The 72089-nt window shown below is 46.9% G+C and overlaps 1 protein-coding gene and 1 long non-coding RNA gene across 2 annotated transcripts in view; one reads left to right on the top strand and one right to left on the bottom strand.

Annotated features, from left to right (window-relative positions):
• Positions 1-21297: 21297 nt before the first annotated feature.
• Positions 21298-31225, bottom strand: LOC144285276 (uncharacterized). The gene is made up of 3 exons (XR_013353603.1): positions 31019-31225; positions 26586-26742; positions 21298-21432 (listed from the first exon to the last, which is right to left on the bottom strand). It is a non-coding gene; the product is annotated as an uncharacterized LOC144285276 (long non-coding RNA).
• Positions 31226-68915: 37690 nt separating this feature from the next.
• The window catches only part of CCL1 (C-C motif chemokine ligand 1), a 5053-nt gene continuing 1879 nt past the window's right edge, over positions 68916-72089 (top strand). The window contains exons 1-2 of the mRNA XM_077850429.1: positions 68916-69087; positions 70967-71171. Coding sequence (XP_077706555.1) covers positions 71096-71171 — 76 coding nt within the window. The 5' untranslated portion in view covers positions 68916-69087; positions 70967-71095. The remainder of the gene's footprint in view (positions 69088-70966; positions 71172-72089) is intronic.

The following is a 72089-nucleotide window of genomic DNA, read 5'->3' as shown; positions in this document are numbered from 1 at the left end:
AGAGTTTTGATGTGCCCAGCCAGCCGGATACCTGTCAAGCACAGCTGGATATCATTTCAGTACGTGTTGATTTATTTTTACCAATCGTCCGGTGTAAGGATGTGAAGATTTACAAGATATCTGTGTGCTGTGTGTGTGTGTGTGTGTGTGTGTAAGAGAGAGAGGTCTGTGTGCTGGCTTTGGTACAGGGAGTCCTGTGCCCCACGGATCCCCCATGCATACTTGTGAACTGTGATGCACACACTCTCAATCATTTCTGTCCCTCAGTTCTACACTCTTGACAATGCGCACCTCGCATCCTGTGAGCACCCTGGGGCAGCCCCAGCTCAGACTCGCTTTGTTCCTGAGTTTTGGTCTTACCAGCATCTCAGCGACACCTAACATCCTGGTCCGTGTACGGGTTCAATGCCCACTGAGAAAATTATCCATCAGTGCAAATAACCCTGTTAGAGGTGGACTTTGCTGGAAGCTAGGACAAAGAGTCCGAATTCTGCATAGTGTAAGGGAGACAATATTCTGGCTGGTAGGTTTCTGGAAGAAAGTGTGTTAGTTGGACACCAGAGGGTGATGGGCCTTCCAGGTGATGGGCCTTCCAGGGGACAGCATGAGCAGAAACAAAGAGACAGGCTAGGGTAGCTTGAGTATCGGGAAGGGCAGCATGGCCAAGCGAGGAGGAGGGAGGGAAGGGTGTTAGCTATTGTTGGCTGGGTGCCATCTTTGTACTGGGAGCTGTGCTGGTCATTCCATAGGCCAGGGCGTCAAGAGGAGCAGTTGGAGATGGGCAGTGTGGCTGAGTTTGGTGCAGAGGACGGGGACAGGTGGACCTGGGCTTCTGGGGAGCGGATCTGCAGCTGTGTGTGTGGTGGGCCTAGGGGAGGTTGGAGGCGGTGAGACCTGTGGGGTGGTGCCTGGGTCAGCTCTGGGGTGGGTGGGGGGAGACAAAGGGGAGGTTCTGGCTTGGGGGCCAGAATAGAGAGAGAGAGAGAGAGAGAGAGAATGATGGCGTGAGAGCCCAGCTGTGTGGCTTGTCACTAGGAAGGTGCCTCTAGGGAACAAGAGAGGAGGGACAGCCTGGTGCTGGGAGGGCAGGAGGCAGCAGGCATGGTGATTGGACACCTGGGCCCACTCCATTCCTCTGTTTTGCCTGTAGAGAGAGGAGAGTCAGTGAGAAGCACCATTCAAGGAGGCCTGCTGTGTGTTATACATGGGGCCAGCCAGGAGTCCATTTCACAGATGAAATGATGGAGGCCTGGGGATGTGTGTGACAGGCCAGACTCTCGGGTGAGGACTCAGATCTGACAACACAGCCAGCGCTGGTCTCAAGGCTCCTCCCTCTCCCTGGCCTGCAGCTGGCACTGACCACCCTCCTTTGCCCTCCCCACCAGTTCCACGCCTGCCCAGTCTGTCTGGCACAGCCGGGACCCACCGAGGCATTGCCGTAAGCCCAGGAGGAAGGCGAGAGCTCCTCTCTGGCTTCCCGCCCTCAGAGAACCCCGTGCTTTATTTGCAGCTGATTGCTCTGCAGCTTTTGATTTGCAAGAGGGGCTGCGGGTAGGGCTGTCCCTGGCCGCCAGCAGAATTAGAGGTCCGGCTTCAGGTGAAAAAAGCTCCTTTCTTCTCTCCCTCTTTTTTTTTTTTTTTCCTTTCCCTACCTTCTCTTCCGGCTTTTTTTAAAGCTTATTTTTCAAAAAGATTATATTGATTTATTTGAGAGAGAGAGACAGAGACAGAGAGAGAGAGCACGAGCAGGGGGGAGACAGAGAAGCAGACCCCGCCTCCACTCTGAGCAGGGAGCCCAACTCAAGGCTCCATCCAAGGACCCAGGGATCATGATCTGAGCCAAAGGCAGGCACTTCACTAACTAAGCCACCCAGTCACCCCTTTAAAGTTTACTTTTAACAAGGGATTTGAAATCAGATGCACAAAATTCTGGGACAGGCGGGGGATACGGGGCTGATGCTGACTGGCTGGAGAGAGGGGTGGGCTACAAGTAGATCAAGATCACTATAATGTCTCTGTGCATCAACTGAGCACCTACTAAGTGCAGACCTCAGGCTGGGTGACTGGCAGGCCTCTGTCCTCACCACCCCTTCATGAGGGAGACTCTTTATTCAGTTTCCAGGTAGGGAAACCAAGGCATAATGAGGTTCACAAGATTGCTCCAGGTCATACAGTCAGTGAGGGTCAAGTCTGGCTGTGCCTCCCACCTGGACTGGAACTCCTCCCAGACCCCATTCCAATGTCAGCCCACAAGCTTAGGGGCTTGGATCTTTCTCTGTCCTTTTCACCCCCAGAGAGATTCCTGAGTGGTGAGAGATATGCCTCACAAGCCTGAAGTAGTCCTTCTGGTGGTCCAGGAGGACCTGTTCGGGTGGCTCCTTTCCTCTTTGCTGGCCCCATCCTGGGTAATTGGAGACTTTAAAATCAGAAGGACATTGGCCCAGCTCTGTGACACCGGTGCATGACTAGGAGATGAAAACCCATGCTGGGGATCCCCAGCACCCGCATTCTGCCCCACTCTGTGATCAAGGAGGTGACTAATAATTTCCTGTCACTTCCGTGGGAGAAGCAGCACAGGATATGAGGGGACAGTGTGGGAAGGTATCAGGACCCCATCTTTGGTATCTAACTGACCCGAGTGACCTTTGGCAGCAGCTTCCCATCACACAAGAAAATCCAGAACTTCTTCTGGAGCCGCCATGGCCCTGCCTGGCCTGGGTCTGCCTCCCTTCCTCCTTCCCTTCCAGCTGTGCCTTGCCCTGCTCAGATCCCAGCCACACTGGCCCTACTCAAGGCCATGGTACACACTGCTCCCTCTTCTTGGGGTACCCCTCCTCCCCTTCTGGATGGTTCCTCTTCATCCCTTGGGCTGCACCCATGGCTGATTCTGGGCTTGCCATTAGGACAGGGACCAGCTCTGTCTTATATACCTTTGCCTCTCAGGTGCTCACCTGCAGCCTGGGGCCAGCTTAGGGCCACTGGAAGTACCTATTGACAAATCATTGGACTTAAACTCCCTATACCCGCTATCTCTTCATTTGCAAGATGGGGGTGGTGACATCTACCTCATAGGGTGGCCATGAGGGCACAACAGCAAGGGGCTCACATGAGGTAAGCACTCAGTGGACACCAGCAGCATTCATATAAGTTCTCATTCTTGGGTTGCACCCACTTGGCTGGCGCATTCACGTAACTTAGAAACCTGCAATGAGGACACTGAGACTCCAAGATGTGGTCAAGACTAGCACCTGGGCAGGTGGCTGTCGGTGCCTAGGGCTCCTTCCTGCTCCATCCTTGTCTCCTGCTGACCATGGGCCTTTACGTGGCCTCATCTCACCTCAGCGTTTCTAGAGGGATCAAGACCATGGAGGGAGCCAGTAGGTTGTGGGGGATTCTTTCCACGAGGAACCCAGAACCATCCCCACAGGGCCCTCTCCCTGTAACTGGCCATTCAGGGCCCATCTTCTGCTTTCTCAATAGCCCGTCCCATTGCCCTTCAGCTGACTTCCCTCCCTCACTAAGGACATTTGCATGAGCAGAGCATCTCCAGTGACTGCCTTCTCGCCACCTGCTGCTGTGGCTCTCTCCCCACCTGAAGCCATAAATACATATGCAAAGGCCAGTATATTAATTTGTGTTCGAGCATGGAGCTGGGGACGCCGCCGAGAAGGGGGATTAGGCGGTGGCAGTGGGTGGGAGGCAACAGATGGCTTGATTGCTTTACCTGTTGCTAATTTGTTAGGCGATAATTCCTCGTGTGTGTATAATTGCGCCCAGACTCGGGGACGGCGGGGCACCGGCCAGTGGATGGTCCTCAGGTGCTTGCATAGGGCAAGGGGTCAGGTGTCCTGCCTGGGAATTAAATGCCAGAGTCTGGAAATGAATGGCTATTCCTAGTTCTCTCTTGATTGGACTCTAGCCTCTGTCCCTGGCTGGGCATCAGGACCCTCTGAGCATATGCAGCAGCAAGGAGGTAGCTGACCTGGGGCCAGCAGGCCTGGCCCTTCCAATAATTGGCTGTGTGACCTTGGGTGGGTCACTGAACATCTTTGGGTCCCATTTGCTTGACTGGAAAATGAGCATAATCATGGGTGCCCTATCCACTTTGCAGGGTTACTGTGAGCGTGAAGAGAGCTAATAGATCTGGGAGCACTTTGACATGTGTAGTGCTCTATAATAGTGAGGCATTATTTGCTAGCAGAGTGGTTAAGAGCTTGGATTCTGGAGTCAGCCAGGCCTGGACCGAATTCTCACTCTGCCACTTGTAACTGGGTCTTGGGTGAGATATCTAAGCTTTCCGTGCTTCGGTTCCTCTGCTATGCAGTGGGGTGATGACACTCCCTACCTCCGGGGCTGCTGGGGGAACAAGGAGTTCACACCAGGCCAGCTCAGCCCAGCTCTCCCAGAACACAGCCCATCCCTACAAGCTGTTTCATTCATCAATTTTTTTAAAAAGATTTTATTTATTTATTCATGAGAGACACACAGAGAGAGGCAGAGACATAGGCAGAGGGAGAAGCAGGCTCCATGTGGGGAGCCACAGGCAGGACTCAATCCCAGGACCTCGGATCACACCCTGAGCCGAAGGCAGATGCTCAACCCCTGAGCCACCCAGGAGTCCCTAATGAACCTTTTCTGTGTTGGTCTCCATTACCTGCTGGCTGTGTGACCTTGGGCAAATCCTTTCACTTTTCTGAGCCTCAGTTTCTTTTTCTGTATAATCAGGGGCAGGATGGAGGGCATATCTGGATTACTCTGACGATTAAATGCCACAATATATCAATATATGTAAAAGGGCTGCTCAGTGTCAGACACATAGCTGGCACTCAGTGATAACTGATCAATTATCACTGGAGGGTAAGTGACAGGGCTTTCATTTGAAATCACAGAGAAAACAAGGCTTCCGAGTTTGTCAGGAAAGCATCCTTTTGAGAAAGTTGCTCAAGGGGTTATTGACTGAGAAGTCATCTTATCTCTCCTTGGCCTTTGAATTTCTCTTGGGGAAATGTGCAATTGGTAGAAGAAGTAGGTTGATGGAGGGAATGGGAGGTGGCAATGGGAATGGGCCAAGTGGTGAGGAGGGCAAGCCAGGGTCCTGGTAGGGGGAGGCAGGAGCTGTGGTGGGGTGGGCTGGGTTCCTGATCCTCCTGTGTGGTGGCAAGTGGGAGATGGAGAAGGTGGGAGGAGGAGAGGAGAGGAGGGAGGGGAAGGGGTGAAGGGAGAGGGTGAAGAGAGTGAGGGGAGAAGGAGGGAGGGACAAATATTTTGCCTTCCATTTCCGTCCCCCTCCTTTCTATGGCATCTGTCCTTGTCCTCTTATAATTCATTCTATATCTAAATAGCGCCCTCCCCAAATAATATGCCCCTCTGCCCCGTGCCTCTGAGACTCACACCAGGAAGCACACATGAAGTGTTTCAGGGGGCCTCTCCTTGAGCAGCAGGCCTGCTGGGAGAGCTGTCCTGTCTATTTCTCTCCGGCCTTTCCCCTTTCCTTGGCAGGGGCAATGGGGGAGTGCACGGAGCAAAGGCAAACCTGCCTGGGATGCGGAGTCTCAGGTACCAGCTGGTGACTCTGGACCAGTTGCAAACCTTCCTGTTCCTCTTGTTATGCAACACACACCGTCATAATAGATGAGCATGTCTGCCTCCCAGGAGCTCGGGTGTGCAAGGTACGCCGCAGGGGGGCCGGGTCACGTGAGCAGTGCTGAGCGCCCTCCAGCCCGACACAGGTTCTGGCAGTAGTCGTACAGGGCTGCGCTGCGTCACGCGGCAGCTGAGTGTCCCAGGCAGGGATGTGAAGCCAACTCGGGACTACAGAGCTTGCTTACATAAGCCAGCCAGGCCCAGGGATGGGTTTTTGGGATATTATTGAATCTTCCCCATATTTGCCAAGGGTCTACCCTTGATCTTTTAACACATGTCTCTTCTCCAACTCTGCTCTGCCTAGACTCCCTACCCTACAGTCAGGGAACCAGGGAAGGAAAGAAAGAAGGCCCCACTTGGGGCCAGGTGCAGTACTGGATGCTCTGTGCCCCTTCCTTCACCCGACCATCGCCACGGCCCTTTGGGGCTGGTAGTAGTGTGTTTTGTTATAGGTGAAAACCCTGAGGTAAAGTGACGTGTCCACCGGCATGTGGCTAGTGGAGCTGGGGCTGGAACCCACACTGCCTTCCTCCCGACACACTGGCTTCCCCTCTCTCAGCTCATAAGATTTTCACGCCCTGTATGAGCTACAGACTTTCTCATCCCTTGTGACTCAGAAGTCACAGAATTCTATGATATCGAGACTTTTGTGGACTTTAAAGCAACTTCCTCCCTCGTACCATTTACTCCCACTATGTTCTATTGCACATATATTAATAGTAACCTAGATGACAGTGAAAAATAAAGCAGACCAATGCAGAGTGGAGGGCTATGGGTATGGCTCTCTCTGTGTGTGACCCAGAGATGTTGCAGAACCACAGGGAGCTGCCTTAACCTCAGCCACAGCCGTCTACCAAGATGTGGCTGTTCTTGGAAGCCCAGTTACCCCAGTTGTTTAGAATATGGTGTTGGGTTTTTATCAAATCTTGCAGGGAAAATTGGTGGTGGGGAAGTAAGGGGCTTGCTGGCAGCTTGGGAAGACCAAGAATGGTGACGACTCATTAGAAGTCATGTGTTTCAGAAAGACAAAGCAGTTCTCAAAGGAAAGACGACCCCGGGGCAAGAAAGGACATCCCCCCCCCCCCACCTGCCTTCCCCCATGCCATCATCTCAGGGCCTCTCTCACTGCAAGCAGATTAGGGAAGCAAAGTCTGGGAGAGGGCTGAGCACTTTCGGGGCTGTGCACATTCTGTGGGAGTTGATACGTGTTTAATTTAGGCATGCTGGTGCGCCATGCCAAAGTTTCCATCAGCTCCTGGAAAAGTGAGAAAACATGAGTGAATGTTTCAAACAGCTAAATTTATTCGTTTTCAATAGGATTGTCCTTTTTTCTGGGATTATATCTTTCCTTCCTTGGTATTAAAACATCCTTTCATCTAGGAAACAATGGTGATCCTAGACTTGATTTCTTGAGTATCTATACTTGGCGGAATACAAAGCCGGCGATTCTATGTTGAATCCTTTAATTTTCTCTTTAAAAATTTTTGCTGAACTACAAAATCCTGAAGTCTGAGGACCACTGGGTTGTACTTTGTCAGTTATCATTTGTATCAACTCTCTTCTCAAACTTGGGACGATTTTTTTTTTCTGCTTGCACAGACATTCTTTGAAATTCAAATACCTCAACCCTGTGCTTAAATTTAAAACCCTTTCTTTGGCTGGGCGGCGGGGGTGGGGGGGTGGGGGGGGTGGGAGGGTGGGGGGGGTGGGGGGGGTGGTGCCTACAAGGCAAAAGGTATTATATTCCACATGCACCATAATTTGGAGAAGATATTTCCTTTACAAGATTGTGTCTCTTTGCTTTTCTGTATCTGTTACTGTGACTTGGTTTAAAGAATGTTCATTCCTATAAAAAGACCTCATAGGCTAGATGCGGTGGTGGGAGTTAAGGAGGGGGGTTGAAAGGGTGGGAGGGACAGATGATGAACCTTGTGGTATCCTGAGACTTGCAGATAAAGCAAAAGCTCAAATCATAGGTGAGAGACTGCCAAGTTCCTAGATCTAGGAAGGGCCGTGCCAAAATCAAGCTCAAAGGGGCAAGAACATGTTAGAGAGATCAGTAATGCTCGATTCTAAGAGAATCTATTAGAGTACGTAGTGGAGAATGAGATGTGCAAGGAGTCTCCAACCGCGATGGTCAATGTCAGGGTTGGAGCTCTGTGCTTTACTTGGTGGATGGTGCAAGGTAAGAAGCCCAGGTGCAGAGACTGCACATGTCCCTGGTAGAAGGTGTCCCTATGTGCTATTAACATTGCTACAGTAGACAAAGCAGGAGATGGCACACGATTGGCAATTCTTGCATTGTCACAACTACTATTGTGATGCAGGACCTACTTCCTTCTTCCCTTCAAGAGAATTTTGCTGGGGAGCTCCATTTTTCACACTCCACTTCTTTCCCTACACCTACTAATGCTCCCACAGGGAAGAGGAGTTGTAATGTGATACCTCAAGTTCTGGACCCCCGTAGGAACATTAGAAAGTGAGCAAGACCTGCACCCTGGTGCGCATCCCTCCTAATGCTCCGTGCATCCTTGTGGGAGCACATCATGCAAGTCCCTCTATGTTTCACGTGGGACTGTAAGTGGACAAGGCAAGCCTCAAAGATGCAGGCCTGGCTTTGTCCTCTAGGCCCCAAATTGAGTGGATGAGTTAGCCCTACTTTCAGATTCAGGGGAAGGAAATAAGAAGCCATGTCAGATCTCCAGGCCTCCACCATCTCAGTTATACCAGGGGGTTATGGAGTAGTGACGCTTAGATATAAATATAATAATCCTTTGTTTTCCATTCTGTTCATGTCTCCTTGGCCTTAAATACTAGCATTCTGCTGACGATCCTCAAATCTCTTTCTTGGCTCTGGCTCTATGTACCTGGAAGTCTACTCGGCATCTCCCAAGGCCATCTACTGAGCAAGCCATTTTCCAAGTGGCCTAAATGAGGTCCTGGTCTTCTCCTTCAAGACCTACTGCCCTGTAGCTGGTCCCATCTCAGTGATGGCAAATCTCTTCCTCAAGTCAGGTCCCTGGGAAGCCTCCTGGCTCATCTGGCTACCCTTTTTGCTTCTATTCTAGCCCCTGCTCCCCACATCATGGGCCATTCTTGGCCAGAGTGGTTCTGTGAACCTGTAGGTCAGATTATGTCACTGATCTGCACCAAACCTTTTAATGCTCCTTAACGACACTCTGTCTCTCTGTCTCTCTCTCTCTGTCTCTGTCTCTCTCTCTCTCTCTCACACACACACCTTCCTATGAGTTACAAGCCCCAACAAGATCTGGCTCCCCCTTACCTCTCTGACTTTATCTTCTATTACTTCCTCCCTCATTTTCTTACACACTGGCCTCCTGGCTACTCCTTGAGTGGACCTGTCATGCTCCTACTTCACGGCCTTTGCACACACTGTTGCCTTTTTCTGAAAAGCTCTTCTCCTCCGTACCCACATAGTGGGCTCCCTCATTTCAGTCCAGTCTTTACTCAGTGGGGTCTTTCTGACGGTCTTCTCTGAGATCTCAATCCATAACATTTTATATCTCCCTCTCCTGCTCATTCTTTTCTCTCTCTGGAAGTTCTCTCCATCTAACATTTTATATACTTTACTGTCTTGTATATTGTCTGTCTCCCCAGCAAGAATAGAGGTGACAGGAAGAGTTTTCGCTATTTTGTTCACTGGACCTTGTTAGAGTTCTGGTTATAGTAGCTGCTCTATAAATATCTGTTGGAAAATAATGAGTCAATGAAGCACATGAAGAGGTGCTCAACCTCATTAGTCCTTGAGAAATGCAAATCGAAACCACAATAAGATAGCACTTCATACTGCTAGAATGGTTATTATTAAAAAGGCCTACAATCAGGTGCCTGCAAGCACGGGTAGAAGCAGGACTCTCTTACACTGCTGGTAGAATTGTAAAATGGAGCAGTCCATTTGCACAACAGCATGGAAGTTTCTTTAAAAGCTAAATGTCAATGGCTCAGCAGTTTAGCGCCACCTTTGGCCCAGGGTGTGATTCTGGAGACCCGAGATAGAGTCCCATGTCAGGCTCCCTGCATGGAGCCTGTTTCTCCCTCTGCCTGTGTCTTTGCCTCTGTGTGTGTGTGTGTGTGTGTGTGTGTGTGTCTAATGAATAAATAAATAAAATCTTTGGGCAGCCTGGGTGGCTTAGCGGTTTAGCACCGCCTTCAGGCCAGGGCCCGATCCTGGAGTCCTGGAATCAAGTCCCACATCAGGTTCCCTGCATGGAGCCTGCTTCTCCCTCTGCCTGTGTCTCTGCCTCTCTCTCTCTCTCTCTGTGTCTCTCATGAATAAATAAATAGAATCTTTTAAAAAAATTTAAAAAATAAAAGCTAAATGTCAATTTATCATGTGACCTTGTGTTTTTACTCCAAGGTATCTTCTACACCAGAGAAATGAAAAACTGTGTCCATGCAAAAGCTTGTATGCAAATGTTCACAGCAGTGGTCTTTGTCGTCCCCCCAATGGAAATTAGTCAAATATCCATCAGCAGGTACATGGCTGAACAAAATGCAGCATATCCAATGCAATGGAATACTAGTCAGTAATCAAAAGGATTGAACTATGGATACGACCGGGATGAACCCCAAACAAATGCAAAATGAAAAAGTTAGACACAGAAGACTGTATGTTGTATGACCCCACTCATATGAAATATCCAGAAAAGGCAAATCTAGAGAGAAAGAACACAGATTCATGGTTGCCTGTGGATGGGATAGGGTGGGTTAAAAGGATATGAAGGATCTTATTGCAGTCATAAAAATGGAGTTGGGTTGTTGGTGATGGTTGCACAACTTGGTAGATTTATGAAAAAATCATTGAATTTAATGATCAAACACTTAAAATGGCTGAATTGTATGTAAATTATACAGGCAAATCTCAGAGGTATGAGGTTCGGTTCCAGGCCACCTGAATAAAGCGAATATCACAATAAAGCAAGTGAAATGGACTTTTTGTTTCCCCGTGCATATGAAGGTTTTATTTACACTCTACTATAGTCTAGTAAACATGTGATAGCATTATACCTAAAAAGGAAACAATGTATATACCTTAATTAAAAAATACTTTATTGCCAAAAAAATGCTACCATGCTAACCATCATCCAAGCTTTCAGTGAGCTGTAATCCATGACCATAGATCACCATAACAAATATAATAATAATAATAATAATAAAGTATGAAATACTGGGAGAATTACCAAAATGTGGCACAGAGACACGAAGTGAGGAAACGCTGTCGGGAAAAATGGTGCCACCATGTAGATGTGCTCGATGCACGGTTACCACAAACCTTTAATCTGTAAAAAACGCAATTATCTGCAAAGTGCAATAAAGTGAAGCGTGATGAATGAGGTGTGCCTGTCCCTCAGTATTGTGAGGTAATGTAATGAATGAATGGACGCTCCTGTGCAGAGCTCCCTTGCTCAGAAATCCTGGGGAGGTTGGGGGCTGGGGACCAGGGCAGGGCGGGGCCTCTCTGGTCCCTCCCATCTGACTGCCAGCGTGGCTCTGACGGCCTCTCTGCTCACACAGTGGGAGCAGAAGAACGGGTAGGAGCTCCATCAACCATTGCTGCTACTGGGGCCCTGTGGGCCTCGGGTTCGTGGCAGCCAGGGAGCCAGGCCTGCCTGTGGAGTCTGAGGGGGGAGGCGGAGAGTGGGGAGCAGAAGCAGGTGGGGAGGGGGGCCCAGCAAGGAGGATCTGAAGTCAGCAAAGCCTTCGGAGAAACAGAAGGGCAGCCAAGGGAAGAAATAAAAGCTGTGGAAAGTCTTGGGGCCGCCAAAGGGAATCAGAAGGGCGTTTTACAAATATATCAGGGTGAAAGGGATCCTTGAGAGCCGCCCGGCCCATTAATAAATGAGAAGGGAAATAAAATTAATGATGATGATTAAAATGGCTGAGCTGCTGAAGTGCTTTGTAAAATTGGTCTTTAACAAGGAAAAGGAAAAAAATCCAAGGGATGGGCAATTAGAAGGCGACAGAAGCCTTGTCAATACAGTAGATGAAAGGTAGGAGAGAGAATACTTAGAAAAATTGGATAATGCCGACCCAGTCTGCATTGCTGCATCCGGATATAAGCCTTGGGGGCTGAAGGGGATTGCTGATGAGATTATTAAACCCTTGGCAGGTATTTTAATTATATATATATATATATATATATATATATATTTTTTTTTTTTTTTTTTTTTTTTTTTTTTGAGGAGGGAGGCAGACTCAATGAAAATTCAAGAGCCTGGGATAAAAGAGGGAGAGCACCTTTACTGGGCATGGCTCCGTGCATCATACTTGATGTGTCATTTAAGTCCCCAGCAGCACTGTGTGCTTCTGCAATTAGCACCCTTTCCCGGCAAAGAAACTGAGACCCAGAGAGTTTCTGTGACTCTCTGAGATTATACAACTAGCAAATGATGGTGGCAGAACTTAAACCCACATTTTTGTTTTTTTAAAAAAATATTTTATTTATTTATTTTAGAGAGAGACAGACATCATGAGCAGAGGAGGGACAGAGGGAGAGAATCTTCAAGCAGACTCCCCACTGAGCACGGAGCCTGACGCGGGGCTCAATCTCACGACACTAAGATCATGACCTGAGCCACAATCAAAAGTTGGATGCTTAACTGACTGAGCCACCCAGGCTCCTGTTGAACCCAGTTTTTTCGGATTCCAAAGCAGATGCTTTTATCCTCCACCAGCTGCTGATTCTAACTCTCAATATTTGATTCCCCCTGTCTGAGAGAAAGACACCCACCTCTCAGTGACCCACTGCCAGTGATGGTCCTTTGTCCCAAAGCCTTGGGATTCTGATGAAAATGGCAGAGAGGGAGCTCTCTGATTCTAATTTTATGATGTTTAGAGAGGCTTACATTTATATGTTGAAAGGAAAGAAAGGGGGCAGAAGTTGAAGAATGTGAGCCCGGGGGTGTGAGGTGTCAGTCATCAGGGATGTATAGGTTCCCGGAGTCCAAAGTCCTTATCATACATATGGGAAACTGAGGCCTGGTGGAGGAGAGGGTGACTCTCCCCCAGGTGACAGCAGGAGCAGGGGCCATAACCAGGACTGTTGGCTTGAGGTCCAAGGCTTTATTTTCTGTACGTCTTGGCCTAAGCTTATTTGCCCTTGTCCCTGACTTCTGTCCTGTGATATCCAAACACTGGCCTTGACTTTGACTCTCAGCTTAGACTCTGTCTTCTACCTCTGCTTTTGTGCCCTAACCTATGGTTCTTATCAATAGCTTCTTTAACCTTCACACCTTGTTTCTGTTGTTGTTTTGTTGTCCTGATACCTTGGGCCAGGTGGTAGGGATGACGGTAGGAGGAGCCTGTGGAACTGGTCTCTCTCCTGTCCCACCAATCTCCTGTCATTCTGGGGTCCTGTGCATGGTGTGATAGGAACCCACCTGTGAGAGATTAAAATACTGGCCATGGCTTCATCCAATGTAGAGTTTACTTCCCTGTTTCTTAACTTTGGGCTTCACCATATGACAGTCAGTGAGATGTTAGCAATGTGGTAAAGCAAGGACTTGAAATGTGCTTGTGCACTTGGGTGTCTCCTCTTGCACTTCTGCCACTGCCATGAGATGAACATTGCCCCAGTTAGCTCACTAGTCCAGGGTGGATGAGAGACAGTTGGGAGCAGAGCCACCCCTACCAACTCCCAGTCTTTTAGGGGAGAATCCAAGCTGTCCCAGGCAGCAAATTGCTTGAATGAACCTAGACTAGCCAAATTTCAGCTGACCTGAATATCCTTGAAAATAAATGCTTAGTATGGTATGCCACTGAGATTTCTATGCTTGTTTGTTATGCAGCAATAGCTAACTGATACACAGTTGTCTACACAATGTGTTTCAACAGATCTAGAGTTCCTATCTAAAATCTCTTTTTACCTCAATTTATTAGAAGTAAAAGCAAATTATTAAGTACCCACTGTGTGATCATTTCCAAGTCAGGCATAATGTGTTTAGAAGTTTCGGTTACTGTTTTCAAGGAGCCTAGCCTAGGGGAAACAGGGAGGTAAACAGATGGTTACAAAATATGACCTCTCAGTCGAGTCCTGGAGGAGAATGAGGAAGGAAAGCACTCCGGGCACAAAGTACCGCATGCCCCAAGGCACGAGGCTGTGAAGCAAGCTGGCACATGTGTAGAACCCAAGCCCCTCTTTGTGCTGGCATGTTAATCCCAGCATGGGGAGGCAGGCAGAGCCTGGGTCCAGGTCTGACATTTTACAAGTCCCTGACCAAATGTTTTTATAAAACAAGGCATCGACAATGGCAATTTATTACCAGATGATGAAGTCCAGGGATACTCCATTAAATTAAAAAGTGGCACAAGATGTGATAAAACTCAAAGAAATTCAAAGGGAATAAAAGACTCCGGGTACTGTTGCAGATGGAATAAACAAACAGCATAATCCAGGGATGCCAACGGCACAGAGGTAATTACACACGGACACCTGCTCCCGAAAGTCAGCCTGGGCTCAGGGAGGCCCGACCCACAGCACCCCTAGCACTGCCCTCACCTCATCGTATCCAGATCCTTTCTGAGCTGCAGATCCTTCCCTTTGGCTTCTCAAGTGTCATTTCCCCTAAGACGTTTCTGGGAGCAGTGCTTTCTGCAGGGGGAGGCGGCTGGGGACCGTAGGGAGGGGAAGGTGGGCAGCCTCCCTGTCCATATGGCATGGAGCAGGCCTCCCCCTCAAGGCCTGCCCCTCCTTCTAGCACTCCCCCTCTAGGAGTGAGGGAAGCTGAGCCCAAGTGTGTGTGATTTCAGAGTTAATCTGTCTACACTAATTAAATATTGACGGCTGTTAAATATTCATAGGGTGTTTTAGCTGGCAGGTTTGATGTCTCTAGGCCCTGCTGGCCCCAGCTCTGCTGGTGGGCTCTTTTGGCTGGTCACTCTGTGCTCCTGACTGCCTCTTCCTCACCCAGAGGTTTCCAGCCGCAGCAGTGGGTGGCCTGAGAGGAACCCCTCTGCCCTGGGTCTCAAAGAACCTCTCCCCCAGGCCTGGGACTACTGATTAGCCTGCTTGTGTGGAATCTGAGGGGGGCTGCAGCTTTGGGTTTGGGGCTTGGTGGGAGATAAGCCACCAGTGTAGATAGGTGACAAGTCAGTACAAGGGGGTCTGCATGGAAGATGTCCTGCCAAGGGCAGGGCTTGGGTGAAGGCCCAGATTCCAGTGACAGGGCTGGGGACTGCAAGGCAGAGTGGTGCAGGGAGAGGTTAGGGAAGGGCGGGGTGGGGAGGAGAGAGGTCAGCTGTCTACAGGGATGAGGCTGCATGGCCCAGGAGCCCAGGCAAGGAACTGTTCTCCTGGTCTCTCAGCCTCTCTATCCCTTCATTCCTCCGCCTCTGCTCTGAGCCCCATGTGAGGCTCTTCCCCCCTCTCCCACCGCCCCGAACTTGCTCCAGCTTGCCTGCTTGTGGGATAGGGGGCCTGGAGAAGGGAGAGCCAGGAAGGCTAAGGTCAGAGAGTGGGCCTCAGGGAGGCTGGCAAGCCACAGGAAGTAACCCAGAGTGGGGCCAGCATCTTCTTAGCCCTTGGATCTCTGATTTCTTGAACAGCAGCTTGTCTGGAGGGAAAGGAGGCCAGGTTCCAAGCCCCACACACCAGTGGGCCAGCATGAAGCTCCCTGTGGCCGAGAGGAGGTCTCCAGGGTTCTCCCAGCCCCCCATCCTCCCTCCAGGCTCCAGGGCCTGGTGCTGGCTTCAGGCACCAACATGTACCTTCCCACCTCAATGCAGGCTGCAGGCCGGAGGTGTCTGTGAGGCCGCTTCCTTCCTGTGTGTGCAGTTCTGGTTGCATGGGGACCGTGCGGTCCAGGGAGCTACTACCCGAGTGAAGGCATGTGTCAGCTCTCCTTCAGCAGTGAGCTCATTCATGCCCTTACTGTACTGGGCCTCTTAGGCTGGGTCCCCAGGTCTAGGACTCTGAGGCTGGGACCCTGACCCTGGGTCCCTGCAGCTGGACCCCTGAGGCTCCCCACACAGAGGACTTGCAAGAGGCATGGACCTTTGGGCCCAAAGGGATCTGAGACTCTGGAGCGCTCCCCTTTGGGTGATACCAGAGATGGTGCCACAATAGCAACAACAACTTGTTTGGTTAAGCTCTTCTCTGCAGAACTGCATTTAATCCTCACTCAACCCTACCAGCTAGGTGGTTCTGTGAGCCACATTTCACAGATAAGGCAACAGGAGAGTCGGAGAGGTTGAGAGACTGTTCTGGGTCATATCGCAAGGGTATATATAGCTGGCGTCTGAAGTCAGGTGGTCTAACTGGAGTCTTTGTCTTCAGTTCTATGTCAGGGCTGCCCAGGCTTCCCCAAGACAAAGATCACCCTGTGAGCTTGTTAATGGGTAGACCCTGGGCCCCTCTTGGCCCCCCTGGGGCAGAATCCTTAAGGGAGGACCTGGGACATGGATTGGGCCAGGTAGGGTCTCCGCTGTGTTCTTACCTGCAGGGCTGGTGTGCTCTTCCCCCTGGACCTGGACGGCGAGGGGGCTGCCAGGGATTCAGTTTAGGAGCAGAACCCACCGCATCAGGACCCTGACTGCTTTCATGTTGAACAATGTTGTCTTTTAAGACGCCAGCCTGCTTCAGAACTGCTAATAGACCAGTTTGCGTTCCCCTTGGGCCAGAGCTATATGGCAGAGGCTCGTAAGTACTGGGCTGTCCTGATTGTGGTGGCAGTAGCAGAAACCGAGCTGGAGCAAAGGGAAGGAGGAACCTGGGGTCTGAAGTGGGGCTCGCCACTTGGCTACCCACCCCCTCTTTATGGAAACAGAATACGAAAGAATTGTGCTAGAATCAACTCTTGCTTGCTGTGAGGCCTTGGGAAAGCAACAGATTGCTTCTGAATCTCACCATTCCTGTCTGCAAAATGGGCTCATAATATTATTTCCCCAACAGTGTTGTTGCAAGCATCCCACAAAATGTGGGAAGCACACAACACCAGCCGTAGCCAACCCTTCCATAGCACTTCCTGCACGTCAATCACTCTTCTATGTACGTTACATACATTAACTCCCTTAATCCTCACAGTAGCCCTTCCTGGCTGGTGCTCTTACTGCGCTCTGTTTCCAGGTGTGAAACTGGCATGGAAATATTAATGTATTTGCCTGCGGTCCCCCAGGTAGGAAGTGGGGAAGCTAAGCCCAACCTGTGGGACCCCAGAATTCATCTTTTTAACTCATCATAGGGTGTCCAAAAAGTGTCTCCCATCTTTCCCCTTTCCCAAACGTTGGGGACATTTGGTGTTCTGTTTTGGACGAAGGCGCCTCTTCCATGGATGATCCTCCTCCCAGGAAAGCCCGCTGGACCAAAAACAGATTTCTTCTCCGTCAACTGGGGGCTTCTCTGCAGAGGACTTGCCTTTCTCGCTACTTCCTTTGCTCCCCATCCCACACTATTACTGAGCACGTGTCCTGCCCTAGGGACATAGGAACAGACAGTAGTGGTGACTAGAGTGAGACCATAACTGGGGAACAAAGCTAGACAATAAACAAGAAATGAGGCCAAATATAAAGTATCTCAGTGAGTGTCAACAGCTGTGAGGAAGAATAAAGCTGAGAAGGGAGGCTAGAGGGGTGGTCAGGGCCGGCTTGGCCGGGCAGGGGCATCTGAATGGTGACCCAAGCTAGTGAACCACGTGAGTGGGTGGGGAGAGAGGGTACCAGTTCACAGAATGCCAGGAACAAAGCCAGGAAGCAGGAGATGGAGGAGAACAGTGTGGCTGGGGGAAGGGAGTTGGAGATGGGGTCAGAGAGAGAATAGTGTGAGGAGCTGGTCATGAAGGGTCCCGTCAGCCCGTTGTGAGGTCTTTGAGTTGCATCTGAGAGGTGGAGGCCACTGGTGGAATTGAATTCCTATTAAGTGCAGTTGAATTCATATTCCCTTCTTGAGAAGGGGCAAGACCTTGGATCTCCTGGGCTGCCCCGACTGCTGTGAAGAATAGAGTGTAGAGCGAGGGAGGGTGCAGGGGAGTATTCAGCAGGTCCAGCTGACAGCTTGGATGGATTGGACGTAGGATGGAGAGAGAAGGGAGCCCAAGGGTTTAGGCTGGGGCAGTCGGAGGGACAGAGTAGCTGTTGATTCTGGTGGGGGAGGAGTGGGGTTTGTCCAGAGGTGGGGGTGGGTGGAGGTTAGGAGCTAAGGTTCGGCTTTATTAAGGCCCACATGCCTGATTAATTAGACCTCCCAAGGGAGGTTGAGGTAGGCAGTTGGGATACACACCTGAATTTGAGGAGGTATCCGACTACAGATACAAATTTGTGAGTTATCAGCGTATAGATGGTGTTTAAAATCACAACACTGGATGAGGTCATCCAGGGAGGAAATAGATGGAAAAGAGTGGAGGTTTGAGGATGGAAACCTGGGATCAGGAATGTTTATAGAGCAGAGAGATGAGGGGGCAGCAAGGAAGAGCGGGGCCCTGGCAGCCCAGGCCTCAGGACCACGGAGGGAACCCAGCTCCCTAACCCCATTATCTCTGTTCCCCTGCCTTCCCAAGTGCCGCTCGTCACTTTTTGCAGGCCTTTTCTGACCTCTAATGGTCATGAATGAGAACGCACTCACTCAATGGAGCTAGAGAGCCAGACCACCTTTCTGGGTTCCTTCTGGGTTTCACTCTTTCATTTGGGAGGCCATTTCTACTAAGCACCTACTACTCGCTGGGTTCTGACCAGTGCAGAAGAGAACCAAATGCTCTCTTGGAAGAAAAGGCACCCAAACACAATTGTAAGGCTCTCAGCTAGGGGTAGTTTTGGTTACATCTAGAAACCTTTGTCATGACTAGGTGGGGGTCGGTGGGCTACTGGGTAGAGGTCAAGGATGCTGCAGAAGATTTTATAATGCCCAGGACATCCTCCTACAACAATGCGTTATCTTGCCCCTAATGTCAACAGGTGCCGAGGTCAAGAAGCCCTGGTTCAAGACAACACGTCCAGTGTCATAGCAGATGTATGAACCAGAACGTTTGGTTGCAGAGGAGAGTAATCAAACCTGTCTTTGGGGGCAAGGAAGACTACTTCACAGAGGATGTGTGATTTCAACTCGTCTTGAAGGATGAGTAGGGCTTTACCAAGTAGAAAGGGGAGAGATTAGAGAATAGAGTATAGAAACATACTCAAAACATGTCTCAGAAGAACCTAGAGTGGTCACAGGCCCAGATATGTCTGGGACAGCCCAGCTACTGCACAGTCTTCCAGCATAACTGTTCAGGGAGATGTCTTCCACTCAAATGTGTTCGGTGGGGACGGTTGTGTATGTGGTCATCCTAAACTCAGCAGGCTCAATGCAGCTGGAATGGGATTGCAGGGGGGAGATGGGAGCTGGGTCATGAGGGCCTGCTACAGTCAGGTGGAGGGCCAGGGTCTTAGCACAGAGCAATGGGGACCCACTGGTGCTTGCAGGTAGGAGTCTTTCCTCAAGAGGCCAGAGTGGAGGCTGCCATAAACATCCAGAACAGAGAGGACAGAGTCTAAGCATGGACAGTGACAACAACCCTCTCTTCACAGTGTCCTGGAGAATCCCAGCTTGGGTGAGAGTTGGAGAGATTAGGGCTGAAGTGCTCCACACTCAGGAACAGATGAAAACACTCCCCCAGCACAAGGTGCAGGGCCCTCGTCATTTGGCTTCCTTCTGCCTTGGGCAGACTCTTCCTCTTTACCCATCCCAGGCAGAGGTGCTGATTGGGTTGGTGCAAAAGCAGGGGTTAGGAAAGTTGGTGTCGGCCTGAACTTTGCTGCAAACAGAGCCACGGGACCTGGTTGCAGTTCTTTCTGGCTTTGGTTTCTCTATCTGGACTAGGAGCAGGAGGGTAAATCCTCCCTGTGACCCTTCCAGTTCTCAACTCTTATGTTCTTGCACATTCTGCTCCTGAGCCCCTCCAAGAAGTGGGTTCTGCAGCTAGACAGCCCCTATTCTGGAGCTTTGCTTTCTGACCAGCTGGTGTGACTATACCACCCCCTGCCCCTGCCTGCCCTCCAGGCCTGAAGTCTTTAATGAAATGAAGACTGGTCTGTCCCTTTGGAGAAGGCTGCCCTCTAAGATATGTATCATCAGGCACTCTGCTGGGGTGTCCCGAGAGCCACACACTTGGAATCTATGACTGTGAACTCCCAGGATGTTCTCCTTCTGGGATCTGTGTCCTTAGTGGTTCTGGGCTCTGATCTGCCCAAGTGTGGCTCTGAAGAGTGGGTAAACAGACTTTGCCACAGGAAAATCAGAAAGGGCACAGCCCCAAGAGCCATCAGAGAGAAGGCTGTCTTGCTATTTACAGATGGCTTAACTCGAGTGAGCAGAGATGACAGCAGATGGGGTCCAGGCAGCACCGAGTAGGCAAGGGCTTTCTATCCAGGCAACCTCCCATCCGTGTACAGTGACTCACAGCCCATGGGCAGGGCAGGGTGGCTGGGACGTCCCCATGGATGGCACTGAGATTCTGGGGGGAATTTATTCAGCAAAGTCTGGCTGAGCCGGTAGGGCAGAGAACCTGGGCTTTCAGACTCCTGTTTAGTGCTATTTCTGGGACATCTGTTCTGACACCTTATCTTTGATAGAGGAGGATGCTGTCATGCAGGGGGATACACAGATCGGCATCGGGTCATCTAGGCCACTGAAAGGACTACCTGGAGCTGCATCTGACTGCCCTACCAAAGTCTTCCACCTCTAGCTGGGCAGATGGGTAGTGATGTCTCTTATTTCAGAAATTGGTTGTGTGCATGTGCATCTCTCTCTCTGTATATCATCAGCCAACATCAGAAAAAACTTTCTTCCATTTTAAAAACACAAAGAGAATTTAGGAAGTAAAGCAAAATGGAAAGAAGAATGGTCCCACTGCTCAAGCATTCACTTTTGGGTACATTTACTTCATTGTTTTTCCCATATATAATTCTTCCTCCCCCTTTCTCCTAGTTGAATTCATATTGGCTGTACAATTTCACGCCCTGGTCTCACTGACTACCATAAGTATTTTCCATGTTGTTACACGCTTTTCATAAGTGTCATTCTGAAGGCAGCAAGCTCACTAGACCGACTCCTGATTGTTGGACATTTAGACTGTTTCAGATTTTTCACTGTTACACCTAATGCTTCAAAGAGCAGTTTTGTGTAGGATGGTTTTGAATATTCAGGGTGATTATATTGGGCTGGAATTTGAGAGAGAATACTGAAAATGTGTACTCCAGGTGGTTGGCTCTCCCCTAGTTGGCCCACCCTTCCAGGTGCCATGATAAGGCTAACACATCCCCTCTCCTCTTTCTTCAGCCTTTTCTGGGGTCTGTGTTGATTTTTTATTCTCCTTACTCCCACAAGACCTTTAAGTTATTTCCTAAGACTCCTCCATTAAAACCTGTCACATTAGTAAGAATACTCTGTTGAAAGTGAAGGAAAAAAATCACATCCTTAAGTGTATTGATCAAAAAGGAATTATACTGGGCTGCCTGGGTGGCTCAGTCAGTTTAAGTGCCTGCTTTTGGCTCAGGTCATGATCTCAAGGTCCTGATATCGAGCCCTGCATCAGGCTCCTCATTCAGTGAGGAGTCTGCTTCTCCCTCTGCCCCTAACTCTACTCGTGTTCTCTCTCAAATAAGTAAATACAATCTTTTAAAAAAAGTATTATACTAGTTTAATAAACTGAAAAGCCATTGGCTTCAGGTATAGCTGGATCCAGGTGCTTAGGCAGTATGATCAGGACCTGATTTTTCACTGCTTCTTACTCCAGTACTGCTGGTGGTTCCATCTTTAGGCCTTGCATACTGGCATTGGTTTCAGCTTGCCTGTTTCTAGGCCTGCAAAAAAGAACAAGAACAAGATTTTCTCCCTTGTAGCTCCTACAAAAGCCCCAGAATTCACTTTGATTGGGCTAACTTAGGTTGTTCACTCACTCCTGAACTAATCACCATCGTCAGAGATACGTCCTGGCCTTAAGCTTAGTGGACATGAATAACATGCTTTGTGCCTTGGACTGGGGTTGGCTCCACTTGTCCCAGAGTCCACAGATTAGGAGAGATGGTCCCTGCAAAGCATGCTTGGGGCATTGATTATCACAAGAAAAGAGAGTGGATACTGGAATGGAGAACACAAAACACTAGATGCCAGTCTGTTTGGGGAAAGAATTTTGTCTCAGAAGCATAACATTTTGGACCTGAAGGGTCCTGCAAACACATCTCCCTACTATCCCAGACAACCTCTCTGAGAGATAGCCATTCCAATTCTGTCTGCATCCCTCTAATGATAGGGAGCTCACCACTCTTCAGACCAACTCATTCCACCCTGGGATAGCTGTGACTGTAAGAGAATTGATTCTTCTTTCCACTGAGTGTTTAAATCTGTCTATCTATCTAACTGTACACTGACGCTGGCCCTATTGGACCCAGCTGGAAATCCCTCATATATGTAAAGACTGACATCACAGCCTCCTGGGGTCTTTTTTTCATGCCACAAAACAGCCCTTGGACTTTGTTGTATGCGACTTGGTTTACTATCTCTTTGCCATTGGCTTGCTTCTTCAGAGTAGTTCATCAGAGTCAAGAACTGACTGTGAGGCTGAAATCTGATGCAAGTATATGAATTTATGGCTTCTTGAAAAGTCTTTTTTTAACTTATTTTTTTAAAGATTTTATTTATTCATGAAAGACACAGAGAGAGAGGCAGAAACATAGGCAGAGGGAGAAATAGGCTCCCTGCAAGAAGCAGGGAGCCTGATGTGGGACTCAATCCCAGGACCTCTAGATCACAACCCGAGCTAAAGGCAAACACTCAACCACTAAGCCACCCAGGCATCCCTTGAGAAGTCTTAAGTAAGATATCCAAGTCTCTTCTTTAAACACCTGGTCAGCTATGGAGGGGGTTGGTTCCTGTCCAAGTTGTCACTTCCCTTTGTGGCTCATGTGAATTGCTCTTTTAGCTTGTTTCAGGGCTCTGAAAGCAGACGTAACAAGCCCAACCATGTGTTATTTAAAAGAAGATTTATTACACTGATCTGAAGGGATTCTTTTCTAGGAGGTACACTGTATGCTCCTGTGGCTGGCAAATGATGCCCACTGTTTGACTGCATGGGCCTCCCTTGCAAGCTCTCTTTTCTGCCACCATTTTTTCTGGTGCTCAGAGCTGGCCTCTGCTCCTGGGACAGCAGCCAACACATTATGGATCCAGTAGGTCATAGTTTAGATAGCACATGGATGGATCACCTTGTCTTGGTGACCCTGCAGCATTTTGTGCCAGCCAGCCTCAAGCATATGATGCTGCCATTCCTCTGGTTACCAAAAGCAAGGGAGGTCAGTGAAATTATCCATTAGCTAGATTCAATCAGAGTCAGACCTAGGTGGCGACGGTTTAAACTCTCTCTGCCATCTGAGTGGGTTAGGGTAATCCTTGCTGCTATAACAAGCAAACCTCAAACTGTATAGTGGCTTGGGTGTGACAGAAGCCATTTTTCCCCTCTTTTACAGGTCTAGTGTATGATCAGGTCAGTAGGATGCCATTCTTCATGTTGTCTCTGGGGCCCAGGTTCCTGGATGTTCTATCACCTTCAGCTATAGGCTTCCAAGAGGATTCAAGGGGTGTCTCCACATCAGCCAGCCAGAGAGTAGCACCAGCAAAGGGGAGTGCCCATGAAAGCTGTGTAGGAGACAGTCCTGGAAATGGCACAAATTTCTGCTCATCTCCCATTGGCCAGGGCAGAATTTAACCACAAGGCCATGGATGACTGCAGGAGAAAATGGGAAATACAGTCTAGCTGTGGCTAAACGGGAAGACCTAGATTTTGGTGAGCAGAGAGCAGTTTGTGGCACACAATCCCAATCCAGATTCAGAGCCTAGACCGTTTAAAGAAGAAGCCAAAGAAATGAGTGCATGTCCTCAGAGGAAGGGTGGCCGGGCTGGCAGGCAGGCACACAATCCTCCCTACTGGTACTCTCCCGCTGAGACTCCCTTCTAGCCATCTCCGAAGCGCTGGTTCCATCTAGCAACCTTGACTGATCATGACCCATTCCCAGGGCAAAGGCAGGGGACCCAGTTTGTGCACGAGACCCAGAGACTTCTTGAGTCACTACATTCTACTCATTGCTTCTCTCACTATGCGTGATTTAAAGGCATCATGATAACATCATCTGGACAAATTTTGAAACTTCGGCTGAACTGCTTGGGATGCCTGAAAGCTTGTCGGACAAGAGAAACTGATTTGTAACTTGGAGGCAAGCGGCAACTCAGGGATGGATTTCCGATAACACGGTGTGATCGATGTGTAGCGTTTCCTGACTTCTCTTAACAACACTTCAGCTGCCATGACTCCATCTTGTCAGCTCACTTCACATTCACATTCGTTTTCAAAGGATCATCTCAAACTCAAGTGTCTTTTATAGACTCTTAGCCTGCTCAGTTAGCTATAATTATTGCCTTGATGATCAAGTTGAAGATCCACTTGCTGCTGCATGACAACTTGCCCAAGAGGGACCCTCTTCCCACGCAGCCTGAGCTCACCTGCATGGCGGTCCAGCATGCACCGCCCCCAGCCCCCTCCAATTCTCCAACTGCTTTGATGCTCCTGACTCAGATTTCTTCCCTGGAAAGAAGCCCTGCTCTGCTCAGATGACAGTAAAGGAGGATGGGGTTCTAGGCTTGTGGCTGTTTGTCACTTTGCATGCTAACTGATTGCATGCAAGTTGCACCACAGGCAGTGTAGGTCATCTCAGCAGACCCAGGAGATTTTTTTCAAAGTCACAAGTTCATGCTGATGTGTTGATAGTCACACCATTTCACCAAGCCCTTCTTCTCTTATTATCACATAAGAATCTCTTGATTTATGTTCTTGTTTCCTTCTCAGAGCCCCCAGCTCTTTCTCTCTCTCACACACTAGTTTCTAAATGCCAAGCTGTGCATTGTCAAGCCAAACTATACGTTGAATTATAATAATGCCCACAGCTTTCAAAACATCAGCATTCAAATGCCAACTTGTGGCTACTTGCTCCCATGATTTCTTGACAACATTCTATACACTGCATGTCTATTAATATTCATCTGAGCCAGGGGATTGTGTTGCTGATTACTTTTTCCACTTTACTAAATTTATTAACAATGGTTTACACATCCAGCACATTCAGGAAACCAGCAACAGTGTAATTTCACTTAGGATTCCATGATTCCTTTTATTATGGTTGGATCTTATCCAAGCATCCTTTTAAGAAAGAACACTCCACAATGAGTAAGATATGGACCACATAAAGTAAGAATCTTTCCCTATTTGAGAAGTCTTTCAGAATAATCCTATTCACACAGTATACAATACAAGGACATTTTTGCCCAGGGCAAATGGCCCTAAATGATTCAGTGAGGAGGTGTGTGGTGTGCTGAATGGGGCAAGGGGATGCACTGAGGTTGGAAGGTAGTCATAGAAAAAGGCATGGCTGAGTTGGCCCTGGGACACCAGTTCTAGGTCCCAAGAAAGAATTATCCCAGACTCTTCAGGCCCTGCAGATCTAGTGAAGTAGACACACACACACACACACACACACACACACCTACCCTAGATCTATATGGCTATAGCCTATTCAGTGTTATTCCCTCTCCATGGAACAAGTCTTCCATTTCTGCCCAAACTGTGAACTATCCTAATCCTGAGTACGAAGATATGTGATACCATCCACACCACACACATGCCTTCCCTTCTGCACACGACACACTATCTACACCTCTTGTACCATTTGCCACACTCGATTGTAGTATGTGTATGTGTGTCTTTATGTCTGTCGGTCTATTTTCCCTTTTGACCATGGGCTCTTGGGTGCAGAAAGCATTGCTTCTGCATCTTAATACCCTTAGTGTCTGGCATGTGGTCAATACTTGATGAATGTTGAATGAATGGTTAAAATTAGTATCCAACTCATCATAAAATCTTAATGAACATTAAACTCTCAGTGAATTTTATCCCATCCGGAGTCTCTTCTTTATCAATATCTAGGAAGACATTTGATATGCACACTAATGATGACCATGCATATTTCATAGAAATGTTCCAGAATCTACCAAATCCCCATATTTGTCATTTATAATAGCATCATGTTATTTGTGTTATAATGGCACTGTGTTAACACATTCCATTTCATTTGGTCAGCCCCCTCTTCTTCGGCCTTTGGGTTGTTGACAATTTCTAGTTATTATGGGTAATGCTGCCATGGATGTGTTTTCCTTTCTTTTGGGCTAATATCATGGGGTTTGTTACCAAAGAGAGAATTACTGGGTCAGAGAGTATAAACAGTGGCTCAGGTTTCATTCATGTTGCCTGATTGCTTATGTAAATTGGTCCAGTTTTTCTAGAAAGCAATGCTAAAGGATGTACTTCCACCAGCTGCCAATCTTGGGTTTTTCTCATATTTATTTTTGCGGCTTTAATAGGCATGTAATGGGACCTGAAAGTTGCTTGGATCTAAATTTTATTTCATAGCTGGCGAGATCGCACATGTTTCCACATGGTGATTTACTACCTCCATTTCCCGGTGTGATTCTGTTCATCTCCTTTGACCACTTATCAGGGGCCATCACACAGCAGCCCATCCTTTATCTGTTTTGGGCAGTAAGCAGACCTGGGAAGGGGAATGTGACAGACATAATGGATGCCACTGCTTTCCTTTTAATATTTATTTTTATTACATTGTGGTGCAAAATTTTCATTCTTATGTATTTGAACCCATCCATCAGATGATATCTGTTTCTTCAATAGCTGGGAATTTATCTCCTCATCGGCGGCAGCAGGGATGGCGATGCCAGTCCCTTGTCTCCAGGTTTGTCACAGATTAACGGTAAGAGACAACTGAACTTGACAGGCATGCTGTATGAATTTAAATGAACTCTCCCCTGGCCCGTTAGCCAACTGTCCCAGTGATGTTTATTAAATAACAATTTCTTTCCCCAATGTGTTCTTTTGCTGGCCTACTGTTAGTTTTACCAGGGTCCAAATTCATCTTGGGAATCTCTTCTAGTGAACTTTGCTGCTTTTGACTCAGTGCAGGATGGTTGCTGTGGTTGACAATTCACATCTTAATCGTTCAGAAGGGATCAGCTATCACTGCCATTAAAAGACGAATCCTTTGATGGTTCTTTACCTGGAAGAATAAGCATCCCACACTCAGAGCCATCGAATTCTATTAGAGGACTTATGGGGATTTACATTGGTATTGCATTCACTCTATATATTGACTCTGGACAGAGCATATGTACTTAGGGATTACAATTAGACCACAGCTGGAAAGCTCCCCAAAGACCTCAGAGCTTTAGACAAAGGGAAGAATAAAGTTTCCTTCAAATGGGCCTGACCTGAGATACATCTCAAAGTGTTAGTTGGTCCCAAAGCTGATCATTTTAAGTAATGTAATTTTTCTGTAATGTAAAATTTTACATTTTAAGTAATGTAATACTCTCACTCCCCATCCAGGATGGTGATCTGGACATACCCAGAGCAAGAAGACCCAGAGAGAATCTTGGCTGTACTCTATGAGTTCTATGGTAAAGGTGTCAGCGGGTTGGTGGTGGATTGGGGTGGGGATGGCAATAGAGGATCCACAGCCCCTCCAATCAGTCTGGAGTCACAGAACACAACTCCCACTATTTTAGCACCAGTATTTTCAATTCTTCTGCTCAAGTGTCTTTCAGTTACAATCTCCTGGCAAAGCCCCCACTTGTATACCTTCTCCTCCATCACCCCTGGGCTTGCTGAGCACACCTGAAGGAAGACCACACAACCAGCCTCATTGATGCTGCATAATTCATGGTGTCCAAGCTCAGCGATGCTAGTGATCCTACTCTGTTTCTGTGGTTTGCATTCTCTCCTCCAGCGCCCCCTTCCCCCTCCTTCCTTTTCCACTAAGAGTAATGTCCTTGCTCAGGTGTGGATCTATTTCTTCTGGAGCTCTGCTTCCTTCCTAAGCAGAGACCTCACTCTCCTTATTGTATGCTCATTGTCCTGTGTTCTCAAACTCACCTTCTCTATTGCTTCTTCCCCATCAATGCTTAAATATATTGTCTTCACTGTTTAGATATTTTAGGACTTGAACGTTCTTCTAGTCAACCTAACATACAGACAATGGGTAAACAATAAAGGGAGATCCTCTCTAGCAAAGCTATGGGACTCCCCCTGGTCATTGTCTTATTCGGCTCTCCTTCTCTAGCACATCCACAAGCTTGTCTACATTTGCTGTTACATTCCTTCAATTGCAACTAGCTTCTTAACTCATGACCTTATGGATTTTTTGCCCTTACTACTCTACAGAAACTATTTTTTTTACCAATGTAATAATAGCTTTCTTTTTTTTTAAAAGATTTTATTTATTTATTTATTCATGAGAGACAGAGAGAGAGAGAGAGAGAGAGAGGCAGAGACAGGGGCAGAGGGAGAAACAGGCTCCATACAGGGAGCCTGATGTGGGACTCGATCCGGGGTCTCCAGGATCATGCCCTGGGCTAAAGGCGGCATTAAACCGCTGAGCCACCCAGGCTGCCCATAATAATGGCTTTCTTATCTTTTTTATTTTTTATTTTTTATTTTTTATTTTTTATTTTTTATTTTTTATTTTTTGGCTTTCTTATCTTTAAATCCAGTACTCACTTCTAGGTTCTCATCTTGACTTCCAAGCAGCCTAAGACAATGCTATTCTCTCCTTCTGGAAACACCTTTTCCCTCTGACTTGGGAATAGCCTATTCTCTTGGCTTCTCACCCACTAAGTAGCCCTCCCTTCTAGGTCTCATCTTTTGGCTTCTCATCCTCTGCCTGGTCCTCCAACATTGGTGTCTCTTGGGGTGCTGCATATAGCCTTGATTCTCCCCACTTGACACTCTGTTCCTTGACCATCACTTTCATCCTTGTGGCTTCAATGACCCTCTATCTGTATGTGGATGACTTTCCAATTACATTAGCAGGCCTGTGACACCTCTGTCTTGAATTTTAGGCCCTACTGTGAGCTCTGGAACTGGAATGTCTGCCGTGTGACCTTGGGCAAGTTACTTGACATCAGTGCCTCAGTGTTTTCCTCCTACGCTTCAAGTGAGGGCTACATTGAGTTGTTGTCATTACTATTATGAATAACCAACTATTTGCTGGAATATCATTTCCTTCAGGTGACTCTAAGTCATATTGATTGTGACCAGCCCAAATCTAACTTGCCGTGTTCACCTAGCTTCCAAAATATTCATCTCCCCTGTGTTCCTTTCCTTTTTGGTGGCTGATACCACTGAAATCCCCAAACATCCTGGACCATCCTTCTATCTTTGTCTCTGTGGCCAAGTAATAACCAAATCTATGCATCTATATCCTAAACATCTCTCCTTATCCATTACCCACCTCCTCTGCCCCCACCCTCACTCCAGCCACCATCAACTCTCACTTAGGTCTGCTTCAGGAGCTCTTTAGTGGGTCCCCATTGCTCTGAAAATCCAAACCCCTTGCCATGGTTCACAAGTTCCTATTTGGTTTGGTGCTGCTCATTTATCTTTTAATGCTTTCCCCACACTTTAGCATCTAGCCACTCTAAATGTGACCCCTTTCCTTGCACCCACTATCACTTCTGGCATTTTTATCTGCTATTCCCTCTGCCTGAAAGTCCTTTCCCTGTCCCCTTTTCCTGCATTACTAACTACTCATCTTTGGAGCTTTGTATTAAAGGCCATACCCTTTAGGTAGCTTCTCTCATCTCCCAGTGCAGGATGAGATGCTTAGTCTTTCATGCTCCTACAGCATTCTGTATTTCACCTATCACTGGGACTGCCCCCTTCATGCCCCCTTATGTTTAGAACACCATATTCCCCACTAAGTATCATGACACTCTTGTTCACTCCTATATGTCCAATGCTTGGCATATGGTAGGTTTCCATAATATTTGTGCTCCATAAATATTTGCTGAATAAATATATCATTCCACATCCTGTGACAATATGCATGCTGTATCTATGCTCTTCAATACATTCTCTATTTTAAACCTGGTACTGAATAGCAAGATCCTTCTCTCTTGCTCATTCTCCTCTAAATAATTCCCAGTCCTTGCCTCTGAGAAGCTCAGTGTAATGATGGAGATGTATAAGGAAGCAGGTAAAGACAATGCGGCTAACACAAAGTGATCTGTGTGTATGAGAATCAGCAATATGGGATGGAGGCAGAAGAGGGGGTGGGTAAATACTTCCTGGAAGAATTGACTGACCTGTTTTTTTTTTTTAAAGGAAGAGTTGGACAGGAATGGAGGAGAGGAAAGAGGCTCATGTATTATTGCTTACATTCTTCTATGTGTCAAAAAGCAGCTAGGCAGAGACAACCCTTATGTCTACTTCCACATAATTTTTATACCTCCCATCAGCTCCATTTCACTGAGAGATGTAATGCACACCTTGGATACTGAACACTACACCCCTTTCTCAGAACCCCTCCAATGTCTTTACTCATCTAAATAAACCTGGCTTGTCCTGTGGGGCAAATGCTGCATAACTGATGCTACTAATGTCCAGTGCATGCCCGTCTTCACTCATGATTTCCCCAGACGAGGGAATAGATGTGGAAGAGGTGAATTGTTTTGAGGAGGTTGCACAGAGCTAATTAGAAACACATCCAGGAGTCAACTCCAAGGACCTGCTCTTTTCACCGCAACCTGCTGCCTGCTACATTTTTAAACACACATGTGCTAAAGAGTGATAGTTTGATGGAAGTGGGGGACAGAGGAGCAGCACTCAAATCTTGAACTTGAACAGTTAGCCTTCCTCCATAGATTCTTCATGAAATGTATCACTTACTAGGAAACAAAGACACTTATTCAATAAGAAAAGACAGAAACATTTTGCCTTCCATATCCTAAGACTGCAGTTCAATGAAGTTAGAAATAAATTTCACAAACAAGAAGGGGTTATCCAGTCACAGAGACGTTAGTACTCCTAAATAAAGCCAAGGAAAGAGAAGCAATTCAGAATAGAGTATTTAAAGAACAAAGATATAAACACAGCATAACATATAAATTTATGGGATGCTGCCAGACTGGTACTTAGAGGAGAAAGTATTACTCGTGATGGCCTCTATTAGTGAGAAAGAAGAAAAACCAGGAATTAAGTCTCTACCTAAATAACCCAGAAAGGGTACAAATTATCAAGTGAAAGGAAAGTGGGAAGAGTAATAAACTCCCAAACAGAAATGAATAAAACAAAGACATAAAATTGAATTTGAAGCACAAGTTAAGACAGTACCTCCCTAACTTGGCAATGCATCAGAATTACCTGGGAGGCTTGTTTGAACAATGAATATTCCAGCATGAACTCAGACCTACTGAATCAGACTCTTGGCAGGGTAGGGGGCTGGAATCTGTATTTCTGACAAATTCCCCACATGACTGTTACACATACACACTCACCTTTCTATCCTTTGATGTTGAGAGCCATTGTCTACACTGATTCTCTCATGAGACTTACGAGGTCCTTTGTCACCAGGATGCTTGGTAACCTTTATCCTCTCTTCCCTCCACATGGTGGGAATAACTAGATCACAAAGGGACTCCAGTTTCTGGACACAGCCGCCAGGTTTAAGAGTGGACACTTGACCTGTGCGGGGCCAGTGTGTCCTTTCTCTGGGACTTTTTGATTTGGAGCCTGGAGAGTTGCATAACCTCCCTCTCATAGTCTGGATTGTTATTTATGAAGTAATAAGCTCTGTACCACTATGTCTCCCACTCTGCAGAGTAGAAAAGGGAGGAAGCCAGTCTTTAGAGAGAAAAGGCTGAAGGCAACATATAGAGAGAAGCACAGATGCCAGAGAGAAAAGGAAAGCCCAGTGTGATTTAAGCCCTTGCTTCTTTTTGTCCTAAGACCCAATTGCTTCCTGCCCTTGGAAGTGTACTTATATTATTTTCCCTTCATGTGTAAGCTGGTTTGAGCAGAGTCTTGTCCCATACATCAAAGGAAGCATAGCTAATTTACACATTTACTTAGTTCCTCTCTCTCCAGGCACAGGCTCCCAATGTCACCACCCACTCTCATCCTTCCAAAAGGAATGTAGCTATAGGAATCAATTCCCTCTGTGCCTTGGTGACCATAATGTCTTTTGGGTTCTGGTATAAGAGAGGTCTATCTTATGATTCAGACTCTACTTTCTTCTCTGTGACATACCTTTCTGCTTCTCAAGGTCAAATCTCACTGTGTATCCAAGTAGCCATAGAGATGGGCACAACTTGTGGCAACAAGGAGCAAGATGGCCCATCCTTTGGAAAACTGTGGAATAAATAATAAATCATAGAACCTATATTCATAATATTTTTTTAATTGAGAAGACACATCTAGTAGTAGGTGCTGTCACAGGAGTCATCACCAAATATTCCAGAATATATGCTGAATATCTCATTGAGACTGAGGACAGTGTTAAGTCTGGGTGTTCTATTTTTTAAAGATTTTATTTATTTATTCATGAGAGACACACACACACACAGAGGCAGAGACATAGGCAAGGGAGAAGCAGTCTCCCCGCAAAGAGCCAACGCAGGACTCGATCCCAGACCCTGGGATCATGCCCTGAGCCAAAGGCTGAGCCACCCAAGCATCCCAAGTCTGGGTGTTCGGAGACAAGTAGCATGTGATCACTTCCTATGGAGTCTGGCTGGTGAAGGAAGAGGACTCCTTCTGAAGGAACAGAAGGAGTGTGGAGGTGGGGTCTCAACTCTAACTACTGGAGCTGTCAGAGGAGGCCACGTGGAAGAGGAGTCATTTGAGTTGCATCTTCATGAGTGAGTTCACAGGCAGATAAGGCAGCAGGAAGAGCATGTGGAAAGGCAAAGCATGGCACTCGATCATATGGGTCACTGGAGACTAGAGGGCCCGTTGGGGAGCAGTGGGGATGAGGTATATGAGGCAGGTGGAGACCACATTTGGAAGGCCTTATGTGCTCTGCTCCAGGGATTGTACTTGATCATGGTGGTGAGAGAAAACTGGGAAGGGTTTTAAGATGGGGAGTGGCTTTGGCAGATGTGTAGTTATTAGTGCTATTTGTCAATTATTTCTGACTCTCCTCTCTAGGCCCTTGGTGGAACCGTATTTCTGGGCCTCCTTGTCCTTGGTTGGGATCACATGAATGACTTTGGCCAGACATGAATGGAAGTGACATATGTTATTTCTGGGTCAAGTATCTAATTGCTGGGGTAGGGTCCCATAGAGTTCTCTTCCCCTCTTTCTTGGTAACTGTCAGTGTTCCAGATGGTGACTGCTCCACTTGCCTGAGGGTAGGGATGGAGCAGAACCCTTGGAAGCCCCCTGCCAGACATGCAGCTTGAATGAACAAACAATAGACTACTGTTCTTTTTAAGTACTGAGATTTGGGTTGCTTGGTTGCACAGCATATCCTGGTTTGTCCTGACTGGTATAGCTGAGTCATCATCCATCCCCAAGTTGGGGGTGTATGGTAAGAGGATGGCAGACAAAGCTGGGCCTCTGTCTACACCAGTGGAGGATAAGGAGGTCTGGGGGCCCTCAGATGGGCAGCCCAGGGACCAGCCACCAGCAGTCACCCGTATCTCATGGCCCATGTGACCAGTACTCTTGACCCCCTCAGCGCCAACCACCCAGCTGCACCTTGGACAATGTGAAATTATGAATGTAATGATGAAAAGTGAAGGCCTAGAGAGATTATACACAGGGAAAATACCTTGACTTAAAAACAAGCACATGAACTTTGAGAATGCAAATCTTCTTCCAGCTAAATAAATAGTACCAGTCCAAAAAATGGCATGCACAAATTTTGAAAAGTGTGATTGAAGAAAAATGATCACAGGAAACAAAATATAATGGCAAGAAAGCAAAATATAGTGCGAAAATATGGACTTCAAAGTCACAGATCTGCCTTCAGACTCTGCTTTCGATATTTGCAAAATAACCTCCCCACATTCACCCAACCTTTCACCTTCTGTTTGCCCAATAAATACTGAGTGCCTCTTGTGTGCCTCTGAGCCATTGGGACACTGACTCAGCCCTACGTGGCACCTACCATCCCAGGCACCCACATAAGAATGTGGGTTCCCCATCTGTGCTGTGGGAAATGCACTCACCTGCTGGGGGCTGTGAGTATGAAGTTAGATGGGCCATCTTCCAGTGCGCCCAGCAGCCCAGAGATACTAAACTGATGATGACTAAGAATATTAAAATGTCACAGACCAGTAATAAACCACAAGATGCTGTAGAAAAACCACTTCTGTTTAATAATCATTGGCGACCCATGCATTATTTAGAGTTTACAAGAAGCCTGTTTGTAACATTTGAAGTCACAATGGAAATGGAAAGGAAATTTCGACTGCAGACTCTTTACTCCAAAACACTTCTCCCTAAGCCCATGCATGGGAGTCTAAACATTCTGTTAGAGATGATTTGGCCCTATAACATAGGGCAAAGAGAAAAGGGTTAGGAGGGAGGGGGCTGGCTCATTACGCCACTCATTTGACAACTGGTTCTCTGGTCTTTTAGCCTGGTACACCTGGGCTACCTGGTGTGTGCAGAGCAAGTTGCCTCCTCCCTCCCCAGCCCTGAAGATGGTAGGATACTGTCCACACAATGTACACAGAATTTAAAAGAAATATCTCAGGTAGCTAGACCTGCTGTGTGTCTAATTACATTTTGTTTTTAGGAGAGGAAACAGTGTGGAAGGAGCATGGGCTTCAGAGTCATGAGCATTTAGAGTCAAATCCAGCTTTGTGTCCTTGGCAGTGTAATTAATCTTTCTGAGCCTTGGCTTTTCCCACTTTAAAAGGGACTGATAAAAATAAATAAATAAATAAATAAATAAATAAATAAATAAAAAAGGGACTGATAATGAGGCTATGATAAGGGTATATACACACACTCCCTCTATGTATATACATATATCCAGATGTATATATACATAAATATATAAAAATAGGAATATGGATATACCATACATACACATACACATACATTTATGCAAAAATACATATTAACATATGCTTATGTATATACATGTAGATTGTGCATACAAACATTCACATACATACACGGCCTAGCACAGTGTCTGATATCTGGTCAGAATCTAGAAAGTGTTAGTACTCTTTCTACAACTGTGAGGGCTGACCTATGGTAGTTATGTCAGGCTCTATATGATCTGAAGAATAATAGCTGTGGGGTCTCTGGAACTGTTCTCCAAAAACAATTTTTCCTAGCTTAGTTACTAGAATTCAGGCATCAAATTTTCTCCCCAGATGCCGTTTTAACTGGGTACCAAGATAGAAGAAGGCATCAAACAGCTGACAAAAGATACTGTCCCAGACTAGAGAAAGGGCTCCCTGCTGGTCAAAGTCACCCTAGAGCCGTTCCAGCTTCAGGCCAGTCCTGACCTTCTCTGCCCTGTCTCTTAATCCTGTACTGAGACCCAAGAGGTCAGAGGCACGAAGCTAAGATTCTTGGCTACCTTCTCCCTGTGGCTTTTCAAAACTTCTAGATTTTAATTTTATCCTGAAAGTAATGTAAATCTACCCATTTGAAACCATATTGTCCATTTCTGAGATTCTACTAAGAAGATAGCCAAGCGAGTAGCTTTGGTAGGGAGGCTTCTGGGACACCTACTAACCAAAGCCAAACATTCTGAGTAGACTTTCCAAAGCCAGCTAATCTCTGGGATCACCCAGGATGCACATTAAAATGTTTATTTCCATGCTGATCCATGGGAATTTCAAGAATGGTATGTGATGGGGTAGTGAAAGCTCTAGTTTTACGGGTTTTGTCAGGGCTTCTGATGAATGGCTGGCACGGAGAACCACAACTCTCCAGTGGAGCCAGATCTTTTGTGGTACCCCGACGAAATAACGTAGGCTACCTTCCTGTGGACCCGCCTCATAAGTGGGTACCTTCACTTTCTCCAGTGACTGGGACCCCTCTACCCTGGGATTGACCTCACTTTTTTTTTCAAAGGTTTTATTTATTTATTCATGATAGACATAGAGAGAGACAGAGACAGAGACAGAGAGACAGAGACAGAGACAGACAGAGACACAGGCAGAGGGAGAAGCAGGCTCCATGCAGGGAGCCTGACATGGGACTCGATCCTGAGTCTCCGGGGTCACACCCCAGTCTGAAGGTGGCACTAAACCACTGGGCCACCTGGACTGCCCATCCTCATTTTCATTCTAAATTCCCCTGCCCTTGCCCTCATATCTGATAAGGGAAGAGGCAGAGGAAGAAGAGCTAAGATTGGCTGAGTCCCCAGTAGAGGCCAGGTCCTGGGCAAAGGGTCCCAACTCACGTTATCCCATTTAATCCTCAAAGTACATCAATATCTAATGGTGTTTTGGGATAAGGAAATCAAGGGTGAGAGAGTCTAAGTAGCTGGTTTTCATGGGCACACATGAATCTGAATCTAGGTTTTTATGTCTCTAAATAGCAGGCTCTTCCTCCTAGACACCATGAGTGACAAACAACTTACATTTCAAACGAGGTTTTCCCTGCTCTGGGAAGAAGGTATGGGGACATGAAGTAGGAAGTTTAATCAGTAGGATCTTGTATTAAGTCAGGTGGACAATGACCTCACCCTACTGCATTCTCATAGTTATCCTCTTAGGTTGATACTATTATTTCCTCCATTTTACAGGTGGCTGAGGACTCCAGAGGTTGAGTAATTTACCAAAGGGCACAAAACTGGCATATGGTGGGCCAGACAGTCTGGCTTCTGAGCCTATGATCTCAGTCACTGTTCTGTCTCTTCACCAAAACAGTGGCCTCCAACGTGGAGAAGAGGGGTTTGATGGCACCTAAGAGAGAAAATCCCCAGGATTCAATGGCTGGTGAGATGGGGCGGGTGAGGGAGAGAAGGTGACATCTAGGTTCTGAGTAAATAATGGACCCAACCTCCTTCATCAATAAGAGGGAATCTCAGAGGGAGAGGGAGATAATAAATTAAGTTTGGGACATACTGATTTTGATATGCCTGTGAGATCGCCAAGCCAAATTTGTGTGGATTCAGGAAATAATTGTAATTCCTCCATCCATTCAACAAATATTTATTCAGTGCTTAATTGACAATGTTGTGGGCCAGGCCCTGGTCATGCATGGACCAGGAGGCCCAGCATCACTTCAGGCTACAAAGCCTACTCTCCAAGAACAGATCCCCTTCTCGCCATATTTATTTCTGATACCTTCTCCGGTATCTTGCTCCATCTTTCAAAATTTCCACTCACATCAATCATCAGTTATCGATCACGGATGACAGAGTCTGTGGCTAGAATGACATTTCCACCACTCAAAGCCACAGATGGCTGACTGCCATTGTGTGGCAGGGAACTTTCTTGCTAACTCAGGGTTTCTGCGTCATGGGGGAGAAGTCAGGGAAGACTGGGAAATTCTTGTCTTTTTGCCCATCTTTTCCTCTTGCCAAGCCCAGTGCCAGAGAGGAGAAAGGTGAGGTGCTTGCACTTCTGGGGCTTTCAGGCTGGGGAGGGGAGGGAGCTACAGCTCTGACACGGGGAAGGAGTGGGCTGCTGTGCAAAGAGAGGGTTATGATGAGTTGAGGCTGATGAAGGAAATCTGCAAACCCACTGAGCTTGTATCCAGTTGTGCTATAGGGCATGCCTATCCTGGTGTGGCAAGGAGGAAGCCATACCCACAAGCTGTGTGATGTGGGCAGGTCACTTTACCTCTCTGAGCCTCATTTTCCCATGTGTAAATATGATACCTGCTCTGTAGGATAATATGGGGATTTCACAGGAAACTAGTGCAAAATGCTTAGTATGTAGTAGACCCTCTCTTTCTCTCAGTCACTTAGGGGTTCTTGATTAGCAACAGTTTCCCATTTCAGTGATGCTCATAAGCACCTGGGCTTCTCTAAGTTACTGTGGGTGTGTATGTAGTGACTTTTTGTATTTTTATGTGGGCATGATAAATCTATATAAGACTATACATATGTTTTAGCATGATTTTCTGTGAAAGAAAAAGGAATTAGATTTGCATTGGTGTGGGTTTTTTTTTTTTGGATAAATGTACAACATTATATTCCTCAATATTTTACATTTCAGAAAAAGAACTTTCAAAAAAGCTTTCTAAAAATTATCCATATTCCCTCAGACATGAACACATGTCCCTGTATCTTTCTCTCTTTTCTACAAGTCCTCATGGACAGTCAGAGTTTTTCATGGTGGCACCATTGTCTGGTTACTGTTCTTTTTGCATTTTAACCATTTCACAAATGCGTGTGTGTGTGTGTGTGTGTGTGTGTGTGAGAGAGAGAGAGACTTTTAATGCTTTTGTATAGAGAAGATTTGAGGATTTCCTGATATTCCATTGCATTGATATTCAATTAGTTAAGAAAGCCATCCTCAGTGCTGAACATTTCAGTCTTTACTGTGATCTTTTGTGAATAAGATAAGGTCTAGGGATAAGACCCTTCCTGTGATAATGGCTGCATCTTGCTGGGTACGTGGAGAGATCTCTTTTCCTAAGTGAGGGCTCACTCTCTCATTTTGAGACCCCTGCTAAAGGACTAGGGTTTGATTTCAGAACTCAGGCTGTTTCTTCCACTTTAGACCATGTGGGTAGACTTTTTCTATTTGAGAAGCAGAAGTAACAATCTCAACTGGTTGTTACTTAAACAAGAAAAGAGGAGGTTTAATACATTTTACCAAAAGGACAGAATGCTCAAAGGAGCATACATTTGAAAGCGATGAAAATAGCCACCGCCCTGGACGGAGGACTGTGTAAATGTCAGGGGTTCTTCTAAGCTGGTTGCGCCCCCACAACAACCTGATGAGTTAGTTAACAATTTGGCAGAAGAGGGAGTTGGAAGTCAGAGAGCTTACCTGATGAGGTCAAGTTCATATAATCAGGAAGTGAATTGAACCTGGATGACCAAGAGCTCAGATCCCAGTTAAAATCCCAGGGGTGCTATTTGTAAATGGGGTGTCCTCAACAAGCCATTTGACCACACTGAGCCTCAGCTTCCACTTGCAAAGTGGTCGTGACAAGTCCTATTGGAGAGGATGGAGGTAAGCATTAATAAGATGACTTATGTGGCAGTGTGCCAGGACGTGAGACAGAGGCATCAGACAGCATCCTAAAAAACAACTCGCTGGTCAGGTCTTAACCCTTTGCTGCCCAGGGAGAGGCAGGAAGACGCCCTCCTTATGCTGTGATTTCATAGGCCTGGAGGTTCAGGCAAAGCATCAGCCTGAGGTCAGTTACTCTGTCCGTCTCTCCTGAGCACAGGACTGCTGCGATGCTCTGATTTCACTCCTGAGGAGCTGGACCAAAGTTTGAGTTCCCACTGGTTTGTCCCCAAGCTGCGACTGGGGGAAGTTAGAACAGGATTTCTAACATTTCCATTTCTTTCTTATATTTCCACCGCTGTGCTGATCTTCCTTCTGCCCAGGTCAGCACCCCCATCACCTTCCACTCTTCCCTCCTGTTCAAAATAGCACCCCACCCCCAGACATTTCTCATGATCTTTAATATTCCTTTAATTCCTTTGAGTCCCTTTGAAGATAACCTCAGGAAGAGGGTTAGCAGCCATGCTTATTCTAAACTTTGATTGGAATGGATCCTTGAAAAGAAATCTCTATTTTCCACTTGTTTTAGTGTCTCATGCAACCCATTCCCTGCAGACTTCACCCTTCAAATGCACACACACAGACACGCACACATGCAAGCATGCACGCATGCACTCATATGCCTGTGCACTGCCAGGGTTGTAGGAGAGGTATGGTAGGAAAGACCCAGACCCAGACCCAAAGACTTATATCCAGTCTTTGCCCTTTCTCTGCCAGGAACTCTCCCTTATGAGATCACCAGGGTTGCCCAAGACTCCTGATCTTCCGGAGGCTTTGATGTCTGGGTTTCTCTGTGATGCTTCAAGATGCCCCAGTTGCTCCTGACACCATTCCTCTGTACCCAAGATATGCATTCATGCATTTAACACATATTTATGAAACAATAACTATTTGCCAAGTACTGTGCTGAATAAAGAATTGACTTGGTTTCTGTTTCCGTCACTCATGACCCAAACCAGAGACACTTGGGTATTATGTTTATTTCACAGGTGTGAATGTCGGGGACAAGGGAGTTCCAGTGAACCTAAACTGAGAGACCTTCGCTAGTAATAGACGAGCTAGGAAACATACTCTTCTCTGAGCTCTTTCCACTTCACTTCGCCCCGGGGAGATAATTGTCAAAACTTGTCTACAATCTGCTAAGACCAGGAGGTACACACTACCAGCCCCCTGGGTAAGATTGAGAAATTTGGTGATATTCCTGACTTTTAAGGAAATACAACATAGTAATTACAAAAATGGGCTTTGGGGGCTCAAATCCTCACTTTGTCACTTCTGGGTAGATGACCTTGATTAATTTACTTTGTGAGCCTCAGTGTCCTTCTCTGTAAAATGAGGATAATTACAGTTATAACTAGCACTTGTGTTGGTCATGAAGCTTCATTGAGATAACGCATGTGAGCAATGAGCTCTACGTGCCTGGCATAGAGTAAGTGTTCAGTGAGTACTGTTGATGATGTGATGGTGATGATAATGATGATGATGGAGACTAGTGCAAAGTTGTTCATGGTTGGCAGATACACTATGGGCCCCCAGGTGGTTAATACTAAGCAATTCTATTCAACAAATTAACCTGCTGAGTTTCCTAGTGGCTAAAATTTATGGCTGTGAAGGGGATGATATTGGTGTGTGCAGTGGGGTGGGTGAATGGCCAGTGGTGGGTACCTTCATGTTATCCAGGTAAGGTTGCCTTTGCTACCATCCACCCTGAGGACCCCTAGGGAGTGCCAGCCAGGTATGTGACTGCACCCTGCAGAACATCCTGGTGGCTTTGCAAAAGAGCATGGACTGAGTGCAAGGTGTTCGGAAGCCTGGTGCAACAGAATTCCTGTGATGTTCTCTAGGTAAGGAAGAGATCCCACTCAAAATCTCACTAAGAGTCTCACTATAATAGCAATATCTTTACCAGGGGTCACTGATCTTTCAACAAACAACAGAGACTCCCAGCCTGCCTTGGGTTCATTCTGGAAGCCACAGTGGGTCCTAACTGTCATGCGGTTGTTATAAAAAATCTCAGCAACTGGGGAAAGCTGTCTTCCTGTCTTCCTTGATCGTAGCTTGCCACTGGGGATGAGACTAGGGGAAGAAAATCCCTACTAGGAGTGGAACAGAGCTCAAACACAGAGGGAAATCTCTAGCAAGTCTTAGGGGGGAGGCAAACCACTGAATCTTTGTAACTGAGCTGTGAGTTAAAACAGTCCCTCTGCCTTGACCACAAGCCCTTCAAGGAAAGCTACAAAGGCAATTAAAAAAAATCTCAGTGTTATTGTATAATTTAAAAGTTTAATATCTTATATAATAAAAAATTCATATATTATTTAAATACTCTGTTTCCCTCTATAAAGTTTCTGGGGGGAGAGAGAGAGAGAGACAGACAGAGAGAGAGAGAGAGAGAGAGAGAGAGAGAGAGAGAGAAAGGGGCCAAAATACAGACAGACGTAGAAAGAGAGGGCTTTCAAATATCATTTAATGCCTAAATGTCACAGGTTTAAAAAATTCAACAGAATTCTCTTGCATTCTTTTCCCATAGGGGGCTACCCTTTAAACAATGACCTTTAAAAAAACTGAAGCAAACAAACAGCTCTGATACTGATGACGTGTTCTTTATCAGCCTGGATGTTCTACCATTGACAGGAAGAACTTTATCAGCCCAAATGGTCAGTGTTGGGGACAGCAGATCTTGGGATCTAACAGATTCTTGAGGACCACATCTGTCTGGGGTGATTGAATTTCTGGTTCTTTCAAGATGAGATGGTCTAAATACTTATCATTTCTCGTGGTTGTAAAAATTCCAGTACAACCTTCTAGCTGTCATGATTTATCTGAAGGCTCTGGGGAGAGGCAGGGTCGGAGCACAAAGTAATCTATGGGAAAACATATCAATTACATTGCACATACGACCTCCCTAAAGATCTCAAAGAATGACTCAAAAGCCAGGGCTTCATAGTGTAAAGAGCATGGTACTTGATGTCTGAAGGCCTGAGTCTGTCTTGGTGTCATTAATAAGCTCCCAGAGGGAGTTATAGGGCCAGACAGAGCAGTCTTTCCAGATAATAAATGTTTTGTAAGCCTATCAGAGAGTAACCCTCTTGATATATAAAAATAAATATAGGTGGTAAGAACTTTGGTTAAAATCAGAACTTTGAACAAGCACACTGAGAGACTGATAAAAGTGTATAATTAATATTAACATTTTGATATATGGAAGTGACCTTCTCAGCCCAGACTGGAGTGGGATCAGACCAGCTTGGGTCAGATTTTAGTGGGTTCCAAGTGAAAGAAGAAGAATCTGGATGGGCTATACACATGGGAATAATTTTCTTAGCTAATTGGTGGTGAGAAGGAATTGGAAGTCAATTATCTGAATTTTATTCTATGTAGTATGATTACAAGTGTTCTGCTCTCAGTCCTTTGCCTGTCTTCAAATATGGAAGCCCTTTAGGATATTAAGAAAAAGGTAAACTCTGTAAACAGTGGTCTCCAATTCTTTTCTTCCATTCTTTCTTAAATCCATCCTTATAACTCTTGTCAGGGTCCCCAGTGACCAAAGCTAAATCCAATGGTCCTTTCTTTGCGTATATCCGTTCCTTGGTGATCTGACCCAATCCTACAGCTTTAATAACCATCTCTAGGCAGAAACAAAAAAAAATTACCATTTTGTAGGTCAAAATGGCTGAATATCTGCATTTTCATAGGATTAAATCCAATGATTCCCAAATATTATTGTCCATGAACTCCAGATGTCTCCACTTATCTGTATATTGGGCTTAATCTTTTCTCTTGGATGTCAAAGAGGTATTACAAGCATGGCTTGACCCAAACCAAATTTTTGATAATCCCCTGCCACCGCCCCATCCCCCACCAAACCTGCCCCTCCTGCATTCTTGCTTATTTTAGTTAATGCCAACTCTGTTTTTTTTTTCTTTTTTGAATTCTTCCATTAAAAATCCTTAGAGTTGTTCTTGAATCCTCCATGTCTCTAACAACCAACATCCATTCCAATGAAAATCTTTTTTGACTCTAACTTCAAAATATATCCAACCCTGACAACATTGACTGTCTCCACCACATGTTGGCTGACCCATATGTTTCGTTTGGCTTATGCAGTAACTTCCTACCTAATATCCTTGCTTCTGTCTTTACCCCTCTAAAGAACCCTGGGGCCTCCTATGAAAATACAATTTAGATCACGTCAGTCCTTTGCTCAGAAACCTTGACTTGCTCAGAATAAAAGCCAGAGTTCTTACAACGGCCTCTCAGTCTCTGCAGAGATCTTGCCACTGTTTCCTTCCTGGACTCAACCCTGGATTTTCACTCTCACCCACTTCAGGCACCTTAGCTCCTTGTTGTTCCTCTAGATGTGCTTCTGCCCTAGGGCCTTTGCACCGACTAGTTTTTTCTACCCAGAATTCTTCTCCCCTGATAGCTATATGGTTCTTTCCCTCATCTCCTTCCAGGCTTTGCTTAAATGTCACTTTTTCATGAGGCCTTCTCTGACCATCCATTTCAAAAGTGCAGCCTTTCCCCCAACTTTCCCATATTAATTTTATCTCTCGTCAGTCTCCCCCAACAGAAAGGAAGTTTCTCTCCATGTATCCCAACACCCAGAACAGTATCGGGATGTAGTGGCATTCAGTCCATTTTTGTTGGATAAGTGACTAGTACCAGGATCAAGCTATCTGTTGGAGGGGGAATATTGTCAAAAAAACTTTCAGAGAACTGTCTTATTTTCCCAAGTCAACAAGGAAATGTAGCTAGGCCTGGAAGCAGCCACATCATTATACTTGTCGTTATGCTCTGAACCCACTATTTCTACTCTCTGCCACTATGTGCCAGTCTGTGCACCAAGTGCCATAGATACATCATCATGGTACTTCTCCCTCGTGGAGTTTCTATTTAGTGGAGGAGACAAATGCTAATCAAATAATTGGACAAATATATGCACAAGTGGAGCTCAGAAGAGTGGTGTGAGGGAGAGATCCTCAGTGCAATGAGAGTTTAATCAGGAGGATCTGGGAAGGCTTCTTGGAGGAGGTGACAGTTGAGCTGGAATTAATGAGGGGGTCCTGGAATTAATGAGGAGGAGTGTCCTCCTTTGAGGACACTGGTGCAGAAGTGGGCATGTGACTCCTGTTAGAGCTAGTGACTCTCGCCAGGCCACCATGCCTGGGTGTCTTTCAACAGTGTGGGATAAAGCAATCCTTTTCTTCCAGGTAGCTAGGCTTTTGACAGTGAGCCTGGAGCTTCTGGTGCTGAAGGTCCTGTCTATTGGAGGAAAGAATCAAGCACATATATGAAAAGAAGATGGGCTGGATAGCATTCTGACAGTGGGGGAGGCCTCTGATCCAATGTCCCCCACAAACCAACTCTTCCCCTGGTTATGTGAGCCTATCAACTAGGTCAGCAGTTTAAGGGAGCACAGTTTGGGGCTTTTCTGACCCTGGCAGAAATACTGACCAATCTTCCCTCCTCCTCCATAAGAGGAACAGAGTGCTGGATGGCAGAGGTGAGTCCGAGGAGGAGAAGCCCAACTTGGCAAGACCTAGAGCCTCCTCCTCAGGTTCTTCTCTCCTCCTCCACGTCTGGGGTCTCTCTCGTGAGGGCCAGGGGCTTCTACTGGGAGGGCCAGGATTAGGATCTGCGGGCAGCGCTGAGAAGGATTATGGGCGCAGCTGACCCAAGTGGGGCCTCAGGTGTCCACCGCAGGCTGTCTACCAGGTGTCTTACCTTTTCTATGAGGTGATCAGGTCTGGAGAAGAAAACTCCCTGGATCCAAGATGAAAGAATGATCCAAGAATTATCATAAAATTCTCCCTTTTCCTTTTTTATCTCTTCCTGCAGGTGCTTCCAAGTATAAAATGTGAAAAACCCATAGCGATAGAAAGTCTCTCTTTGTTCCCCCAGTCATTGACTAGTTCCTCTCTTTGGGGAAAGTTTCCTGCATAGGAACTCTTCCTTCCAGAAGAGTTTCACACACAGACCAGTGAATGTATAGATCTGAGTGCCCGTGATTTCACACCAGCGGTTTCATGCTACACTCACCGTTATGTCCCTTAACCTTAATACTTGATATGTTTTGGATGTTGTTCTGTATAAGCACACGTAGGCACACGTGAAGTAGTCTCATTCTTCTTAACAGTTGTACAGCATTCTATCGCAGGGGGGTGGTATGTGCTTTCCAGTTCCCAGTTAATGGATGTTTAGGTATTTCCAATACCGGCTATTACTAAAGTTTCTTGAGTATTTAAAAGATGATACACACATCTTTGGGCCTCTGCACAGGGTAAATTTGGGGATATTTTCCCCATAATTTCCGTCTTCTCCTTCTGTGGATCTGAGTATACTCTTTCACCTGGCCAGGAGAGAGGGTGTAATTAAGTGCAGGTCATAGAGTGAGTGATGAGCTAGCTAAGTCAGAATGAGAACTCAGATGCCTGGTCTCCTAGTCCAGCATGGACCCTGCCCACCTCCCTGTGGCCTCTCTGGGAAGGAGCAGGAGTGGGGCTGGGGGTGGGAGGGTGGTCATACCCCAAATGGTTGATAAGTAGGGTACCAAGAGACAGGCCCAATGGGAGTGTCTAGGATCTAGGGAAGAAGATGCAGGGTCCAGAGAGTAAATTTAGGAGTGAAAACAAAAGGTAGGCAGCCACTCTTCCCTTCTTCCACTGCAATAGAGCTTTATAGCTGGGCTCATGGCTATCTGCAAAAATAACATTTTCTAGCTTCCCACTTAACTAGGCTCAGACTCCCAGACTCTAAAGGGCGTGTCCATGATAGCTTTTAACAGCAACACGTGTTGCTGTAAAAACACGTAGGATTGCTGTAGGGTATGCACCCACTGCCCCTCTTCTTCCTCATTTGCCTTGTTTCCTGGAAGGCAGGTGCCCTCAGTTTGAGTTGTAGGATGAATGCCACGTCTTTGGGATGGTAGAGGGGGCACTGGAAGCAGCCTGAGTCCCCGACAACTTTGTGGAGTGGAGCTCACTTAGCAAGCTGGACCTCATGACGCCAGACTTTTACTCGAGAGATTAAAAACTTGTGCTTAAGGTAGGAATGTTCTGGGTTTCTTTGCACAGCTGAGTTGAGTCTTAGCTGATGCAAAAGGCCAGCATGTTGAGCACCCTGGGTTCTTATGCCCATGACTGGATTGTGAGGGGCTTCCTGGGCTCCATATGCTAGATCACCTGTCATCATGGTCAACAGCATCCATGAAACCTTAATCCTGCCATGGATGAGCCTGATGAGTCAGGGAAGCTGTCAGCCATGAGTCCTCAGCTGGCCCTGGGGCAGCTTTATGCAAAGAACTCCCTTTTCTGGGCTCCCACTTTTCTCATCTGGAAAATGAGAAGTTTTGTCAGAAAACCTCTCAGACCCCTTCTGACTGTGATGATCATAGCTCTGGGTTGAACACATGACCTGGATCCCCTTCCCTTTCCATCCTTGCACCCATAACTCCCCACGGCATTTCACTGGTGCCTCCCATGGGACTGTCTGTGGTCACAGGTGGCCTTGTGTGTGTTTTCTCTGCTAAGTTCTCAGAGGTCAGGCTCTTGATCTTCTTCATGGACACTCTTGTCTAGCTTCTAGAATAAGGCCTTGAATGTAATGAGTGTTCATGACACATTTGTCAAACAGATGATCTTGTGGCTCAAGGCAGAATGGAGACTGAGGGGTGGAGAAAGTCCTGACGATGAAGAAAGTCACCATGTGGGGTTCTGCTTACCCTCGTGTGACTAGTGTGACATCAGTGGCCTTCTCTGGCATCAGAGTGGACTCACTGGGGTCCTTGTGGAAAGGCGAGAGTGTTGGCATTGAAGGCAGACAGACCACTTTGTCCCTCACCAGCTGGTGGCCTTTGGCACTTGGACCAATTTCTTTGAGCCTTTGTTCCTATTTTTTTCCTGGGGCAATACTATGGCTGATCTTCAGGTTGCCTGCCTAGATGAAGGTACTCATGTCAGCTCTTACTGCAGCCTGCGGCATGTAAAGGGGTGGCTTGGGGAAAGTCCATTCCCTTCCGTCCTGCACCCCAAACTGTCCTTGCCACATCCTGTTGGGGGAGGGCAAACAGCAGTGGCTGCTTGCTTCCTCCAGGGAAGAAAGCATGGGTGGTCCCTAGAATGAACTCTCTCCATGTGCCTTTGGATTGAGTACCTTCAGTCCTATCCTTTCTGAGTTTATTCTCGCACTGTGATCATACACGTCACCATACCAGCGGACAGAAGAAGCTGCATTTAAGGGGACCTGAGCTCAAGATCACAGCCATGAAGTCTTTTCGGGTCCTCTACTTCCTCCTGTTAGATGACCTTCCTGAGTATCTGTCCCCGGGCATGTGCAGGACCAGGCTGAGATGCCACTAGCCAGGAGCAGATGGGGTCAAGAGTAAGTAGACCTCTGGAATGGGGGTCAGCACCAGGAATCCCAGATCCCAGACCAAGGCCGAGGAGTGAGCCCAGAAGCGGGGCCAAGTCTGGGGATGGGGCAGTGACCAAAGGAGGAACTTTGGGAGGGGGCACTGAATCACCACATGCTAGAGTCTAAAGTGTGACTAAAGAGGCCCACAGACCTGAGGCCTGACATCCGGCCTGCTATATACCAGCTGTGTGACTTGAACATATCCCTTAACCTCTCTAAACTGTTTTCTCTAGAAATGAGGATACAAGCATCCCCATGAGAGGGTCATTGTGATTAGTGAGAGAGCATGCACCCTGGCATGTACCAGTAGGTACTATTCTTAGAGCTGTATTTTCTTCTGTTAAGTACTTAACAGGTAGGTACAACCACTCCATTTCAGAGATGAGAAAATGAAGGCTCAGGAAAGTTAAGTTTGTGCTACAGCCATAGGCTGGAAAAGGACCCCCCTGGAATGTCATCCCAGATGTTCATGCCCTCCCTCCCCCAGCCCTGCTGCTTCCACTTTGACCTGCTGAGAGTGGAGAGGGGGCCCAGAGCTGCGGTTCACACCCACCTCCCCCAGAGCAGCTGTGCCTCTGTCTGTGCTCTTAGGTGGAGACAGAGCTGCACCCACAAAGGGTTTCCCTGTCTGACCTTGTTGCTAATTTTGGTCTCTGTGGCTTGGTCCTCCTCAGTTACATCTTCCTGTGAAGTCTTCCCGCCCCCGCCCCCCCAGCCACATCAAAGGCAAGGAGAGATCCCTGATAGGCATGGGGTGGGGCTTTGCCCAGGCCTTCTACCTCTTTCCTTTCGAGTACTTTTATCCTCCTCATGTCACTCCTCCCACCTGGGAGCTTTGTGACCATCACTTTCTCCCAGTGTGGACACCAAAAAGTGAAGGAACAGAGTGGGTGAGCAACCTCCCCTGGGTTGTACCCAGGGGGTCTCTGGAGGCAGGCAGCTCTGTGGCAGCCATCTTGAGCAGAAGGTAAAGACCCCAGCCCCATGTGGTTCCCATTCATCTTTGCTCCATGCATATCAGAATCTCTGATTTTGTGGCTGGGGAAATACCCACCTTGGTTTTGCAGGAGGAATTTGGATCTTCCCGGGTGTCTGAACCTCCCTCCACACCCCTTCCCCTCTCCCTCACACCGTGCACAGATCGGTGCCCTCCACCTTAGGGAAATTCCATTGGCTGCCTCCTGGTCTCTGCTCTGCTCTAAATGGCACCACTTTGTGTCATATATGCAACATCCCACCATACCCCGTGCAGGTGGTAGGATTATTATCTTTATTCCAGAGATGAGGACACTAAAGTTCAAAGAGATTTCCAGATCTGTTGAAAGCCACAACCCTGGTACACTGTAGAGCTCAGCTCCAGACTCAAGCCCAGTGCTCTCCCTGCTGCAACCTACATGGGATGGGGTCAGCCATGCTTTTTTCCATTCTCCTGATGAGCTGCCTTTCCTAAGAACACAAATACCACAGTTGACATAAACTGAGCACTGACTCTGTGTCAGATGTGGCTCTAGCTCCCTTAATCATCATGCCACCCAGAGCAGTAGATACCGTCATTGGTTTCTAACCAGGGAAAATGAGGTTCAGAGAGATGAGGGGTTTGTCCAGAGTTACACATCTCATAGTTGACAAAAGGATGAATTGACCTTGGGACAGACAACCCCCCTGCCTAACGATGGGGCTACCTGCGAAGGAAAAGCATGGGTCTGAGAATGCTGTAGGTGTGGGTTCGAATCCCCTCTCTGCCTCTGTCCAACTGGTAGAGGCTCCCACCAGGGGCTCCGGACGTGGAAAGTGTTGTTGGGTTGTGTTGAGGCAAAAGACGCATCCAGAGATAAAGCTTGTTATAGTTTGGCCTTGGGCACAGAGTAGGGGCTCATTTAACTGCCTCCCTTTCTTCTCTTCCTTGGCTTCAGCAAGGGCCCTGCGGCCTCAGACCCTAGGGTAAAGAGACCTTGGCTTACGACAAAGGGACATCTTGCCAGAGTGGAAGCAGTCTCCTTTCTGGGCCTTTTTAGCTTCCTTCCCCTTGCACTGTGGGACAGTGGGAGAAACTGTGACCCACGGCTTCTCCTCTGCTTTCCAGCCTGAATTTTATCTCCTTCCTCTACCTGCCCACCCTGGCACTTCTCTCCCCTCCTCCCTCTCCAGCATACTGCCCATACATTTCCACCATGGAAAAGCCTTTCTGTCTAAACTCTTATCTATTTCCTGTGGTTAATATTTGGGCAGATTCTCTGAGTAGGAACACCTGTCTGAGTCACTGTCTCCTTCTTAGCTCCCCATTGACTCAGCAATGGGCTTCTCTTTGTCTCCCTCCTGTCCCCATTCCCCACCAAAGTGAGTACCCCTCTGTCTAGTCTGACCACCTTTGTCCTCCTTTGCCTGCTGCTCACAGCCTCTGAGAGAGGGCAGGCATGAACTCCAAGCCCCCACTCTCTCTGAGTATCTGCTCTGAGCCAGGTGCTATGCTAAGCACTTTCCACACACTATCTTAGGCTTACAACATCACTGTGCAGTCGTGATCAGTTAGTAATTGTTTCCACTTAGAAGTTTGGGCAAGTTAGGGAATCTGCCCCCAAATCACAGAACCAGCAAGTGGTAGAGGTAGGACTCGACCCACATCTCCAGATTCCCAGGCTCTGAAAAACACCGCCGCTGTAATATTTGGTCCTGAAGCAGAGTGAAGGACAGTCAAGAGTCCTTAAAGCTGAGAGAGTTTGAATGCCCTTTTGCTCATTCAACTTTCAGGGAAAATTTGGCTCCTATACACACACTTTGAGCCCAAAGTAGCCCTGGAATTTCCCAGAGAGTTAAGAGGGCCACTGTCTGTGTGTGGGAGGGAGGAAGTGTGAATTATCAGGGGGCCTGAGGGGTTCTCAGAACTAAGGGCATCAGAGCCTGGAGTCCAGAGGTGCTGGAGAGGGTTTCTCAATGACTTGGAGGTCAATGGCTTGGACTAGGCTTCCCATTCCCTAGCAAACCTTCACCGAGAGCCCTCTGTGTACCTGCACTTTGCTATCAAGGATCCCCAGCTAGTAGAAGAGACAGACTTGGCCACCTACATTGGCAGGGCTGGGAAACAAGGGTTATGATGGAAGCAGGCAAAGAAGGGACTCTGGTAGCTTCAGGGAAGGCTCCAAAGAAGGTTAAGGGTCTCCTGTCCCCAAAAGCCACCAAATCTACAACAGTATGTTGGCAGGTCAGAGGCTGCTGGGTTCAAATCTGCTATGTCTGAGTTAGGGGATCTCCAGCAAATTTTCTCTGAGCCTAGTTTTGCCATCTGTGAACTAAAAATAAATGCATGGAGACTGCTTCTCCTTCTGCCTGTGTCTCTGCCTCTGTGTGTGTGTGTGTCTCAAATAAATAAATAAATAAATAAATAAATAAATAAATAAATACTTTAAAAATAAATAAATAAGGTTGTGTTGTAAAAAAAAAAAAAAAAAAAGATGGTATTGTAAAACACTGAGATGTATCAGGTGTTACTCCTGCCTCCATCCCCACCTTGCCCATCATCAAAGAGATAAAAGTGCAGGAACCATCTTCACCAGGAGCCATGGGTGTTGTCAAAGTCAATGGCTGGATACTCACTTAGGTTAGGCAGTATCTCTGGGCTGCATCCTTTTGTTCTAATCACAGAGGGTTTTAGGTAAAAGATGGAGGATATTTGGGGCCACTCCAATACCTCCACTTAAAAACTAAGAAAAACAATAAAAAAAAAAACAAAAAACAAAAAATGGTTGTCACAAGATCTATTGATGGGGAATTGGGAATTTAAAAACTAAAATATGCCATTTAACTCCAAAAGGGAGGCTTTACAGAGAAAGGTTAAGAGTTCTTTTTTTTAAAAAAGATTTTTTATTTTACTTATTCATAGAGACACAGAAAGAGAGAGGCAGAGACACAGGCAGAGGGAGAAGCAGGCTTCATGCAGGGAGCCTGACATGGGACTCGATCCCAGGTCTCCAGGATCACGCCCCAGGCTGCAGGCGGCACTAAACCACTGCACCACCAGGGCTGCCCAGGTTAAGAGTTCTTACTGTTAACCCAGACTCTCTGGTTTGCCTCTTGGCTCCATAACTTACAAGATGAATGAACTTGGACACAGTTTTTATAATTCCAATAGTCTTGTATTGGACCTCACATTCCTTGACTGTGGAATAGTGTTTTTTTCTTTCTTTCTTTTTTTTTTTTTTTAAGATTTACTTACTTATTCTAGAATTTATTCTAAAGTTTATTTACTTATTCTAGAATTTATTCTAGAGTGGTGGGGCAGAGGGAGAGGAGGAGAGAGAGACTTTCAAGCAGACTTGCCACATCAGGCTTCACACTCAATCTCATAAGCCCGAGATCATAACCTGAGCTGAAATCAAGAGTCAGATGCTTAACCAACTGAGCTACCTAGATGCCCCTGGAATGATGTTTTTATATAGCACTGTCAGGATCTTCCTCCTGGGGAATACGTGGAGATAAAATGAGATAATGTAGCAAGGAGCTGAGCATACAACCTGGCATGTAGAAAGTTCTTGATAAATGTAGCCGGTTCTGTTATTGCTGCTTGGAAAGTGACTTAACCCTCTAGGATGGCAGGGTGGATGGGGACCCGCAGGGGGCCATCTAGATGCGTGGTTTTCACCTGGGAAGCTCCAGGGTGTGTGAAAGTGCTCTAGGAACGCCTCGTTCAGGGTCCAGGGAGGGCAGCCCGCCCCTCCTCCACTTCTACTCCCCTTTCTGTTTCATAGTTTGGGGTTACCTTTTTTAATCAGAGTATAGTTGACATACAATGTTACATTAATTTCAGGTGTACAACAGTGACCCCATATCTCTATATGTTATGCTGTGCCCACCATATCTGTGGCTCCCATCTGTCATCATACAGCACTATTATGGCACCATTGCCTATGTTCCCTATGCTGTGCCTTTAATCCCCATGACTTACTCATTCCATAATTGGAAGCCTGTATCTCCCACCCCCCTTTACAGTTTGTTTGGGATTCCCTCAAAGCATTGTATGGATGAAAGTGTAGGGAGGAGAGAAATTCTGTTGGTTTCTAAAAAGTTTGGAATCTACAGATTTGTCCCGGGGATTTCCAACTCCCCCCACCCCATGAGGACCTTTGGATTATCTTTTCCCCATGGATGCTTATTATATTGCATCCACAACCCCACAGCGCAATGTATTCTCAGATCTACATAAACATATTCCAAAAGAAAGCATGCTTAGAAATATGGTATCTGCAAAACACCCTCAGATATGGACATCCCACAACACTTGTGTTCTTTGAGTCATAAACCTGGAAGCAGGTACCCACACGGAGATAGTCGTATACTCAGATACATATATGTATCTAGATACATGTAAGCACAGGATATGCATGCACACACGTATACACTAATCGGAATGAATTTTTTTCGAAGCTAATCTGACCAGCTCTGTCTTTGGGAAAAAGAGAACTGAGATTTACAAAAAGGAAAATTATACCAGTAATAGGATACAAGTGTACTCTCACTAAATTGGCAAAGCAAGGGGAGTGTGGAGACTGGAATAATACATCCAATGCTGAGAACAGACTTTTCGTAAAAAAGATATATTTATGCATCGCTGCTAACAGAGTAAGCTGTTACATTTCTCTTGGAAACATTTTTCCTATATGTTCCAGTAGTCAGATTCATACCTCCTGTTCCTATAATTCCACTTCAAAGAAGTAAATCTAAAGAAAAACATCACAAGGTGAAAATGTGACTTATAGACACGTAGCCACAATATTGTTATTTGGGTGAGAATGGTAGCCAGACAAATGTCTGCAATTAAATCATGTTGGGGAATATTTTTCAATCATCACAATGGTAATTATGGAGATGGGGAGCATCACAGAAAATATTTCTGATAAAGCCAGTGAAAAGGGATAGTACAGGATTGGATATTTGCAGTGATTGGGATAAGAAGGTTTGTCTTTGAAGAGCTAAGGAATGCAAAGTGAGAAAGGACCAGTTCTTTGTGGGCGATAGGACCATTATTGATTTGTTTTTTGTGGTTACTTTAATGCTGTTATAAAATGATTTCAATTCTAGAAGCTATCTATAGTATGAAAGATAAATCCAATTCAAGCCAGCCTGATAACTGCAATAGAAATTTAACCCATCTGTGGATAACAGAGACTTAGCAGCTCCTATGTGCAAGGAGCTGTATATACAGACATAATGAATATATAAGAATGCCGTGTACACTTGACTTTGTCTTAAATGACAAACTATAAAGTATCCATGGTTCTGTTTTTCTTCTAAGCCTTAAACTTGAGTATTTAATCTCTATTTAACACCTGTGTCTGACCTTACACTAATCTTCCCAGATACGTAGATCTCTTCAATTGGTGGAAAAAGTTGTCTAGAATCAGTAGGGACGGAGACCAAGTCCTTGACTCTCCAGGACCTAGCTCTGTAACCTTCAGCCACAGTTCTCAATATTCATTGAGAGTATACCCTGTTGCATACTGTGGTGGATTCTCCTTACCAGCATTTCTCAAATTCTAGGAGCACCAGCCTAGGGAAGTGTTAGTACAGAGATTGTTGGGCCTCACTCCTAGAGTGGCATAATTTCCAGTTGGTCTGGGGTGGGGGCCCAGAATCTGCATTTCTAACACCTTCTCAGGTGATGCCCATGCTGTGGCTGGTATTGAAAGCATCTCAATTGAGAGCACTGCTCTACAGCTATAATCTCATCGCTCAAAATAACCTTACCTTAATTATCCCTGCTTGCTAACTAAGGGGGCGGAGAACAGGAATGTCTTGGCAAATCACTTAGCAGGCTTTGTTTCATTGCATCTAAGACAGTCATCAGATTATCTCCTTCTCTTTCAAGGGCTTGAGGACAGAATGGGTATAAAATAGCCGATCCAGATACTGGCCAAATTTGCTTTGATACATATACCAGCACATCCCCCCCCCCCACACACACACACCCACACGTACGTACTTACACCTCCCCTCCCACACACACAACACACACACATACATGCACACACCTCCCACCCTCCAACACACACACTCACTCCTCTATTGTGGAGACGGCCTGCCTGTCTTCTTCAAATATGAATGGTCTCCAGGGGTTGACCCCCTGCCCTTTCCTTTAGTTAGGGAGAATGAGGCAATTCAGATGCAGCCTACCTGCATGGCTCTTGTGGTCACTAGGGGTGCTCAGCAAAGTGACAGCATGCACTGCCAGTGACCCTGCAGATGCACCAGGCTTTGTGGCCTCAGGCTTAGCGCTAGGTCCCCTGTGCTGCCTGGGTGAGCCGAGTGCTGGAAGCATGCAGACAAACAAGAGGAAATGCCAGGTGTTTGCTGAGGCCTTGGCAACCTCCCCTTTCTTGTGGGAACCAGAGGACAGGCTTGATTCAGCATCTACTAGCTGAGAACATCCACCTCAAACTCTGTGATGTGGGGACTGGCAGGACTCTGGAGTCAGACAGGCCTGGGTTTGAATTCAGAGCTGCTGCTTCATAACCTTGGGCCAGCATCTCTGTGCAGCTCCATTTCCTCCTCTGTAGCCTGGGGAAAAGAACACCGAGGGTTCTTGTGAGCTAGCACCTGTAAGAACATAGCCTGGTACCTGACAGAATTTTTCCTAGAACTTGGTGAGTTGTATATATATGGAAGAGTAAAAGGGTAAAAATATCCAGCATACTTCTGGCTGAAAAATAAAAAGCTAACAACCAGCAAAAAGACAGAAGGGGACTTAACTTTACCAGGTATCATGACTTACTATGAGTTACAAGTCAATGCAGTTGACCAAAGAAATGAAACGAGAGAGCCTAGAAACAGAACCACATATGTATGAAGCCATGGTATGTGATCTATTTTGTTCATTATGTCAAGGGGGAAAAGAGAGACTGTTCAAAATTAGGCCTGGAAAAAGGGCAATCCGTGTGGAAGAAAGATGAAGTTGTATCCTTACATTACGTCATAGACAAAGATAAAATCCAGATGCTTAAATGTTAAAAAAGTTTTAAAAATTCTTAACAGAAAACTTAATAAAAGTATTTTTTAAACTTTGGGGAAAGGAAAGACTTCTTCAATAAGACACAAAAACATTGACTATAAAAGAAAAGATGAATAAATGTTTCTGTGTGAATATTATGAGCTGTTTTCTTTTTTTAAAAGACATTCATTTGAGAGAGCGGTGGGGGGGAGTGGCAGAGCGAGAGAGTTTTAGCCAGACTTCATGCTCAGCACAGAGCCCGACTCGGCTCAATCTCAGGACCCTGAGATCACAACCTGAGCCAAAGCCAAGTGTTGGTGGCTTACCTGTGCCACACAGACACCCTGTGTTTCTTTCTAAAAAAGACAACTTGAAAGTCAGCTACAGATTGGAGAATATGTTGCAATATACATGCTAATGAAGGATTGGTACAAGAATGTATCCAGAGCTCCTTTATGTCTGTGAGAGACTCTCTTGTTTAAGATGATTTGGAATATATTCCTTACATCACTGGCTTTGTTTGGGCTTGGCCATGTAACTTCTCTGAGCCAGTAGAACGTGAAGAGGTATGACATGTGCCATATCCTACCAGAAGCATTAAGAGCGTTGCAAGTTTTTGCTGATCCACTTCCTGAACATTCTACCAGAAAAATGACTTGTCCTAAGCAAGAGTTGTTCCTTCAGCATGGGCCTGGGAGTGAGAAGGCATAGAACAAGGATTGTTCTATAGCTCAGAGCAGAGATTCAGCTGACCTGTGGACTTGAGAGCAAAAAATAAATGTTTCTTGTTATAAGCCACCGATGTTCTGGAGTTGTTTGTTACTGCAGCAAAAGCTGATCATTACAGAAACTAGTACCTAGAAGTGGGTTACTACACTCATCAAAGAATAAAATGTGTGGTTTTGGCTTTGGGACTCACTGGCGAGCAGCAAAGGAATTCTTATAGGGAACTGGAAAAATGGTAACCTACATGAGTTGGTAGTAAAATATTTGGTAAAGTATCACATGTGATCATTTGGAAGGCAGGAAATGTACCGACTGAATTTATGGCTTTGGATGAGGTTTTGAGACAGAATGTTGTTCGCGGGAGTCAGTCATTACTAGCTACATCTTACAAGGTTCCTGAAAGAGAAGACGGCAGAGAACAATTGGCATATTTGCAAGCAGAACTAAAAGGAAACACAGAAAGTCCAGAAATTCTGGGGCTTCTAGAGTTGGAAGGTGCAATTACCTCTCATTTCCAATGTCTTCTGTTGTCAAATATTCTCACAATGTTGCTTTGGGAGCAACAATAAAAACAAAGGAATAGTTATGAACACTCAGCCTTGAGGTCAACACCAAAACAAGGGCAAGACTTATGGAAAAGAAACTAGATCTTATAAAGCCTGATAGTGTCGAAGAAGTTGACATGACAGCTAGAGAGAAAAAGAAAGGCGTGGCTCAGAGTGAACTGTGGGGTTGGCTATTGACACTCTAATAAAGTTTTTGAGAATTATATTGCCAAAAGTGCTGCTGGTCTAGACTAAATAAAACTGACTTTTCAGAACAATAAAATGATTTTGAGCCCCATTCTTTAGGCAGGAAGCAGGCTGATGGTATCGATATGAAAAACACTCAGAAGAAAAATGTCAAAAAACAGGAACACACATTTCACAGAAGAGGAAACACTTATGGCTGATAAATAAATGTTTAACCTCACTGTTGGTCAAGGAAATGCAATCCAGACAGAAAGGTATCTCAAAAATAATTGGTTAGCAAAAATTGAGAATTCAGATAGTACCAGGTGTTGGAGAGAAAGTGGATCTACATAATCCACTTTGCTAGTATTTTCATGCAGCTACTTTGGAAAATGATTGGGACAATCTTGTAACAGTAAATTTTCTAGATCAGTGATTCTCTTTTTATATATACACTTCATAGAAGCCTTGCATATACAAAAATGTTCAGAGCTACACTCTTTACAGTGGCAAAAATCTGGAAAAACTCAAATGCCCATCAAGAGGAGGTGGGTGAGTAAATAGGACTACACTTAACCAATGCAATATCATACAGTGGTTCAAATAAAGGAACTGCCATGATACTCCACAATAGGAATGCATCTGGCAAAATAGGGCATGGCAAAAAGTAAGTCCCTACAATTATTAGTAGCATGATACCTTTGTAGTAAAGTACAATTAACCTAAGTAAAAATAGATGCATCTTAGAAACCTATAAAGATTAAAACTATAGAAAAGGGAAGGCAAGGAAATTCAGGTGTTGGTTGCTGTGGGTTGGAGGACTTAGAGTAGAAGGAAGACATAGTAGAAAGGAGGTTTTTGATAAGGTGCTAGCTTTTGTTTTGTGTGGTGGTTTACCTGGGTTTATGGCATTATTAAAAAGAAGTGTTAAAAACCGACCCTTGACTACAAAGAACACAATGATGGTTACCAGAGGGGAGGCCTGGGTGAGGGGGTGGGGGAAAAGGTGATGGGGAATTAAGAGTACAGTTATCACAATGAGCCCTGAGTATTGTATGGAAACGTTGGATCACTATATTGTACACCCAAAACTAACACTGTATGTTAACTGTAAGTAACTGGAATTAAAATAAAATTTTTTAAAAAGAGTGAAAACTGGAAATAGACAAAAGTCCATCAACAGTAGAATGCACAAATTGTGCTATCATAAGCAGAAAACTAAACTTCAGAGAAAATTAATGAACTACTACATATATAATATGCATGAGTCTCAAAAATGTCTTGTTGAGAAAAAGGGAAGCAAATCATATAAGAGAACACACTGTGTGATTCCATTTATATAAAGTGCAAAACTGAAAAAATATATATATAGTGTTTAAAGATACTTAAGTTGTAAAACCAATAAAGAAAATCAGGAGAATGGTGTAATTAAAAATCAGAATAATGGTTACTTTTGGGGTTAGGTGAGAGGCGTGGTCAAGGAGGAACACACAGAGCTCATAAAATCCATTAATCAGGATCTAAATGTGAAGAAAATGAAACCATTTGAAGAATTTGCATCCCAGGGGGAAAAAAAAGATGTGAAACTTTTAAAAAGTTTATTCTGATTGTTTTCTTAAAATCATAGACTATTAGAGTTAAAAGCATCCTTAGAAACTGGTTCATTTTACTTCTTTATTTTCCAGATGAGAAAACAGAGGCCGGAGTGGGGGAGTGAGCGACCCAAGTCATCCAATTACTGAGTGGGTTGGCCCAGCCTGCTTGCCCTGTAGTCCCCCTGTGTCACACGCCCTGGCCTAGGCTCCCTCCTTCTGGACTCTCCAGATGGGAAGCTCTCCATCACTCTGCTACACACACCTGGGCCCATCCACTCAGCATCCACCCCCTATCCTCGGAAGCTGCCAGCGCCTCTTACCTGGACTTCTGCCATTGCCTCCTGACTGGTCCTCCCACATTCTCTCTTGCTCTCCAAAAAAATCTGTTTTCCACACAACGAAGAAAAATATTATTTTTTAAAATATTTTATTTATTTATTCATGAGAGAGAGAGAGGCAGAGACACAGGCAGAGGGAGAAGCAGGCTCCATGCAGAGAGCCCGATGTGGGACTCGATCCCGGGTCTCCAGGATCACGCCCTGGGCTGAAGGCAGCGCTAAAAGCACTGAGCCACCCGGCTGCCCATTATTATTTTTTTTAAAGTTAGTTCTTCTCCTTGAATACATTTCTCAGCTGCCTTCCCAATGTACTTTGATTATAATTCAGACTCCTCATGGCCTACCAGTTTCCCTGCCTGCCTCTAAATTCATTTCCTACATTGCCACCCCCACCCCACAGGTTTCATATACCACCCTCACTGACTTTCTTTCTGGAACACTCCAGGCTGGTCTCTGCATGTAGCACAAAGGACCAGTACCCTGCCCACATCCCTCAACTAGGCATTCCATGCCAGTGCCCATCAGCTGACTTCAGCCATGGAAGCCCACTCTGCCCATGAGCCAGGCTGGACTGAAGTGTCTGAGAGCAGCCTTCACCAGTGGCTGATGGGAGCTGGAGTACATTGCCCCTGTTCTCTGGCTCCCTGCGGGATAACCCAGGAGCTTGCTTTGCACTGTCTCCCACCTCAGCCTGGAGGCTGAGTTCTAGTCACCCACAATGGAGCTACCTGATATTCTTTATTTAGTGTTTCCTCTTCTTTGTTTTGTACCCCACTCCCTTTCTCATCTTTCCTGCACCTCCCAAATAAATTATTGTCACTTAAATCTTTGTCTCTGGTCTTATTCAGAGGCCAGTGTAAGCTAAGACACTGCACTGGGCCTTGGCACACTATGCTCCCTGCCTAGAACCTTCTACTCCTCTATATTCTTTTCTTCTTCGGGTCTCAGCGCAAATGCCAAGCCCTTGATCCCTTTCTAGCCATGTGCCTTTGTTACACTTCTTTTTTTTTTTTTTAAAAAGATTTTATTTATTTATTCATGAGAGACACACACACACACACAGAGAGAGAGAGGGGCAGAGACACAGGCAGAGGGAGAAGCAAGCTCCCTGCGGGGAGCCCAATGCAGGACTTGATCCCAGGACCCCGGAATCACGACCTGAGCTGAGGCAGATGCTCAACCACTGAGCCATCCAGGTGCCCTCTTATGTTTCTTTAGTGATTTATTCTTTTTTTTTTAACAATTATTTAAGCCCTTTATTAAAGTGATTTATTCTTTTGAAGTTATCTTGTTTATATAATGAGCCTTGAAAATAATGTCTCTGCAGATGGGTGTTAGTGCTACAAGGGCAAGTGCCTTGTGTATTCTGGTTGTGTATCCTGGTTCACAGGACATAGGACATCTGGCACATAGTAGGCATCCTTTAAAGATTCGTTGACTTGGTTAATGAGTGCTTTTTGTTGCGACTGTATGTCAAATACTGCATCAGGCGTCAGATTTACAGTAGCTATTTGAGTATCTGCATTTATAATTGACACAGCAATTGCTGGTGGGTAAATGAATATTGTGATTGTGTGTTTGAGTGGTTGATTCTCTTTTGTGGGCTTAATCTGCTTCCAACTACTATAAAGTGCTCACAATTGCTCTGCTAATTACAAATCCCGATAAACTCTCCATTAAAGCATATCTTCCAAGTACCTCAGCTCAATAATACTGTTAGAAGGAATTATGTATGGTTGAAAGTAAAAAAAAAAAAAAAAAACACACACACACACACCACATTTATTTAATAAGTCTTAAATTCAACTTGCCTTTCTAATGATGTACCTAAGTTCGCAAAGCTGTGCTAAACTTACCTGCTTGCTTCACGACACGGTTCAGATGTTAGCAGGGCTGGCCCCAGGATACACAGAGGCGGGGGGTGGGGGCACAAAGAATGCTCTGTGTGCAGCCCTTGGGAGAAAACTCATCTTCTTGTGTGCTGTGAAATCCCATGTTCAGCTGGCATGAAGCTGCTTTGACACAGGCCTCCCAGGACTCCTGCTCTTTGCTGAGGCGAGCACCTGTGTGTTATTAATCTCTATGCGCCTTTATTTCCTCATTTGTAAAATAGGTTTATAATAATGATTCCGTATTGTTGTGAGGCTTATTGTGAGGCTCAAAGTCATACATGGTGTAACGGACCAAGGAAGCCACAAATCACTGTGAACATATAAAGACAATGGTTGTGACTGGTAGCCACTGCTTCCTGCTTAGAGACAGTCCCCTGTACGTGAGACATGTCTCAGTGATCCGGCTGCAACTGTTGGACCCTGTGAAATGACTAATATGGAAGAAAATGCAAAACTCAAGTGTCTCAGGGTTGGGTTGAGGCACTTTGGGAAAGGCAAGATTTTCAGATGCCCGGAAGGCCACGCAGAAGCAGGACAACGGCTTGAGGAAGCTAGGGCTGCAGGGAGGACTCCGAGCCAGGGAGTGAGCTTGCGTGTGTGCGTGTTCATATGCGTATGGTGGCACCGTGGACCCGAATGACAAGACTCAAGTTATAAAGCAGTACATGGAAGTACAGGGAGGAACATATGGTGCCAGACATCCAGAGCAGTGGATGGCTTGGGAGGAAGACAGAAGGCCTCGCAGAGCAGGCGTTTTTGAACAGGAGTGGACACTGACTAGGGGGTGAAACAGGCGAAGGCTACTCCCTTAGAGAGAGGCGCATGTGCAAAGACCAGGGTGCAGAATCCAGTTGAGGGGCATAGAGTGTATATATGGGACTCTAGGTGGTATCGGTCATGGCCAGATTAGGAGGGATGTCGCAGGATAAGCTAAGCTGTTTGGGCAGCACCCAGCAGTGAGTCTCTGCTGCGAACAGTACAAAGCACTGGTTCAGAACTGAAGCCACACTGCTGTGTTTGTATCCCACCTGCCTGATGATTAGGTAAGTAATCCTGGGCAGATTCTCTGTACTTCCATTTCCTTATCTGTGAAATGGGGGTATTGCCCCCTTACTTCCATGGCGTTGATGAACATTAAACAGCCTGACATGTATGGAGTGCTTAGAGTAGTGCCTGGCACACAGTAAAGATAGCTATTAACTACTGTCATTCCTTGGAGGGCTAGGGGACACCAAGATTACGGGATGAACAGAGAGCAAGGAGCCTCTAACCAAGTCTCTGAAGTAACAGCCATAGAGTTTGGAGGAAAACCAGGAAGGCCATCTACCTTAGAAGCCAGGGCAAGAGGAAGCTTCCAGAAGGGTCAGCAGGGTCAAGGGTACCAAGAGGTCAGGCAAGGCAAAGCCAAATTGCATTGGATTTAGCATCTAGAAGGTACTGGTATCTTTACCCACTGCAGTTTTGGTGATGTCATTGGGTCAGAGTCCAGAGAAAAGGTGAGTGGGGAGGAACTGGAGCCAGTGGAGTGAAACATTTCAGCTGTTTGGCTGGAGAGGGATGCAAGCAAGAAGCAACAGTGGTAGAGGAATGGGAGGGTTGGTAGCAAGAAGCAACAGTGATAGAGAGATGGAGGGTTGGTAGCTATTTGTATTGCCAAACACCCATTCTACTCCACCATTATCTCCCGTGAGGTTCATGACCTCTGGTCAGCTACGCAGGGGCAAGATTAGGATCCATAAATTCTAAATAAAGACACTTATGTAGGCAGAGATCAAGAGTGACAGAGCTGAAACAAAAGCTGGGCTACCCATTTCCTCTTCCTTTTCAAGATGCTGGTGAGATTGTGTGCAAGAAGAAAGTGGGCAAGAAGGCATGGGGTGCTTAGTGGCATCTACTTGCTTTATCACACCTGGATCTCCAAGGACCGATCCACTGAAGGTGACGGAGGAAGATGCTGACAGGTTTCTATAATGAGCGCTTAACATACGCTGGGTGCCCAACATGCTCCATCTGACTGAATCACATCATATCAGGATAGGAGAAGTCTTTGTTGAGATTTCTAGCTCTAGCAGGAAAGGGTAGACAGCAAGGACCTCCGATCAGCAGAAGGAACACTGTCTATTTCTCCTATCGGCTTCTTCTCCACAACCCCTGCCATGTTGGATCTGCTGGGCTGGCAGCAGCTCTGGTCTTTGACTCTGCTGCAGAGGAGTTGGGAGGCATGACTTGATGGTCATGTGTCACTTGGAGCATGCTGGTGGGAAGTGAAATGCATGCTTCTGGCTCGTTTGGGAAATGTCTTTATGTTGAGAACTTTGGAACAATAAAAGCATAAAGATGTGATTTTGGAAAGTCACCTTCCAAACCAGAGTAGAGGAGATCCAGAGTGGGCTAGAGGAATTTCCAGAGAGTAAATCAACAGATGCTCATCCAACATGAAACAGAAGCATGCCCAGAGGGCTGACAGGGGCAGGGCAGCTTTCGTTCATACTTCCCGTGCAGTCTCTGAGGTGGCCATCTTGACATGCTCAGTTTTTAAATAAGGATCTCTTATTTTGCACTGGATCCTGCAAATTATGTGATCTAGTGTGGCCATGGGCGCAGGTGATGGGACACACAGACTGTGGACCCTGGATGGCTCTGGCAGGCAGCAGCCCTGACTTTGGAAGCTCCCCATGTGAACCTGGCCCCTGAAATTCACCCACCTATGATAAAGCTCGGCGAGCCTGTGGTGGTTGAGAAACAGGACTTGGCCAGTTTAGAATCACCTCTTCAGAGCAGCTGTGAAGGTGCCTGAGACAAAGCAGGCAGGAAGGGAGGAAATACAGAGCACTCTCAAAAACCACGATAGATGAGCGGGGTTTTGTGCTGGAGGTCTTTGCACACAGGTCCACATTAACTGCCTAAGACAGAGCACCATGAACCCAGTTTCACAGATGATGACTTAGAGCTTCAAGAAGATGATTAGAATTGACCAGATGCTAGTAAATGGAAACCTGGATAAAATTCAGGGGTCTGGACCCCATGTCCAGTGCTCTTTCCACGACAGGAGAAGATTGATGTGGAGCTCTGCTGGCTAGCACATCTAAGGCTTCCATTTTGAGAGATGTGGAGTCTGAGCTCAGTGAACAATCTGTAGTCAGTTCAGGGCACTTGGGAGCTTATGGGGCCAGATCCGGTGATGGAAGCATCTCTGGGGGATGGCCAGGTCTGAGCTGAGCCCTGGTGCCAAGCTGGAGGAACATAGGCAAAAGGACATTTTTGCCCAGGCCAACCTGGGCTCATAGGTCTTTGGGCACAGGGTGAACTGGGAATTGGGCTGTGGGCTGTGGAGGGACCCAGACTGTCCACTTGCCATTATAAGAAAGGAAGGGCTCCCCAAGGGGCTTTCCCAGCAATTAGTGGATGTGTCACCTGAATCACCAGTGGCCTTGCTGATTTTGGTGGGCATATAGTAGGGTTGAATTGCTGCCACTTCCTGCCCCTGCATCTTTGCTCTGCAGGGTGGAAATGCTGGGGCATTTTTTTCCACCACTCCCTGCAAATTTGGCACCATGCCCTGGCCTCCAGGTGGGCCGCGGGCTTTCCAGCATCTTAGGGGCCCTGATCATGCCCATTTTCTCTCTCTGGCCACAGCACACCTCTTTGAACAAGATCACAAAGCCAGAACATCACAGAGGAAGACCTTGACCTGGGAGTTAAGAGGTGGGGCTGTCTTCAGGGCTCTGTCCCTGGGTCCCCATGTGGCAAATCACCTTGCCTTTTGGGACCCCAGATCCTCATCTGTCATGTGAGATGACCCACCCCAAATCTTCCTAGGGGATCTTCCTGCTTTGTGAGGGTTGGGACCCACAGAGAAAAGGACGAAAGGGCTGGTGTTCTGCTGGGTGCCCACTATCTGTGGTGCACACTGGATCCCTGCCAACTCCTTGAATACTTACCGGGACTCTGCAAGGTAGATATTTCATATTCAGGGCCAAACAGCTCAGGAAACACAAAACTGAGTCTACGACACATTCTCAATCCAAACCTATGTCTTAGAAACCTAGGAGGTTTCTTTGAGCTTCTGACTTCTGGGTGCTTTCTAAGTTCCAAATGAAGCATCTCAAATGTGGTCCAAGGCTCCTAGGGTCGCGGGGAGGGACTGACGTGGCTTTCAGAGGCTAGCATCAGCCCTGTGAGGCTCTGCTGCCCTTGATTCTCACCAGGAGGGGAAGGGTGACCTCCCAGCAGTCCCCCTCAGTGGAATAGGTCTGATCCAAGGGCCAGTTCCACTGGGGATGGATGTGGGGGATGTTTAGGGCATGGGCAGGAGTCTGCCCAAACTTGGAGACTCAGAGAGTCATTAAAGGCCAAGCTAGAAAGGGAGTCAGTGGGCATCCAGCCCAGGGACTTTGGATGGAGTGAAGTGGTGGGATTGGGTTATCTGGGGATCCTCCAACTGCCCTGGACTTAGAATAGACTCTCCCCAACCCCCCATGATGGGGTTCTAGCATGTGTCTTTTGATGAAAGCTTCCCAAATAATTCATTACAAATTCCATTTCCGGGGAAAGAATCCCTGATTTAGGCCAACATTCTCACTTTTTAGGTGAATAAATTGAGGCCCAGAGAGACGGAGTAACCTGCCCAAGGTTCCACAGAAAATAAGCAGGAGAGCTTAGAGACCTCATATCCTGATTTTCACACTGAGCCCCACCTCCTCACCTGTCACCCCTTCTGGACTCATTCAAACAGTTGTCCTTCAAGCTCTAATAAAAGCTCTCAATCCAAATCACAAATCTGGCTGCACACCCCTGTACCGAGCAAAAGATTGCTTAAGACAGTCTCCTGCCAGGGCCCTGGGTGGCTCAGTGGTTGAGCGTCTGCCTTTGGCTCAGGGCATGATCCCGGGGTCCTGGGATCAAGTCCCACATCAGGCTCTCTGCAGGGAGTCTGCTTCTCCCTCTGTCTATGTCTCTTCGTGTCTCTCATGAATAAATAAATAAAAATCTTAAACAAACAAACAAGGCAGTCTCCTGCCAGTAGGGTCGAGTCCCAAGACCAGAGTCTCATAAACAGGATCTTGAGAAACCTGTCCCATAGTTCTCCCAGCCTCGCTTCCAGCCACTCCGGTAGCCCAGATGCTTGCCCTGAGCTCTAGAGACACCAGCCTATACACTGACTACCAACATGCTGTGAAGCAACTCTTCATTTTTCCTTAAATAGTATGTCATGTTTATTTTCACACAAGCCTGTTAAAGGTATTATTATTATTATCCCGATTTAGACGTGAGGTTCAAGGTTGAGCAACAAGTAGAAGTCAATCATTCTAGGAATGCCTAGTAGAGCTGGGGAAGCTGGAAGCTGGGCGTCTCTCCAGAGCTCAAGCCAGCCAGCCCATCCCGCCCAGCAAAATACCCCTTTACCCTCCCTTCCCCCGGTGGAGGTGCCACCCTGCGCCCCAACCGGATGGGGCGTGCACAGCCTCCAGCCTGCACATGATGGCAGTCCTGCCTTGTCTGTGCCACTTACTGGTTTTCGTGTCTGTTTCCCTCTCTAAGTTCCAGCTCTCGCAGTCAGGTGGGCTCTCAAACCTGATTGCCTGCACAGGAGCTGACAGTGGACCCTCTGAAGATGTCTGGCAAGCAAATGAGTAAATGAAAGAACAGATGAATGAATGAGCACATAAGGAACTCAGACTCAGCACCCGGAATGGTGCCCATCAACACACTTAGACGTTGCAAGCAGCCTGATGTCCATCCATGTGCGTGAGGCAGGAGAGACGGTACAGGGCAGTACAGACAAGCACAGGATTTGGGCCAGAGCTCCCCACCCTCATTCTGTCACGTACTACCAGCATGACTCCTATAAGTCCAGGGCTTCTATTTCTCATCTGTGACACGGGGACGATGATAGTGATAAGACCTTTCCTTCCTCCTTCAGCAAACAGTCACTGGACACCCACCCTGTGTTTGGGCATGAAATGCAGACCACAGCAGAGGGACTCCTGCCCCCTGGGAGCTTCCAGACAAGGCAGGGCAAGGGGGTCACCAGGCAGTGACAATAGTGCGAGTGGCCTGCAAGAGAAGCGAGCTTGGTTCACCCAGGGAGCTCGGCCGGGACAGCCGTGGCAGTTACCCTGCTCAGGATGGAACAGATGGCCCAAGCAAAAGGGCATAGAGTCCTGGCACGTGTGCAGAACAGTGACAGCGTCCTGTCAGCCACATCATGCAGGACTTTGTAAGCCAAGCCAAGACATCTGTACCTCACCCCAGCACAGCGGAGCTCGCTACTGTCAGCGCCGTAGCTCAATGCTGTGGATGCACGTTGAAAAGCCAGGAACCGTCCCTGCCGTGGCATTGTGTGGGCACCCAGGTTTGCCTGCTGCTATGAGAGAAGTCTGATGTGTCCTTCATGTTGTCACTGATGAGTAAGAGCAGCCCCCTGAAAAGAACAAAAGTGTTGGATGTTAGAAATAGAGGACAATGGGGTCTTGGCAGAGGGAGAGAAGTGCAGGAAAATACCAGACAAGGCTTGGAACTCCAAGGTGTTTGGGTGCTGAGGGGCCTTGCTGTGGGCTGGCCTCATGCTCACCAGAGGAGCCAGGGCCCGTGCAGGGCCGGGGGCCGGAGAGGGCCCTGTGCTCACGTGGGCGACCCCAGAAAGCTTGCCTGGGTGCCTGGGCAGCACTGGGTAGAAGGGAAAGGGACCAGGTGGGGTGGTCCCAGCTCTGGGTGGGGAGGTGGTGGCAGCCCCCAGGTCACGTGATGAAGCGTCAGCTGCTCCGGGATCGAGGGGCGAAGGGGAGAGGAGAGCAGTTTCAGTGAGCATCTTTCACTATGTGTCAGGCCCCGGGGGAAGTACTTCCATGTGCTCTGCAGCTCACAGGACGCTCTGTCTCTTTTGGAGCACTTACAGTTTAGGGTGGTTCTCAGTACCTGCCTCCCTGAGGGATGCTGTAAGCCCCACGAGGGCAGGGCCGGTGCCCACCTTGTGCCCACCATATCCCCAGGAGCTAGTGTATAGCAGGTGCCTCACAATGATTTTGAATGATACAAATTTCTTTTCTTTTCCTCTCCCCTGTCTCCTTTCCTCCTCCTTCTTTCTCTCCCCCACTTTCTTTCTTCCTCCCTTGTTCTAAGACCAGGTGAGAAATCTCATGGAATCCTGCAAATAGTACAAAGTTGGGTTAAAGTGTTGGGAGCTTATCTTCAAAATAATGAGGACAGTCCTGCACCAGTCCAGCTGGCCGCGGATTTCATAATGATAGAACTAAAATTCAGGAGCATTAAATTACTTGCCCAAGGTCACACAGCTAACAAGAGGTAGGGCTGCGATCTGACCCGGTTATCTTAGAAGACGTAACATACATCCTCTCTAAGTGAGGGAACTGGGAAAACTTGGTCCCCAAGATGGACTAAGCTTGGCCAGAATTTCTGTAGCCGTGATACTGAGCAAAGGACTCCTCCTCCATGGGTTTCTGTGTCCTGGTCGGTAAGGATCAGGCTGAAATATAACTGGAGAGCAAGCAGGCTCCAGTCTGTGCAAGTCCACTCTTGCACACACACACCCCCACCACCGGAGGAAATGACCTTGAGATGGATCTACACCAGCAGAGTTCTTTCCAGTCTGGAACCATCCTGTCAGTATCTTTTACTACTTTGTAGAAGTTAACTAGTAAGAAAACCCTCCTACAGGCACTTCTTGGTTTTTAAACCTCTAACTAAGAAAAGGGTTATACCTGGCTATGAATAATAGGTTCAGTGTTTGTGCTGAGTATTTCTCATCTATCAGTCCATCCCATGCCAACATGCCCCATCTTGGGTAAGTGCCAGCATGTTTTTTTTAATGGTGTTTATTTTTTGTTTTAAAATTTTATTTATTTATTCATGAGAGACACAGGGAGAGAGGCAGAGACATAAGCAGAGGGAGAAGCAGGCTCCCTGTGGGGAGCCCAATGCAGGACTGGATCCCAGGACTCTGGGACCACGCCCTGAGCTGAAGGCAGATGCTCAACTACTGAGCCACCCAGGCGTCCCAAGTGCCAGCATGTTTTATCGAGTTATTACTTGGCACTCGCCTTCATGCAGGCCTACAGCAGAAGATGTCAAGTTGGAATATGGGCGATGCCCATGTGGAGCTCCAGGCATCTAGGTCATCAGATCTTCCAGTTGGATCCACCCAGTTCTGAGGGGAAGGTGAGAGAATGACTAAATCTTTCTGTTCCTCTTTTCCCATCCTGGGCTTGTGGTGGACACAGTGAGAAGGAGGAGGAAAAGTAAGTTTCTGGAGGGGCAGCACCCTGACCCCTTCATGAGTGGGCCAGGCAGCATGCCTGGGAGGAAGGCAAGAATGAGGAATTTTCTGAGTGGCCATGTTGCTTCTCTCCACGTCCCAAGTGAGTCTGAAAGCCCTAGGGCTACATTTTTTTAAAAAAGATTTTATTTATTTATTCATGAGAGACACGCAGAGAGAGGCAGAGGGACAAGTAGGCTCCATGCAGGGAGCCCGACGCGGGACTCGACCCCAGGACCTCAGGATTATGACCTAAGCCAAAGGCAGACAGACAGTCAACCACTGAGCCACCCAGGCGCCCCTAGGGCTACATGGTTACAGTCAGTACTATTACCTCCCTTCTCCCCCCAGCCTGCTAAAATGACAGTAAAGGAATACAGAAGCATCAGTCTGCAAGGACAAAGAGACTAACAGAGCAGCAACAGTGGATCAGTGATTTCTAGGACTTCAGGTACTTTTTGGGTGGCAGGCAGCAGCTGGTGGGATCAATGGGAACACAAGCAGAGCAGCCGATAGCTGTGGTCCTTGCTGGAGGTGTGTTCTCAGAGGTGGCTACGCACAGAGCTCAGATGATCAGATGGTCTCAGAGTCTACTGTCCGTCCCATCTCCGTGACAAATTCTCAGTACAACCTTGAGTAAGTCCATTTCTTCCTCCCGAGACTCCTCTTTTCCCATCTGTAACATGTAGAGACCGTACTGGATACGTGATTCTTCTGGTGCCTGAATTTCCTGGAGTTTTTTTTTCCCCCTCAACATGTATAGGCACATAAGTTTTGATTCTGATTCTGAAATGGGGCTAAGGCATTAGCATTTTTTCAAACGCTCTCCCAGGAAGCTTTAAAAGCCTGCGCTGCTTATGGTCTTTGAGGACCCGTTCAACTCTGATATGCCAGGACTCTCCCCTGCCCAGGTGTTAGTTTGGAGAATACACTGGGCTGGGCTGGGGGAGGCAGCAGGGATATAAGATTTTCTGGTGGGACATCTAGGTCACAGGGGGCTTCGAAAGAGTCTGAGTGCTCATCTGCTGGGGACAGCAGAAGTCTCTAAAGGGGGACGGTGGTATTTGAAAAGGATAGAAAGCCCACAGAGGGAGACAGTAAGGAGGACCTTGCAGGTGGAGGTCACAGCGGGAACAAAATCCTAACGGTAGGAAAGCTTCTGGCATGTTCAGGGAATTGCAAATATTCAAATTTGGAGACCTAGCACGAGGAGCCGTGAAAGTCCAGGTGCGCACCCTGTGCTTCATCCAGTTGACAATGGGGAGCCATGCAGACCTTTGAGCTGGAGAGTGCATGACCAAAGTAGATCAGTCTTGTCAACCTCTATGGTTTATAATGCCTGACGATTCTAATACACAGGTTCGGCCCAGCTACCTTTGCTGGAGCACCTACTACGATGTTCTCCATGCCAAGCACTACTCACAATGTCCTCATGACACGGCCGCTCCGTAGCTGTACAGCCACATCCTCTTTCCCACCATTTCCCCACCCAATTCACTTTCTTTACTCCTCTGGCATCTCTGAATGAGCATGCTCCTTCCATGCCTCCCTGCCCATATACAAGCCCCTAACTCTGGTGGCATGTCCTTCCCACCTCAGCCCTTCTGCAGAAGGCTCTGCTTGAAGAGCATTCCCCCAGGAGACCTCTCAGATGGTCCTGGGCAGCTCCTGGTCCTCCCCAGTCCCCTCCAGATGGCACATCCACTGCTGACCTTACACTGTGCAGCTTTTACTAGTTAACCTGTGAATTGAAGGGCAGCGGCTCGAGATTGGGCACTGCCTCGTAATGGCAGCTGTCTTTCCTGGGGCTCCCTGAGGATCCAGAGCAGAGCAAGCTGTTGAGAAGTAGAGTGATTGAAAAAATAGCAAGAGCAATGATCTGGGCTGGGCAATTGACCTAGTGGCTCTCATTTAACTTCCATCGTGGTGTCTCTTTGGGACATGCGTCACTATTTCCGTCTTGCAGTCTATGTGACTGGGGCTACATGAGTTTGTGCAACCGCTGATCTGCAGACCTGGGATAGAGCACAGGTGTGCCTCAGCCCTGGTCCTCCTCTCCATCATGTTCAGGGCCAGCAGCTCCAGCCTAGGACGGAAATGGGTGGGGTCAGAGGAGCCACAGGCAACTTTCTTTCCCTCACCTATCTCCTCTTCCCACTCAACCGGGACAACTCCTACTCATTCTCTCAAGATTTTTATCTGCTACTGCACTCGGGGGAAGTTTCCTCATCCCTCTCACACCACCCAGGAAAGATGGGGGAAGGAGTGTTCCATGTGGTCATTTGGTGTAATTATCTCTCCTCCCTGTGACTCCCCCACCTCTGCACCAGGGTCTGGGAAACCCCACTCAAGTCTTCTAATAAAAGCTCCGGGCACTTCAAGATGGGCCAGGGACAAGCTCTTCGCTTCACCAGACACATCGAGACCACGGCAAGGAGGTCTGAGCTAGACTGCACAGAATGAAGCTTATCACCGTGGCCCTGGCGTGCCTGCTGCTGGCTGGAATGTGGCTGCATGATGTGGACGGCAGGAGCAGTGAGTGTGGCTGGAGTCACCTTGCTCCTCTGTGGGGAGGGCAGAAACCCAGGCAGGCACTCTGGGCTTGCGGGCAGGGCTCTCCCTGAACTCAATGCCTGTGTCTCGCCTCCTCTGGGAAGAAGTCCTCCTAAGGAGGGTGAATGGACAACTTGGCTGGGGTGGGGATGGGGGAGAAGGTGTCTGGGCAAGCACAGTGGCTGAGCTGCTAGCTGCAGCAAATGGAGGCCCTGCCTCATCCAGGGAGCTCTGAAGCTCTTGAGGCCAAACTGGGAGACCTGAGGTGCAGAGGAGGGGGCTGGGTGCTGTCTCCTCCTGGTAACAGATAAGAGGTAGAGCCTGAAGTCAGGACTGGGCTAGTCACTGTGGGGCAAGTGTTGGGCCAGTGACTTGGACAAGTCACTTTAGCTCTCAAACTGTGCATTCTCTGTCGATAAAATGGGGTGGATAGTGCCTGACCTCAGGGCTTTCGAGAGAAGACTGACCTAATTCCAGGCACGTGAAAGATGTTGTGTCAACAGTAAAACTAGGAGGAAGGAAAAAAACAAAACTAGGAGGAAGGAACCAGGATTGGCATTCGAATCACTTGGGGGTGGGTTGTAGGAGAGAGTGTGCAAACCGGCAGGGAGGGCACCGGAACCCAGACAGAGCTGTGGGCCTCGGTAGAGGGCATTCTAGACAGAGGGTGGGAAGCCTTTGAGTTCTGGAGGCTCTTTCCCTGTCATTCCATCAATTGGAACTCCTTGATTAGTTCCAATTACTCCAAGGATTAGTTCCTAATCCTGCCCCAAAGCCACAGGCCATCATTGTCCTGCACACACCAGACTCACTGGGCCCCCAGAGTGTGGGGTCCAGAGCCCTTGAACCCAAATATTGGACCAAAACCGTGCACTCGTGGTGGGATGTCAGAACTGGAAG

This window comes from Canis aureus, chromosome 16 (assembly GCF_053574225.1).
Source record: "Canis aureus isolate CA01 chromosome 16, VMU_Caureus_v.1.0, whole genome shotgun sequence".
NCBI lineage: Eukaryota > Metazoa > Chordata > Mammalia > Carnivora > Canidae > Canis > Canis aureus.
The sequence above is the reverse complement of the archived record's forward strand: the minus strand, read 5'-3'. Positions and strand labels throughout refer to the sequence as shown.